At 31.2% G+C, this 60,948-nt stretch overlaps 1 protein-coding gene and 1 long non-coding RNA gene across 2 annotated transcripts; both read right to left on the bottom strand.

Annotated features, from left to right (window-relative positions):
• Positions 1-472: 472 nt before the first annotated feature.
• Positions 473-7,548, bottom strand: LOC143043640 (uncharacterized). Its single transcript, XR_012968522.1, has 5 exons — positions 7,422-7,548; positions 6,453-6,541; positions 5,410-5,478; positions 2,688-2,835; positions 473-567 (listed from the first exon to the last, which is right to left on the bottom strand). It is a non-coding gene; the product is annotated as an uncharacterized LOC143043640 (long non-coding RNA).
• Positions 7,549-30,519: 22,971 nt separating this feature from the next.
• Positions 30,520-55,995, bottom strand: LOC143042741 (uncharacterized). Its single transcript, XM_076215183.1, has 10 exons — positions 55,879-55,995; positions 52,900-52,959; positions 49,983-50,030; positions 44,047-44,129; positions 43,377-43,448; positions 42,403-42,535; positions 41,339-41,430; positions 33,895-33,963; positions 32,100-32,244; positions 30,520-30,624 (listed from the first exon to the last, which is right to left on the bottom strand). The coding sequence occupies exons 2-10, from the start codon at positions 52,925-52,927 to the stop codon at positions 30,590-30,592; spliced, it is 705 nt and encodes a 234-aa protein (XP_076071298.1). The 5' UTR covers positions 52,928-52,959; positions 55,879-55,995; the 3' UTR covers positions 30,520-30,589.
• Positions 55,996-60,948: the final 4,953 nt, after the last annotated feature.

Raw genomic sequence — 60,948 nt, 5'->3', positions numbered from 1 at the left:
AAATAAATTGTTTTTTTTTCTCTCAAACAGGTATATCGGAGAAAAAAATACCATTGAAAGTCATACATATATTACGTTTGCGTGTTAAAAAATACCATACCTTAATAGAACAGACCGCATCGTCAAAGGTTAGCTGGATATCAGAAAGATAAAAAATTTTATACTGAATGGAACATGCGTTTTTTTCATTGAAGAATGAGCGATTATCTAATATTTGTCTTAAGTTTGTATAAAAAGTTCTACAAACATGTTAAACAAAAACAAACGGCTATCTTATGCAGTTGTGGTCATATTTTCAAAAGATCATGCACATCGTTGAAAGATGAAGCGATGAATGAACGTCAAATGCATGCTATGCATGTGTATAAAGAAAATACCACTAGTCCTGAAGATTCCAAAATGACTTATTAGTGACGGTTATATTTACTTGTTATCCTCATTTTTTATGATGTGTTTGGACATGTACACACACTTGTCTTGCAAAATTCTATTTATTTTCAATCTTAGATACTTAAAACTGTTATTTCAATAGTCATCCACAAAAAGTAGTGGTAAAGCACGTTTGATCTGGAAAAAAATTAAGAGCAGTTTCACTAATAATTTGGATAACATGTTCCGTTAAAGGTTTTTACTAACCATATAATTATCAATGATTATGTATCTCATTCTGAAGAAATGTGAATAAAAAGAAAATGAAATAAAAAATATATACATGTTCATGGTATGCCATTTGGTGATAACAAGTCGTAAGGTACTATTGTCATCACACAGATTAAATGCTATGCAATTGGTTTATATCCAAAACAGCCGACTTTAACTAATACACGTACTTTGTATTGGTAAATCAATTTGGGATGGAGATCGTACGTAAATCTCGATTACTGTTGATTTCCTGGGATATTTTTTTTTGTGGTACATGAAAAAGTACGTTTCAGTTGATGGTCACACACGTAACGTATTAATTAATTGTAAGGTATACAAACGCCAAAAACTAAGGCAGGGGGTATTTGTCACTGAGAAATTGAGATTTGCCTAATGTGAACTTTAATTAGCGCATAATCATCCAATGAAAATATGATTTATTTATTAGTTGTTATGACTAGAACACGTTGTCAGTATTTGCAAGTACTCTCAAGTACCCTGCCACGTCCACTCTGTGTTTTGTTAGATGTTTTTCTAGTTGTATCCATCTAATGAGTTAAGCCTTTTCTAATGGATTTTTTATAGTTCGCTCTTATGATGTACAGTTACACCACTGTCCCAGGTTAGGGGACGGTAAGAATCCCACTAACATGTTTAGCCTCGACATATTTTGTATGTACGTTCTTGTCCTAGTAAGTAGCCTGTAATTCAGTGTTTATCGTTTGTTGATGCTTTACATATTTGATTTTCGTTAAAAAAAATATCATAAGTTAGCCCGTTAGTTTTCTCGTTTGAATTGTTTTACATTTGGCATTTCGGGGTCTTTTATAACTGACTATGCGATATTGGCTTTGCTCATTGATGAATGCCGTACGGTGATCTATAGTTGTTCCTCCTATTGTCATTTGGTCTCTTGTGAAGAATTGTTTCATTGGCAATCATACCACATCTTTTATATATATATATTCTAGCTGTTTCAAACTATCTTTAAGCTTGTAATTAATTAGTAGACGTGATTTGCTTTCTTTCACAGGATTAGTTACATAAAACATGATGATATTACTTGTGTGTGGTTCGTCTACATAAAACTTATATGTATATAAAGATACATGAGGTCAATTGAATTCTTAACATTAAGGGTACCAATTTAACAAAAGCAGATGCTAATTCATATACATACATCTTAAGATTTGTCTGTGAAGACTGAGGTCAAAATATTTGATAATCCAAAATCTCATACAAATGCTGATAAGCTAATAAAAAAAAAGATCAAACTTCTAGTTATTGCAGAACTAAATATGAGCTTTGACATATAAAAAGAAGGCGAGATAACACACGTTGTATTAGCAAATTGACATATTTTTTAATGAAATTAGACAAACAATATGTATAGTCCCAAAAGTCCATTAGACAAAGGGGGTAACTAAAGGCAACACTAGTATACCGGTGTTAAAAAGTCATAAATCGATTGAGAAAAAAAAATCCGGGTTACAAACTAAACCAAGGGAAACAAATCAACTGTAAGATGAGAACAAATGAACAAAAAGAACACTGAAGTACAACAAAAACAAACGCCAATATACATAGAAACAAACTATTTGATACCAGCTGTCATGATCCTGACTAGGTACAGAACACTTTAAGAAAAATGGTAAGTTTAATGGCTAGCCAAATATCCCGATTTATGATAATGTTAGGGAAATATCGCTAATATGACAATACTACGTATAGACAATGGTTTCTTTGCTATACTCGAGTATAACAACTATTTGTTTTACAACTTTCAAAGTCAAACATGGCATACGATACCGAACAGGCAAATAGAGTATACATATAGCAATCATGAGTGTCTTAGAGAGTTACAATATTTGACTAATGCTTAATTGAAGTTTGAATTACAAAAACTTTTCATCCTTAAACACCATTACACTCAAGCAAGCACCAGAAGAAGTGTATTACAACAAGCACGAGCTTTAACTTAATCTTTTTCTAATATTTTTTGAAATATTTCTCACTTTTTTATATGAATGATTCAGCAAACTTACATCTTACAACATTTTTACATTCATCTTTGTTACAATCATGATAGTCACAGCATGCCGAACAAAGAACAAGATAACCGTTATCTGTTCGTTTACCAGTGGAAGGCCTTGTGTGAGTTGCTTTGTACTCTTTCAACATTGTATCGCATACCTGAAAATTTTTCGAATCTGATAGATAAATGTTTGCTCAATTTTGTCTTGAAGAGGATTAAGTATGGTTCAAAGGTAACTTTCAAAAACATCGTACAGGTTGCAGTTATGATTAATTTTCAAAATTTCAAACACATTAACCTTTATGAATCTGTAAACTACCCTGTAAGGTGACATTCGCGTCTTTTTTCATTTTATTTATGTGATACTTCGCAAAATATAGGTTATTTACAGGACAAACTTATTTTACATGCAGCTGGCTTTATTATCAGGACCTACGTCACCACTGCTCCTATAAACAATCCATCAAGAGAAGCGTGTTATACAAGAGATTGTATTTGTTTACAAAAAGGGAAACATTGATATGTGTATTTGTGTATTTGACAGATCGAATCGAAACTTGATATATCAGTCAGAATTGTATACTACTAGGCCGTTACTAATCAATTCTTGAGTGTTCAAATGATATGATTGAGTTGGATCAAAGATACAAACTATTCGTAAACTATAGTTTGTAACGCCGTCGTTAAATATTCCCGCACTGTATAAAGTTAATACAGAATTAGAATAGCGGTACAACAGTCAAAATGTTGTAAATGTCATATAACTCCCTTTTCAAATCATCAATCAAAACGACAATATGATATGTTCAACTTAACATGAATCATTTAAAGCCAACATACTATCACGTAAACGGTAAGCGTGATTCCATTGATCAACTACATATATTGTAATTGGATTGCCTTTCTGGTAATAATTTTAAGAAGAACAATTATTGAATTGGCATTGAAATGTTTACGATTCATTTCGCCAAGTAACATACATGTAGAAACATTTTTCGTTTAAACTTTCCTTGTTTTCTACCACCAGCCTCTACATAGGATGAGTTTTCCCAATTTTTGCCTACAATTATTTTCTCAAATTAATTTTAGAGTCTACATTGTAATGAATAAACCTTAACATTAACTTAAAAAAAAAATTTAACTCCAAAGAGGGAAAATTCTTTATATTTTGAACAACTTTTCCAAAAGAGGGGCCACTTACTTTAAAAAGTGAAAATTAAGTCCCAGAATATAACAAAATTCCTTGACGTGCATTGACAATACAGAAAGATAAACAGTTCTTTGGGAATATTCTTCAAAATATTTAAAAAAAATATGTGCCCTATTGTGATTAAACAGAAGTGTTACATCAAAACAAAAAAAAATCACCTGAAATTGATCCCTCAGTTCAGGGGTAGCCAATACATTGACGAGTTACTCATTCGAGGGGTTGCTCTCAACCTTTGGATTACATTTCTTTACAACGACAGTTTTCTTTTCTATACCATCGGCATTGTAAATGAAAAAAGTGGAGACATAAAACTATGTTTGAAACACGTGTGTCACTTTAACTACTTTTAAGTACACTTTCAAATCAAAATCTATACCAAATTCAAAAGATAAAGTTTTAAGTCGAAAATTTTCCTTACTTTTGGACATTTTTCATCATATCAATAGTTTTCTTTTCTGGATTAACATTAAAAGAAGAAGAGACGTCAAAAGTTTGCTACAAACACGTGCGTTGCAAAGTGGTTTATAAATCTGTTATGCGACATGTAGCAGGCGCCATGTAACCATATTATTTGGTCAAACAATACAATAAACACCTTTATCAATTAGTCGTGTGTTGTCGATAGCTATAAAATGCAATCAGCTAATTATTGATTTTCTGTCAAAATCTTAACAGGTTCAAGGTGAATTCAGAGTATTCTCTAATCAGGTAAAGTCCGAGAAACCAAAAAAAAAAAGTAAATTAACAAGATGGATGTAAATAAATCGCTTTTATTATTTTTTCGCAGATGACAAACTTTGATCGCCACAATTATTACCCTGGTGTCAGCCATGGAACAATGTTTTTCTTGTTCAATTTTATTTCATCTCATTGAACTATTTAAAATATAGAATCACATTTTATTTCCAATTTGACTTGCATTCAATCACACCCATAAAATTGAATGCAATAGTCCGAAGTGTTATTTACTTGGATATGTATTTTAGTAAAGCCATTTCACTTTTCATCGACTATTGTTCACTCAATATTTATCGAACAACAAATACATATAGTTCATCCACAGATATGCATAAATAATTCATTAATTCAACTAGCTGCGGAACCGAAGCTCTTAGGTCCTTAGGTTATTTATTGACTAGTTAACTAGTTAAAAAATAACATAAGGACATAACAGCTACGGTTATGCAGCTATTATTCAACACGAATTCTTTTGCCGAATTTCGGTTTGCAGTTTTTTTTTTAAAGATAGGTTTTTGTACCTTCTGTTCGTGTAGGATACATGTACTCGTATTGTTATATATATTTGTTTATGTGTCGTGTGTATAATCTAGTTTGTGTATACCTGTAAGGTTTTTGAGTTGTTGAACTAAGTCAAAAAAATGTTTTACATACATTCCTTAGTTTTAAATTTGTCAAAGAAATAAATATAACCAATATAACTTTTAGTTATATTTTCTGTTTAAGCTAGTTACAATTAATTGGTTATATTGGTCTAGTTTTATACAATACATAATTTACTTACAGATTTCTGTTCACATCCGAGTTCATGTGCTATTACACCACCAATAAATATCGTATTTGTTTTGCTTACCTAAACAAAAATAATGATTTTTCTTATTTTTGAATTCTAAAACAAAACCTTCGTTCAAAAATTTTTCGTTTTCTTGGTTTTGTGTCTAAATTATTACTTTTATATTTTAACATAAAAGGGAGCTAAAAAATATGACCATTGTTTGTTTTTTTAAAACCAGTTTCTTGAAGAAAACATATTAAGTAGGATAGCAACTTGCAATTGACGCTTCAATTCCACTGTTAATGTTTGACGGACACTTGGCTGATCAGTGAATAGCAAGTGACGCATGTTTGGCTGATCAATGAATTATCGGTGATCGTTAATTAATATAATCGGTGATCGCTATCCCATATGGTCCGTCAGATACGTCCAATGACCAATGTGACAGTTACCGTGACATAAGGTTGCTAGCGATCTCTCAATTAATTATAATGACGGGTTAGATGGATATTAGCTAGAGGCATAGGGGAGAGTTGCGATAATAAAACGTATTTAACCCCGCCACATGTTTGCGCCTGTCCCAAGGCAGGAACCTCTGGCCTTTGTTAGTCTAGTATGATTTTAAATTTTAGTTTCTTGTGTATAATTTAGTCTGACGACCATTATCACTGAACAGTTGAAGATATTTGTTTAGGGGACAGCTGAAGGACGCCTGCGAGTGCGGAAGTTTCTCGCTGCTTTGAAGACTAATTCGTGACCTTCTGCTGTTGCCTGTTCTATGGTTGAAATATTTTCTCTTTGACACATTCTCAATATCCATTCTCAATTTTATTTCTTACATTTTCAACATAAGATATTTTCTATCACAATAGTTGCTTGGGAATCTGCATACAAAACATCATTAATAAATTCTAAAAAGTAACGAAGACGAACCATTTTGATTTATTGCGTACTTTTTTTCTGGAAAAGAAGTGTTGATATTGTCATTGATTGTTTAAGACTTATTTTTAAGTTGCAATGTTAACCATGTTCTCATTTATAATTTTATGTACCTCAGTTGGATTACATTCCTAGTCAACTGCACAATCTTTTGGATTGCCGACCTTGTCACAAACGCCGCACGTTTTTCTTGCAACAGGTGCTGCAGTAAATATTATTCGTTAAAGTGTAGAGACATTAAAAAGTAGAAAAATAAAATAATAATTCAAAACGAAAAACCCTAATCAAATTGCAAAATTAAAAACGCAAACACATCACACGAATGAATTCATGACTTTGTATAGGGCTTTTCGTATGCACAAAATGGTGGAGTAAACCTGGTTAAGCATCAAGCAAATCTTCTTACTTGTATAACAATCGCATAACATTTTATTATATTGAAAACGCTGTGCGAACAAACCAAGCAAACATGATTTTGAAAAAATTGATTTATAACTGATAAAAGAAATACAGTTTTATAATGGAATAGTAAAGAATGATACATATTTGTTGATTTGATTCATATCAAGATGCAGAAATGATTACAAACACATGACAAAATAAAAGAAAGAAGTGAATATTTCTTTGATTTAATGATATATGATATATCATCTGTATTGTAACATGTGTTAATAAATTGTTTACAAAACTTTGAATTCTTCGAATTACTAATGATACCAAAGGAATAGATCAACAAACTTGGTTTTGACAAACGCGTTCGGAATTTATTACTCTTGAAACCTTTCCATGTTTACCATCCAATTTTTGATGTTTTAGCCTGATGAGTCTTTGATAGACACAACGCACTTTGAACGTACGATTCTTTTTATAGATAAAAGCAATTCGTTTTTGTTTTTAAATCTGAACGAATTATTCATACACATTAACAGATGGACATCTATGTGGATAGTAGATGGGAAACATGTCAGTATTTCGTAGAATATAAATTTGAATATATAATTTTGCATTAAGTGATGCTTCGAGGTTTTTATAATCATCTTTCAATATATTTTTTTAATACAGCGCTATGAAACACGACTCACCTTGCTTGCATAAATACCCATTACACGGAACTTGTGTACCATTTGTAGGACTATTACAGCACTGTGAGCACCCAACAGATCTCTGTGTTCTTCTCTTTCCGGGAGTATTGAATAACAAATTACAAACCTAAATCAAAATTATACACAACAACTAACTAAGGTGAAATGCAACGGAAATTACATCACTTCAATAACAAGACAAATAACAAGACACGCTGTGTAATATCTTGTGTTATAAGTGTTACTTCGAATCGAAATAACTCAGATGAGCTGTTCTTCTTCATAGATATATTTCTATGTATCAAGTCTGTATTAAATCTGACTCGCGAGAAGTCAGAGATGAATTAACTGCCTGTTAGAAAAACATCAAATTTGATGAAATAAATGACAACATCTCGAATTTATATTTAAGTTTTGAAATAATCAAACATATATAAAAGTAGACTTTTCATTGCTGAATATAGAAAATGATTTTCACAGCAAAAACATATGTTACATAAACACTCAGACAAGGTATTAGGTTAATAAATGAGCAATATAAAAAAAATTGCATTACGTTTTTGACGTCTTCATATGTAATACTTACAGACTGAAACACGTATTTTTAAAACTAGATGTTAGCAAAAGTTTATCTTATATACTAGAAGTTTGATAGAAAATCGGAAAGATGTTGCATTTGTAATTTAACAGGCTAAAGATTTTGCATTGTCATCCAACTTTTTATTTTATTTAAGGACCTCAATCACGTTAACTATGTTATTTGTAAGCATAGCAGTAAAATATAATTGCCGTTGTATCTGAATATGCAGAATAAGTTTGACTCATTGTTGAACGCCGTACGATGACCTATTTGACCTATCTTATTACTTAAGATAACTTATCTTATTTGCAGTTATACTATGTATTATTATCTTCATACTATGACAAAATAAAACATAAACTATTTGCCGTACTAATTAGATATTTTCTGACGTAATATAAGTAACAAATACGTTGTAAAATAATGCACAAAGCATGATGTTCATCTTCTTACTTGTGTTGCTCTACATCCAGGCAAGATAGTCCAATCAAGGAAACATTCCTATAAAGATATATTTTGAATCTTTATCATGGGAGATTGAGTGTTAGAAAAAAAGTCAGACCATTGAAGAGTTGAAAATAAATTTTGATGAAGGTAGGTTTTATGAATATAAGTGTTTCTGTAGGATACACTTTTTCTTTAATTCTTCGATTTCTGGGACATGCTGTATTAGGTAATCCTTCTTATTTAATTAATCAAATATATTAAGTGAAACATAAGAAACATTCATCAAATTATGATTTTTAACTGACTAATCACACAAACATGCCAATATTTCATTTTATACTGCAACTAGTTGCGTGTATTTCCTAAATATAGTAACATAGCTATATTTTGTATAATGTCAATTTCATCATGAAACACTTTCTCCACAATCAGGGGTTCATTAAGGGGTGAAAATAAGTTTGGCAATTGTTTTACTATTTAAAAAGCTACCAATGTATTTGTTTAAGTTGCAGTAAAAAAAAACAATATTAGGACGATGTCATAACAATATAAACTGTTTTGTACTCGGCGCAAAACTGTGGAAGGACTCGGTAGAACATCGTCCTTCCCCAGTTTATCAGCCACATACAAAAAAGTTTATATTTTTCTTTCATTGACCTAATATTGTATATTACAAATAGTAGAGCATTTAAGGAGAAGTCATTTGCTATTTCTAGTCTATGGATATATTATTGGAGATTTAAGGATATTTTTCGCCGATTATTTGTGCTTTCTATAAAAATATTAAGCTAGTTTGAATAAGTTTAATACAGTAATATTTGAAAAAAAACAAAAACATAAATGCGTTTTTTTTATTCTTAGTTGATTTTGGAGTATGCAAATTTCTATCAAAATATGGACATTGCCAATATAATGTAAACTAAACTTAACTGGTTTACTCACATTTAACAACTTCATTTAGATATTTCGTTTGTGGTGACCTGCAAGTTTTTATTCTGCGTTCTACATGTTGTAATGTACCTTAGTTTATATTATTCATTTATGGATTTCTCTGTGCTGAATGTTCATGCGTTTGTCTTTACTGTATTCTTGTCATTTAAGCGGTATTTGTAGCATGGCCATATAAGCGGGAGGTGAAGCTAGCTATAAAATAATGTGCAACCTACCATTTTTGCTTATAATGTCCTGTTTTAAGTTTGGAATATATGACTTATGCTAATTAAACTCCGTTTCTATGTACATGATGTATGTCGGCAATGCTTTTGTTGTAGTTTAGTGTTTCTGTTCATTTGGTTTCCTCTTATAGATGATGTATTTCCCTTGATTTTTGTGTATTACCCGAATTTGTTTTTTTTTTTTTTTTTTTTGTGAAGCAAATTATGATTATAGACATTTATAGAACAGCGGCATGTTACTGTTTTCTGTTTGGACCAATACAGAATTTTTATATCGAATTACTCATAAACATGATCGACATATTTTTTGGTAAATTAAAAAAAAAATGTCTTTATAAGGTTATAGAAATATATATACCTCAGATCCATCTGAACACTGAGCCATTGTGTTTAAACAGTCGTTTATATTGGCAGCATTGTTGCATGATAAGCAAAGTAATCCTATAAAATCACGTGAAATAACTTTACATATACAAGACAGGATATTGGTATATATCCGTGATATAAAATAAGCAAACAACACAAAAAGGTGAAGTAGATTTGATTTTATTAATTGTATTGTCAACTACTTAATTGATTCTAAATCAGTTTAATGAAAAGACATGCAAGATAATGTCATCTCTCTAGATACACAAAATTGTTGTGTGTCAGTTTTTCTACATGTTGTATAAAAATATATCTATTTCATATTTATGCACACAACAATGAAACTTCATTGCCACAACCAAACACAACCTGCTAATCGAATATATATCTCTTAAATGATAAGTATATCAAGAACCTTCGTTTAAATAAATGCACAAAATTCATTGAATTTGACAAAATGCTTTAGCCGTGTGATATGACTTTTCAATTTTTATCAGAGAAGAAAGAAATTTATTTGAATGTTAACATATATTTTTCATAGTTATATTTTTAAAGTCTTTCTACTATCATTGTTATTATTGTTAATTTTTCAGTACGGATATTTTTAGCTAGATCATTTATTTTATATCATCACATTTAAATTATTTTTTGTTTCCCTAGAAATATTTATTATTTTTTCTTTTTCTTTTTGTTAGTTTTTATTTAAAGAAGTGTATCCGGTTTTTGGCAAAACCTTTCAAACATTGCTTATTTTTTTAATCTGTAATCGCTTTATTAATATAGTCTATCTAATATTAATTGACACTTTTACTAGTAAATATTTTAAAAGCAGTTTACTTAATGTGATAAACCAGTAAATATTTTTGAATTTTATAAAGAAATGCTCCTTTTATTTTTTATATAAATGTACAGTTGTCTGATGTGTTTTAAAGTGTCTCATAAGTCTATTCTAAGGCTGGATATTTGATCTCTGTTTGTATTATGAATTGTTGTATATATATATATTGTCTGATCAAATATGTGACACTATAATAAAATAATTATTTATTGTGACTTTCGTTATAAACTGATTCCGGTTTATATCAACTGCTTCCGTTGGGTTGAAACTTCTTCCGGTTATTATCGAATACCATTTCGACGTCATTCGGCAAATTCGAGAAAATACATCTCAAAAGTATTTGTTTTGTGAAAAACATAAAAAAAAACAGTTGGATAAAAAAGTATTAGGGATCAGGAAAATATATCATTAAAAATGCATAACAAAATTGACAATAAATGCATTTTTATTAAATAGTGTTTGTCGGTATCTCATCTGTTGAAATATATGATAAAAAGAACATGACATGCTTTTTTCATATCAGGCCCATACCAGTTCAGGGTCAAAATCATACCTCAAGCCTTTCGGCTCTCGGGAAGATACTATAAAATAGTGCTGATAAGGGGTCTGGTATGCAAAAAGCCATGTTATAATCTAAATATATGTACAGAGGCAAAAACAAGAGACAACATAAAATAATTCCGCTTTTCATAGTTCTTAATAATATTGGTGACATGGCAAATGTAAAATTTAAATAGATCGCTAATGAGAGAACTTTATCAAATACATCCCAAATGATATGGTATTACGTTTTAGATAATGACCAATTCGTATCGTATAATTACCTCTAAACTGCCCCTTATTTCAAACAAATAAAGCAACAACCTTACGTATTACGAAACAGAAACTTAAAACAAAAAAGACAAACGGCAATTAACCACAACCAAAGAGTCAATTAAAATTTTAAACTACGTTTCGTTCTACTAAGAGTCCTTCGTTATTGTTTATATCAAAACGATCCTCAAAATAGTTACATACTATATATAAACATGCGACATAATAAACAACATGTTGCGTATTTGTCATTTCAAATCTTCAACTTACCATTTCCATAGGATATGTAACAAATCCCAACGATAGTTAAAGTAAATTCTGAAATAATACATATGGATATGATAAGCAAATGTGTTATTATCGCACCATCTATCATGCCACTGTAAATTCAAGAATTATTGCGTGCATGTATTATTGGGATAGTTTCAAATTGGACAAACATGCGACATAAATGATTGCCATTTCAGTAAATATGCATTTAACGAAATGCATCAACTATCATATTGCTACTTATTAGTATTACGATGCTAATGTTTGTAAGTGCTGTCATCTTGCAATTCACATCACCCCATATCATATTTTTATCAAACGCTGATGAAAATTCACTCAAACATAACACACTTTTACAAATACGCGATGTGATATTCATCAGATAATTGTTAATGTAAATGACACTTATAAAAGAGCTGATTATCATTGTATTATTTATTTCTTTGTTTTCGTTTCTGTAAGAATCTTTATTGTTTGAAATTTACAATATTGCTTTGACCGGTATTCATCGCAATAAACCTCAATAAATTTCTTGTGTTAAAATAAGCAAAACACTATCGTGTTTTTTTTTTCAGGTTAGATATGACTTTATTAAGAAACAAAATATGTCATGCCATGCTTCGGTTTATTAATCTTTTTCAAAATATAACAGAACAAAAGAGGGACGAAAGATACCAAAGGGACAGTCAAACTCATAAATCTAAAACAAACTGACAACGCCATGGCTAAAAATGAAAAAGACAAACAGAAAAACAGTAGTACACATGACACAACATAGAAAACTAAAGAATAAACAACACGAACCCCACCAAAAACTAGGGGTGATCTCAGGTGCTCCGGAAGGGTAAGCAGATCCTGATGCACTGACGAAATTATGATAATGTCTTTATTGTTTGAAATTAACAATATTTTTTTTGAGCGGCAATCATCACAATAGTTCTATATATACGAAATCTGGTGTTAAAATAAGCAAAAATCGATCATGTTCTTATAAGGTTTGATATGACTTTATTGTTTGAAATTAACAATATTTTTTTTTTGAGCGGCAATCATCAAAATAGTTCTATATATACGAAATCTGGTGTTAAAATAAGCAAAAATCGATCAGGTTCTTATAAGGTTTGATATGACTTTAAATAAAAATCTATCATTTCATGCTATATTCTCATTATAACAAAGGTATGCATTATATTTGCCAACATCTTTATACTGAACCTATACATGTTAACATAACCATGCTTTTCATAACAATGAATAAGAACACTTTGGATTATGTATTTAAAAGCGAACTTACAATACGTGTTCGAATGGCTACAATTTGATTCGGTAAACGTCAACAATAGAAATGAAGCCAACATATAATAGATATGAACCGTTTCAACATGAAGGAGTTTGCAGATATATATATATATATATATATATATATATAAGTATGGATTTATTTGAATTTTTAGCGAACAGTACAAACGAAAATGTCTACTTTGATTACTGGCGTTATTTAATTCACAACTGACATTGCAATTACACTGGAAATGTCAATCAAGTGTAGCCCATGTAATAGTTGAATAAGAACATCGCTTTGTTTCCAAATCGAAATAAGAACGTCAAATATCATTTAGCATGATCAATATGTGTTATCTTTTAGAAATGTCTATCGTTTCCATCAAACTGTGTTTTCTTTAAATTAGTTTTGTCTTTTAGTATTTTGACTAGTATAGGACGCATGCAATACTTTAGTCAGTTGTGTTGAAGTGTGTTTGCATAGTTTTAGCTGCTGGGCCCAACTTTTGTCACAATAAACTATTAGGTCTATATGTCTAGTTCGTTCAATTTTGTCAATACAACAGAACTTCAAACAGTAATACAAGTTGGCGGTTTAGCAAAGTATCAAACCAGATTAATGTTTCTTAATAATTTTTCAATATATAACATTAATTGACGTTATGATGAAGGAAAACTTCGAAAGAATGATTCGGACATTCTGTTGATACATGTTTTTTTTTCTTTTTTAAACTTTACATTTCTCATTTCCAAATGAACAGTTTTTAGTTCCAAGTTCATATTTTTAGTTTAAGGTTGGTATTCTTCCCAAAGTTCGAAGTTTGACATTCTCAAAGATAACTTGGAACTAAGAAAAAATCAACATTCGAGAGAATAAATGGTCGTTTAGTAAATGTCATATAGGAATGATCATTTTCCAAATTTGAAATTAGAAATGACATAATGAAATGCTCAATTCAAAAAATAAAATTCCCGGTCTTCTATATCATGTATATTAAAACAAAATATGCAATACATACCGATCGCAGTAAGACGTTTCCAGTTCATGTTAATGGGTTTATCTTTAATTGATCACAACGCTGTAAATAAATATGGGGGACAGCTTTAATGTTTTACCCTAACACCAATAAAAAAAAATATTGTATATTTCATTTTGAAAATAAATTATCTATTATAATGTTTGCATTTTTTGCCTCGACAGCTTTTGTAGCAAAGCAAAATTATTCAACTGTATATGTTGGTTATATATAAATTCAAAGAGGTACGTGTTTATCACGAAGCGAAACTATCATTTCAGACTTTGGTGTAATCGTTTTCAGTCATTTCATCAATATTGCAGGTCCATTCAAGGAAAATTATCAATTTTGGAAATAATATTTTCCTATTGTTTAATATAACACTAATCATTTTAAAAAAAATGTGGGATTTTACACAAAATTCACAAGAACAGTTTTTTACATTGTACAGAATATAATATTAGCTACAAAGTGTTCAATTGTCCTAATACGAGAATTTATCGGGTCAATAAAGTTCATATCGGGTGACGCGAAGCCGATAAATTCCGTATTAGGACAATTGAACACTGTGTAACGAATTTATCCTGATTTTGTTATTTCACATATTATTATATTCAAATTCATTTTTAGGACATTATCAACCTAATATATTATAGATATTTAATCTGAAACTGTAAAAACTTTAAAATATTAGGACTTTTATTTTTTATTAGGTCAGTGGTATAAGGGAGATAATTCCAATTGACGTAATAAATAAGGGAGATAATTCCAATTGACGTGATAAAAAATTGTACTGAAATTTATTAAGACAATATTAGCCAATCAAATTGCGAGAAATTACTCTGAATCAGGATAAAACGTATTATCCTGTGAGTGGTTTTAAGTCGCATAGAATGTCCAACCTAAGGATACGAAAAGAAGTTAACGATACCAAGTAGACATTCAAAACACATTGATCGTAGAAAACGAAAACGCCGTGGCAATAAACGAAAAATGACGGGTGTGTACACTTGTGTTCGAATGCATTAGTTCCTGCTCTAGCTAATGCGTTTTAATTGTTATTCTATTTCTTACATAGAAATAGAATATATAATACAACAAGAGAAAAGATTGGCTTCGTCCGAACTGTGCGTTTTGACGGTTTTATATTATGACTTTGTTTTTGTTTTGAACAACGTAGTTATCGCCATAGATACTGGTTGAACTTGACGCGAAAAGTTTGAGATAAACATATGTTTTCAAATTAAATTTGAACCAAATCTTGATAAGAATAAAGATATATGTCATTGACCTTTTTAAGATATATAGTAACCTTTATACTTTATCAACTCTTTAACATTATCAATGAACATGTGCCATTAAGGTACCACAGACAACAACAATGATATTATATGTAAAATGGAAAACGATTTAAAAATAACGTTTCAAATTATTAAAACATGATGAAAAATACAATTAAGGTTTTTTTGTTAAATCATACACATATGAATTTTTCATGACCAGTATCATAATCAAGGTAATCTCAACATCAGTATCGATATCTTAAAACATTATAATTTTTTAACTAACTTATTACATTGTACCTACAGAATGACCACAACGTTGTTTTTTAAGTAGATTGTTGTGTTACCTTGAATATAGAAGAAAGAAAAAAATAATGTTGCGGCAATAAAACAAATACGGCTAATAGTATATCTAATCATTTACAGAAGTTTGTTTATTGATTTACGAAAACCATTTAAAACTAAGCATTGTAAGGGACAACAACTAATGGAAGTAATTTACGACCTTGACTGGCTATACAGCCCTTGCACGGTCGATTGTTTCATTATAAGGGGAGATAACTTCAATAATCAAACTTTATACAGGAATGTACATTCGTAAATTAATGATTTGCTTTTTCTATTATAGCAAAATAAGTAAAGACAAAGAAAATAAGTATTGTATCCCTGTTTTTTATATTCTGATTATTTATTTCAAAATGTTATCTTTTATGCAAATTAAACTGCTGCTCCATATCTACCCTTAATTATGTTTATGTGCAAAATCTCAACATTGAAGCAAATTTTGGAATACGAATTTGTAAATGTATTTGTAAACAGCATGTAATTAATAAAATATTTCGCAATTAACGGGTGACAGAAAAGTATAAACCATTCTGTCATGCTTTTCTCTATACCCTCATTATGCTTAACACATTTGTTTGGTTGTGTCATTACCGAAAACATTACGATTTTTGCACTATATGTTAAAACATTGTGTATATAAAAAAAGAAGATGTGGTATGATTGCCATTAAGACAACTGTCCACAAAAGACAAAAATGACACAGACATTAACAACTATAGGTCACCTTACGGCCTTCAACAATGAGCAAAGCCCGTACCACATAATCAGCTATAATAGGCCCCAATAAGACAATGTAAAGCAATTCAAACGAGAAAACTAACGGCCTTATTTATGTAAAAAATGAACGACAAACAAATACGTAACACATAAACAAACGCCAACCACTGAATTACAGGCTCCTGACTTGGGACAGACACATACATAAATAATGTGGCGGGGTTAAACATGTTAGCGGGATCCCAACCCTCCCCCTAACCTGGGACAGTGGTATAACAGTACAACATAAGAACGAACTATAAAAATCAGTTGAAAAAGGCTTAACTCATCAGATGGACAAAAATACAAGTAGACGTGGCCTGGTACTTATACATCTCGACACAAAAAGACGCAATGAATAGATCTGAGAGTACTCGCAGTTATCTGACAGCTAGTTCCAAGCCTCTAACAACTAATAAAAAAAATCATGCATCTAAGACTAAACTATCAATCCGTACACATCCCACATCCAATGGATTTAGTGTAAAAATGTCATAAACAGCCAGAGAAAAACATGACCTTGTGCAATGCCAAGTTACAGGTATCGACAGATTGTAGATCCATGAATATGTATATGTATATAACATAATCGTAATATTTAGTTAGCTGCAAAACAAAAGAAAAGCATAAAGCAGTTCGTTAGAGGTAAACAATTCAAAAAGGTACTCACAAAAATAGAATAATATCTCCTTGCTAAAAATATGAATAAGAATAATTTGAAAATCTATTATTTAAACATCGATCACCTCGTGTCATTTACATGTCCTACTTTTATATTATCTTATCATAACAGATTTATTTTCAAAACATTTTTAAAATATTAAAACACCCATGCGAAAGTATAAAAACGAAAAATTAACAAAATTTTAAAAGTTTGCTTTTTATTTGGAAGCAGATTTGAAATCACTAGTAAAAACGTTGCTTTACGATTAAGCTATACGCTATACGCACATTTTCATGATTACCTATCCCCTCTTTTTCAAGTCGATGTTGCACAACTTTTTGAAAAAAACTCAATGCAATTTGGTAGGAGGTACATTGGCTTGAATCCCCACCAAGGACTAATGATTTATAAAACATTTATGAGCTTTAACAGTTATTTCATACTTTGTATTTATTTGTTAATGTATAGTTTAATTGTGTTTTAAAAGGCACAACTTATCTCTAAATTATGTTTTTGTACAGAGGATATTAATGCTATCACATACAAAATGAAATTTCGGCAATTTAATGAGGTCAACCGTTCAAATCCAGTCGCATTAACATTTATGTAAATGAGGGACGAAACATACCAGAGGGACAGTCAAACTCATAAATCGAAAAAAAACTGACAACACCATGGCTAAAAATGAAAAAAAGACAAACAGACAAACAATAGTACACATGACACAACATAGAAAACTAAAGAATAAGCAACACGAACCCCATAAAAAACTAGAAGTGATCTCATGTACTCCGGAAGGGTCAGCAGATCCTGCTCCACATGTGGCACCCGTCGTGTTGCTTATGTGATAACGAATCCGGTAAATAGTCTAATTCGGTAGGTCACATTCATGAAAGGGAAGGGGATTGTAGTTACGACGTAAGGAACATATCCGATATCATTTGTGAAACGGTTATTCCATGACAGTCAACCAACTCGTGATGGCGTCCGTAAAATTTACGAAGGGATGATTTAACTTCACCATTTGGAACTCTTGGTTTAATAGCTTCCTTGTGAGTAGGAACCCTCTATCAAGAAAATCATGATAGGAAATGCAAGCACGGGAATATCGTATCAATTGGGAGATATATACCCCGTATGCAGGTGCTGCTGAAATGTTGCTACTTAGAAATGAAAAATTCACAAATGGAAAGCTGAAATCATCTCTTTTGTCGTAAATTTTTGTTTTCAACCGACCCGCATTGTCAATTTCTAGATGTAAGTCAAGATAAGAGGCCGACTTAACTGTATCTGTAGTATCCTTTATCTATAGTTCGATGGGATAGATGCGTTCAACATAGTCACCAAATTTTGAATTATTTATGGAAAGAACATCATCTATAAAGCGGAAAGTAGAGTTAAAGGATATTGCTAACTTCTTATTCTTCTTCCTAAGAAGTTCGTGTATGAAGTCAGCCTCATAATAATAAAGAAACAAGTCGGCAAGAAGAGGGGCAGAATATGTACCCATTGGAATACAGACAGTCTGTTGAAAAACACGTCCTCCGAAAGTAACAAATGTGTGGTCAATCAAGAAATCAAGCGTTCTTTCACTAAACAATTCAAAATTTGGTGACTATGTGGAACGCATCTATTCCATCGAATTGGAGATAAAGGATACTACAGATACAGTTAAGTCGGCTTCATATCTTGACTTACATCTAGAAATGGACAATGAGGGTCGGTTGAAAACAAAACTTTACGACAAAAGAGATGATTTCAGCTTTCCAATTGTGAACTTTCCATTTCTAAGTAGCAACATTCCAGCAGCGTCTGCATACGGGGTAAATATCTCCCAATTGATACGATATTCCCGTGCTTGCATTTCCTATCATGATTTTCTTGATAGAGGGTTACTGCTCACAAGGAAACTATTAAACCATGAGTTCCAAATGGTGAAGTTAAAATCATCCCTTCGTAAATTTTACGGACGCCATCACGAGTTGGTTGACCGTTATGGAATAACCGTTTCACAATTGATATCGGATATGTTCCTTACGTCGTAACTACAATCCCCTTCCCTTTCATGAATGTGACCTACCGAATTAGACTATTTACCGGATTTGTAATCATATAAGCAACACGACGGGTGCCACATGTGGAGCAGGATCTGCTTACCCTTCCGGAGCACCTGAGATCACCCCTAGTTTTTGGTGGGATTCATGTTCTTTATTCTTTAGTTTTCTATGTTGTGTCATGTGTACTATTGTTTTTCTGTTGTCTTTTTCATTTTAAGCCATGACGTTGTCAGTTTGTTTTAGATTTATGAGTTTGACTGTCCCTTTGGTATCTTTCGTCCCTCTTTTGATAATGTCAGTTTCAGAGATTTTTTTGTTTGAATCAGAGTGATCCTTTACAAAGTAGGATTTACCCCTCCCTAAGACAAGATACTTGTATCGACGTTGGCCATTCTTTTTTATGAAACAAAGCAATACCAACACTTTCAATTTGTCTTTTAGTTTGGAATGTGGAATACTTGTGTAAAGTGTAGAAAAGTCAAATGTTTTAATACTATTACACGATGACAGAGAGCTAGATTGTATGTACTATCATGATTTTCTTGATAGAGGGTTGCTACTTACAAGGAAGCTAATTAATTATCCGTTTTTAGATGGTGACGTTCCCTTGTCACCATCTTACGGTGTCTATATATCTCAACTTGTACGATTCGCTCGTGTATGTAACAATGTTTTAGATTTTAACGAGAGAAATTTATGTATTACTGAAAAATTATTACACCAGGGTTTTCGATCTCACAAACTAGTCAAAACATTTACTAAATTTTTATCATCGGTATAAAGACATCATTCGTAAATATAGCTCAACATGCAGACTTCTAATACGTTCAGGTATTTCACATCCAATTTTTTATGGAAATATTCTTTATAAAGCACAAAGGTGTCAGTATTCAACTCAGAAACTTAAAAAAAACTTTGAATAGACTTATTAAGAAGGGTTATAATTACGATACTGTTGTCAAGTCATTAAAGATTGCATATTTTGGCGTTAATATTGAGTCACTAATAAGGTTTTTGCATCGGAACTAAACACATTTATTCTAAAAACAGTTGTTGGCATGACACGGGTTATGTTCTTCTCATATATGTTATGATGGTATGATACTAAACCCCTAACGGGAAGGATTGTGCCTGATGTTCATATGATGAAATCATAATCTTTCAGTCAGTTTAATTGAAGTCTGGAGCTGGCATGTCTGTTAACTGCTAGTAGTCTGTTGTTATTTATGTATTATTGTCATTTTGTTTATTTTCTTTGGTTACATCTCCTGACATCAGACTCGGACTTCTCTTGAAATGAATTTTAATATGCGTATTGTTATGCGTTTACTTTTCTACATTGGTTAGAGGTATAGGGGGAGGGTTGAGATCTCACAAACATGTTTAACCCCGCCGCATTTTTGCGCCTGTCCCAATTCAGGAGCCTCTGGCCTTTGTTAGTCTTGTATTATTTTAATTTTAGTTTCTTGTGTACAATTTGGAAATTAGTATGGCGTTCATTATCACTGGACTAATATATATTTGTTTAGGGGCCAGCTGAAGGACGCCTCCGGGTGCGGGAATTTCTCGCTACATTGAAGACCTGTTGGTGACCTTCTGCTGTTGTTTTTTATTTGGTCGGGTTGTTGTCTCTTTGACACATTCCCCATTTCCATTCTCAATTTTACACTAAAAGATCTTTGAAATTTTTAAGTATCCACATCTGATTCATGGCCACCTCTAGAATAGGCAGTTTCACAATAACTTTGAAGCCGGTCTTTGATTGCTGATCAAATAGATGTTAATAATGTAGAAAGAGGTTTCGTGGAGTACTTGGAAGACCCAGCAATATATCGTTGTTCGTAAGAACACTTATATAACATATACAACCTTTCAACTTCAAAAATACAAGTTGAGATGACATATTGTCTACTTTTTTGCATGTTCCTATCGTGTTTTGTAGTATTCATTTCTTTGAGCTTATTAGGAGATGATGAACATTTAGACAGTATATCTTTATAGTTCGATGAGCATTTGTGAGGTGTTTAAGATATCTTGAAATTGTGCTTCCTTTAGTTTTATTCCTGCAAATTTACTGATTGGTCCTACGTTTTTGTGCATATCACTCACTACAAAAGTCTAAAAGTCTGAAAAGACCAGTTTTTGTCTAGATTTGCATGAACTTTTGCTTGACATTCTCCAAAAGTATGACTTGTGTCTTAATTTTTCCTGACAAATTCTCATTTATATCAAGTTTGTATGAAAATTACTTGACATATTCTTGACATTCTGAATATGGTCTTAAAATTTCTTGACAAATTCTTGACATTTAAATACTGTCTTGAAATTTCTCAACATGTTCTCGACATTCTTATTTTTCTCAGTATGTCTTGACATATTCTGAACATTTTGAATTGTGTCTTAAATTTACTTGACAGTTCTGAGTTTAAATCTAATGTTTAAAATAATTTAAATTTGGATGTGTTGATATAAAACAATTTAAAATTGAGTTTTTAAATAATTACAAATTTTGATTCCTAAATTTTTTTATAAATTAAATGATTAAAACCAATCATACTGTAGACATATTTCATTCTACATTCATAATATTAAATGTTTATATGGTAAAAAATTATTGTACCAAAATGTGGTTTATATATTAATAGCAAATTATGATGATATACAAATCATTCATTTAACAGAAGAAAAATTGTGTAATGTCATCTGTTGGAATATATTTTAAGTATTACACATGGACAGGATGTTCCCCATAAAATTAAGATATTCCACAAACCCCCAGAGTACACGCAACTGTCAAATAGAAATTATTGCTTTACCTGTAATAAGCCATACAAATTATCAATTGACCGACCATGCCACTACAATTTAAAAAGTTTGTTCATAGACGAAAATGAAAATCATCATTTTGATGAAAAAAAATGAATTGAAAATTGAATATATCCCAAAGATCAAAAGAAAAGTGTTATCTTCCCCAGGAATAATAAAAAAATGTATTTATAATGGGTCTATTTTCTATAGAAATCATTGATATATGAAATGGATCCCAAACAGACATTCATAATATAGATCTTAACATTTTTTTCTTTTTCGGAAGGTCAGTTATTATTAGCAACTGTCAAAAATATTTATTTTTGTTAAAAATTTATAAAATTCAACACTCAAATTGAAATAAAAAATGTTTTTTTGGTTGTCCTAAAAAATTAACAAGGTTTTTGAATCAAGATGGGAACTAAGTCTTTGACCTTCACGAAAGTCCCCCCCTCTCTCTTATTTCAGCCACACAAACCCAAAAGATGAATGTTGGGATCCAAAAGAGACGCATGGTCACATTTTAAAACTGCCTCATAGACACCTATTTTAGTAAAGCAAATTTGACTGGCAGTTTTGCGAACGGCAAAAATCTAAATGCTGTTTTTCAGCAACTTCAACTTATATTCCAAGTGAAAACAATTAATTAAACGTCTAATAAAAATTAATCAAAATCAAAGTACATGGGGGATTATTCAGGGTATTCCAACTAAGTTGCACCAAAAGGGTATCTTACTACACAAAACTAATCCTTGATTCTTCAAAGTTTAGTTTGGCCATAATAAGTTTATAGCAGCAAAAGAATGTCACAAACAGTGCAGAATAAGTCTGTTCACATTTTTAGGCGAAATTTATACTGTTGAGATAGTGTCAAGACATATTTAAGACTGTCAAGAATGTGTCTAGACATATTCAGACATTATTTAGAATGTCAAGAATATGTCAAGACATATTCAGACATTATTTAGAATGTCAAGAATATGTCAAGACATATTTAGACATTATTAAGAATGTCAAGAATATGTCAAGACAGATCGAGACAAATTTAAGACAGTCAAGAATTGGTCGAGACTAATCCAGATTCTTATCAGATGATACAGGAAGTGTCGAGAAATTTTAAGACAATGTTCATACTGTCAAGACACTTGTCAAGAAAAATCAAGAACCTTATGAGACAAATTCATACAATGTCAAGATTATTTTTAAATTATTAAGAGAAATCAAGAATGTCGAGTAAAAATTCATGCAAATTCAGACAAAAACTGGTCTTTTCAGACTTTTTGACTTTTGAAGTGACTAGAACAAGGGACTCATGATGACGTTTTAAGTTTTCTATGTGGTGTCTTGTGTACTTTTATTCATCTGTGAGTCTTTTTTCTCTTTTAGATATGGCGTTTATTTTCGATTTATGAGTTTGACTCTCCCTTTGGTACCTTTCGCCCCTCTTTTAGCCTTTCCATATCAACAATCATGGATACATAACGTAAAACCTTCATCACCAAATAAAGGTAAAAATAGATATGAAGAAAAAATATATTTTTAGTTTTTTTTGAAATATATACGTCGTTTACAAGCTGGAAGATAATTGTCTCGCTGGCAATTATACTTGTTATCCTAATGGTTTCGTTAATTCCATTTTCAGACGTAAACTTCGGTAATTGTTTACTAAGATTCCAAAGTCAGACGAAAAACCTATTTTGAACCCAACGAGCACGTAATATGAAATATTGTATATGCCCCGACACACTGACATCATCCTGACTATTTCTCATATATGCGCTTGGGTCAGTTATATGAGTAAATCAAATATAAATTATTTGCTTGATATACTAGTACATTTGACTATATATCTGATCTCATTATATTCGTTTGTATCAATAAAAAATCATAATGGTTCATGAAGCTGATTAGTCTGATAAACAGTCCAATAGTATAAAGGTATCAATTTGATAGTGAACAAAAAACAAGTTTTATAATCAGATAAGATAATATTCTTTTTAAAGAAATCTTTATGTAAATTCCCACTGTAATGCATCTAAATTTTGTTTTATATATTTGAAGTCGACTTTACCAAACATTGAACAACGGGAACAACAAGAAAACACAGTTGGTTAGCTAATTACGTGATAGCTTGTCAGAATAATTCGATGAATGATATACTTAACAAAATGAAAACATCACGTTGCAATAATTTATCATTTTGCGAAAAAAAATACTGCTTTTAATGATGAAAGCATATTTTATTTTGTTTTTATTCATGATTACTTCTTGAAATCTAAAGATGAGATGACGAGCTTCAGCTTATACCATGAAGCTACGATAGCCTTGTTACAAGAATATGAATGTTTGTATATAAATATATTGCGTACCGTACATTGTTACTGATTTTTGAAAGGTTAGAATATATCCACTTTTTATATTCTGAATTTGCTAGTCTAAAAGCACTATTCATCTACAAATTGTTTTAAAAAGATTTGTCAGTCAGGCAATGGCACTTGTATGTTACACAGTGTGTAGTTGAGAAATAATTCATGGGGGCTTGAATATATCGTGATTTACCACGGGTTGGCTTTTTATGCCAAATATTTCACCTTGAGCGATAGCGGTATCAGTTTTGAATTGAAACGGTCTAGGTCAAGGCAAATTCTGGCTGTTCTCGTTATTGAGCACACTACGAGTGTTGACGTTAAAGATGTGTAAACTAAATAAGTGTATATTTTAATATGATTTTTCAATTGCAGTAGTTTTCGGATGCAATTTAAATATTATGAAATTGAAATAATGTGTGTGTAACTGTCAGAAAAGATAGAAATGATCATTTACTTTGATTTACAAGATGATCACATTCGAAAATGGCGCTGTCATTGAGGTTAGTTGAGTGTGTACCGCCGATGTGTATTCATATCAGTTACATGAGGAAAATTATGCATCTGTTCCTCTCTTTTTTTTTAACAAAAGTAAAGTGAAGTTGATCCTATTTTTTATTTGAATGAAATTACATGGTGAGACCAAATCCATGTCGCATTGTTTACAGTTTACTTTGATGTGTACACATGTAAATTATCGAGAAGAAACGAAATTAAGTGTTGATTAAACTTTACAATATTTTCCCAACTTTATGATAACATGGAGTTTTGACTAAAGAGATATTACAGAAATAAACATAACTCGTGAGTAACTGATGATGATAGCAAGTTGAAATTAACATAACACATAACAGTCCATGGTTTTCATCTGTCTGTACAATGTTAAATGTGAAAGTGTCTCCAGTTATTTAGGCATTGTTCATAATATTGAGTGTGGAATTAGACAACTGCTCCTTGGACATTCTGACCTCAATATCCCGACCTGTGTCTGAAGAGAAACATACAGAATTTAAGGTGAGTGTTATAACATTTGAAGCTGAAAGGATACAGCTGAAGAAAGTGTTCTTTTTTCATTATCTGCTCATTTTTTTAGCTCTCAAGACTCTATACATTTCGATGAAGACCAGTAACTGACATAATTTTCAGTAGATCTACCCCACAGTAGCCTAAATGCAGTGTTTTATGTAGATTTTTGACAGATCTGCACTTATTGATATTCTAGACATCCATGATGCTAGCTTAGTTTTCCCGATAGGTAACTGATGTAAGTTTTAACCAAACATTACTGGTGAGTGATTAAGCCTTTTTTTACATAGATTGAAATAAAACTAGATAGAGGCACTGCAGGAAATCCTCGATTTACGTACATAGGCAAATATTTGGAAGACATATTAAGGTGTTAAGCTTTACATATACTTTACATTTATTTGCAGGTGTTTGCCATTTCTTTACACATCGTAAATGTTAACATTTAATAGTGTTTCCGTACTACAGGGCAGTTTTTAGAGACCGCAGTATATATCATGCAAACAACTATTCAGAACATAAATAAATTGAAGTAATTCCAATATTTTGTATACATATATAAAGTAACCGAAAATATCAACATTTAAATGGGTCCATAAAACTTGAGCTTTGCCATGTATTTACACCAAGATAGATTTTAATATTTGTTACGGTACATAAGACTCATCAGTGACGTTCAGATAAAAATATTTATAAAGCCAAACAAATACAAAGCTGAAGTGGATTGAAAATTCAACATTCCAAAAAGTTGTGCCAAATACGGCTAAAGTAAACTGTGCCTGGGATACAAAAATCCTGAGTTTTTCGAAAATTTCAAAGTTTTGAAAACAGGAAATTTATAAAAATGACCACATAATTGATATTCATGTCAACACCGAAGTGCTGACTACTAGGCTGGTGATACTCCCGGGATCCAAACGATGGATATGAAATGCATATGGAGGTGATTATTTGCAAAAGTTACACCCCATAAAGAATACACAATAAAAACACATGTTTACAAATATTTACTGGTATAGTGCAGCTTTGTACACATCCAATTTTGCAATATATTTCGGGGGCGAGATATCCACCAGCAGAGGCATCGACCCAGTGGTATAAATAGTTATCAAAGATACCAGGATTATAATTTAGTACGCCAGACGCGCGTTTCGTTTACATAAGGTTCATCAGTGACGTTCATATAAAAATAGTTATAAAGCCAAACAAATACAAAGCTGAAGAGGATTGAAGATTCAAAATTCCAAAAAAGTTGTGCCAAATACGGCTAAGGTAATCTATGCCTGGGATAAGAAAATCCTTAGTTTTTCGAAAAATTCAAAGTTTTGTAAACAGGAAATTTATAAAAATGACCTCATAATTGATATTCATGTCAACACCGAAGTGCTGACTACTAGGCTGGTGATACTCCCGGGATCCAAACGATGGATATGAAATGCATATGGAGGTGATTATTTGCAAAAGTTACACCCCATAAAGAATACACAATAAAAACACATGTTTACAAATATTTACTGGTATAGTCCAGCTTTGTAAACATCCAGTTTTGCAATATATTTCGCAGGTATGCAATGATTTGTTACACTGCATTGCTTTGTATACTTCGGGCAGGTATAAATAAATATTATATATATAATTTATTTTCTTTAAATGCGGGCTCTATGCATAAATAGATGGATAATATTAATTTATCAATATTTTTCAGTATTGTCTCGCATTTCTTTGTGTCGTTTTGTAAATACTACTTCTAATTGCCTTAACATTGCATTAAACGTATTTTATAAAACTTAAGTCAATTTCTTATGCGTGAAATTCCTAAAATTAGAAATGTACTAAAAGTTCGATTAAATATTTCTATCCAAACTGGAATGTGGATGTCATTGAATAATATCGTTCACAAATGTTTGGATTAAATTCTAACTACACGAGTCGCATCCACTGAAAACTTAATCAATTTCATATCATACTAATTAATCAGTCGATATAGGTAAACCCTAACGTAACCGATACTTATTCCAACTTGCATTGTTGAGCTTAACTGCTGTATAGTTGTGTTATAATAAAGTTGTAACTACTTTGGTATGCTTGTCTGTTAATCTGCATCTGAATTCTATAAAGTTGGAATTTAAATTGAGAATGGAAATGGGGAATGTGTCAAAGAGACAACAACCCGACCAAATAAAAAACAACAGCATGTCTATATTATATGATAAATAATTTATAACGCAATTTGACAAAAATGATCCTCGTGTGTTGGATCTAATATTTAGTAACATAATTTGTCCTTTAAAATAAATGCATAGTTTAATAGGAATTAGGTCGGTGAAATTTCTTCAAGAGATACGGATTGAATCGAGATGAAACATAGATAATTTGTATATTTTTAAAAATAGTTTGCCAGGCCATGAAAGAATGATTAAGTCTACCATTAATCGTGTACTTTACAATAGAGATTTAACCCAACGACACTCGTAGAGGATAAAAAAAGACTTCAATTGCAATTGAACAAAACAACAAAACCTTTATTTGACACTATCATTAAGATATTGTGATATTGTGATATATTTCAAAGGCATCTTAAAAAAACCAACAGCACTTAAAATAGATATAAGATAGACAAAAGCATGCAGCAACCCCTTTGAGGTTGAGATAGTTATAATTTATATATATATGTTTGTCTTTTTTGTTTGTTAGCCCTGGCGTTGTCAGTTTATTTTCTATCTGTGATATTGACCGTCCCTCTGGTATATTTTGCCACTTTTCTATAACACTTGCACATTACCAGTACACTTCCAATAAAATGATAATATGATAATAACTGACGTGAAATCACAGAGCACTCATTCCTACTTTCCATAAATTGATTGTCGGTACGATGAAGCGGTAGCGATAATCTTGTTATTTATTGCTAACCTATGGGGAATCGAGTGCATCAATTGAAATAAGGCAAAAATTTATCACGAGAATACATTTAGTAATCAATACAACAGACATAATATAAAAAAAACATATAAAGACGATAAGTAAACAAAACACTACGTAGCAAATTAAATTCGGAACCACACCAGCCAAATCAAAAACTTGAATGAACTAATAATGTGTTCCGGAACTGTAAGAAGTTCCAGCTCGACAAATGAAGGTAATCGTGGTGCTCGTATAAGTGGTAATACGTTATTTTCATCGAGGTATACTAATCGAGAAAAAGTGGCCATGATGATTAGAACTTACCCGTGGTCATCTGTTACACAGATATTTCATAATAAACAAGTAATTAGGGAACGTATTCGTTGAGTACGGGAATGTGATGCTCTCCCTGTTGAATGGTTTTCTTTCATTTTCATAACTTGATACAGGAGATTATCAGGAGGGATGAACATTTATTTATTGTTGCATCTAATCACACTTCAAATAAAAGATACAATTAAGTATGCGTCGTATCTCGAATTACATCTAAAAATAGATAATGCAACAAGGGTGGATCAAATAAACTCATCATAGATACCAGGACTGAATTTATATTATTACGCTAGACTTTTACTGTTAAGTGGAATTTCTGTATCTTAGGTGACCACGTATGTGCTTAAAGTCCGCTTTTTTGTACATCATTGATACATATTTGTTACCAACTTATGTACACACGGTGAGCCACAAGGTGGCACCCGCAGAGGGTACAATAACTGCTTAACTTTTCCAGCTAACTGCTATCACGGTGACCCCAAGTATTGTTGCAGGTTTCATGTTGCTTGTTGGTTTTTTTTCTGTATAAAACTAAAATCACAAAAACACAAAAAAACTCCGATAATGTGATGTATAAATGTTTGTATTTATGTTTTTTGATTTTATGTTGTCAGTTTTTCGTCGATTCATGTGTTCGTGTTTTCTCTATTTTCTGTCTGTCAAGCCTATGTCTATATTTATGTGCAAATTTTAAAAAATTGATACCGTTAATTTTATTAAACAAATAAATTCATCATATTTATCACAAGTCTGATGTTGAGTCATTATACAAACGTATAAATAGCATTGTATATTGCTGCTTTAAACCGAACACTTTGAGGAAATCTAAGAATGTAAATCAGATGGAGTGCAATATGATTTTCAGTTGTCCTCTGAATATAGTAAACAAGGCAGAACACGTGTGTGTGTGTAAAATTGGTTAACATGGATTCTTTGCCCAACGTTCTGTATTAATTTATTAAGTTTGTTTGTTGTTACCTTCCTTGGACACCCAAATTCTCATTATTGGAAACTGTACAAGATAAATTAAAGAAATTATAAAATATGAATCGACTGAATAATGTCAATGATAAACAACCAAATCTATAAAAGGCAGAGGGAACACAAACTGTAGTGTTTTTTTTAATAATTATAATCAAGATAGTTAACGATCAAGATCTGAACATATATATATATGAACACTGCATATTGGCATCATGGTACTTGCGGTAACAAAAAGTCAAACATCATTGGAATGTACCTATCGTTAAGCCCAAATCTTATAGCATCATATACAAATGTATGCTGGAAAAAACAAATTTATTGAAAGTCATAGATATATTACGTTTGCGTGCTGAAAAATTAAATACCGGACCAAAATAAAACAGACCGAAGACAAAGATTAGCTTTATATCAGACATTTCGATTTTTTGTTTTACATTAAATATAATATATTTTATTTCAATTAAGAATGAGAGATTATCTAATATTTGTCTTTGTATAACAAGCGCTAAAAAATGTTGAAAAAATGGGTTTTTTAATGTGCATACCATCATCTTTTGCATTGTTGGTCATATGTTTTAAACTGCATGCACAATGTTGATGGATAAGACGATGAACGAAAGTAAAATTCATCTTATGCGTTAGTATAAAGAAAATAAAACTAGTCATGTAGAATGTAAAACAACGTATTTATGACGGGTATGTTTACTTTTTATTATTATTTGTTTTCATATATATGTATGACATATTTAAATATCGTAAGTTTCGTTTTGATAAATGTATACACACTTGTAATGTAAATTGTATATTTATTTTCTATCTTAAACATGTTGAATGATAACAACTGCTATTTCTATAGTCATCCACAAATCGCAGAGTTGAAGCATGGTTGAGCTAGAAAATAATAAAAGCAGCTTTACTAATAATTTGCATTACATATGTCCGTTGTTTTTGTGTCTTTTTTGGTGAACATAATTGTGTCTCTCATTTCGAAGAATAAAGGTAATAGAGAGTATTGATTTTTTTAAATTTGGTAAAATCTGTTTGTTTATAAGTTGGAACAAATTATGTTTCATGCGTCAATCACTAGAATATGTGATATCTTCAATGAGAAATTGAAAGCGGACTATTAACATGTATAAAGAAACAAAAATACACATAGCTATCTTGCATTAAAATTCAATTTTTGGTTTTCGCGAGTACAAATGTAATGGTTCAATGTGTATTGTTTCTGTGTGCTGTTTTGCTTCGCTTCGAACCGATATCTTGAATCAAGCAAATTTGAAACACCAGTTAATACTGATATCTGCCCAAAAGCAGTAGGTTGTAATGTCTTCGTTAATTACTTTCCATCATATTTGTTAATCGATCTATTGATTTTTCAAAAATTGTTTCCCATTGTATCATGTCAATGACATAATACATAGTACATGTACTGACTATACGGCATCGGTTTCGCAGAAATGCTGTATTATTTGAAAGGCTTATACTTTAGTAAATAAATAGTTATCAAAGGTAACGACATGTTAAACGCGCGTTTCATCTTAAAAAGACTTACATGTATTTACGGAAAAACGATTTCATTAAAAAGCATAACGTTACCGTTGCCATTTTAACTGAACAAGATAAGCATTGCAACATTATTGTCCCATTTTTTATGATTGAGGCCAAACTGTTGATAGGCTGATGAATAAATTAAAAAAAAAAGAATCTAAGCTTAGCTTTATTAGTTCTTCTTCAGAGATTTGCCACATAACATGCAGAGAAAGCATTTTAACACAAATACATGTTGTCTGAGTGCAATCTGACACACAAAATGCATAGTTTATAATAGAAGCAAAGTGTCGAAACAAGTAAATTGTTTAGTTTACAAATGTGCTAGAAAATTACAACTTTTGACATTCAAACATATCATACAATAAATAAAGGTAAAAAGAGCGTATATCGTGCAATTATGGCCGTCTAAAGTCATATGCGTTTAATTTGGTTGTAAACTCTGGCATACTCCAAATTAAAAAACAAAATGAACCTTAAACCGCTAGTTATTCCTAGATACCATTGAGCACAACGAAGACAAACTGAAGTAGTGTATTGATTAGTGTATTTTAAACCAGGTTTAATCCACCATTTTCTACATTTAAAAATGCCTGTACCAAGTCAGGAATATAACAGTTCTTATCTATTCGTTTTTGATGCGTTTTGTATTTTAATTTTGCCATGTCTTTATGGACTTTCCGAATTGATTTTCCTCTAAGTTCAGTATTTTTGTGATTTTACTTTTTACAACAGGAAGAAACTTAAGCTTCCTCTTGTTCGACTGTTTTTAAAATATTTTTACTTATTTCAAAAGTAGGATTTGGAAAACATACTTTTTCTAACGTTACTACATTGATCTTTGTTACATCCAATGCCGTCACAACATGCCGAACAGATGACAAGGTCTCCATGATCTGCTCTTTTACCAGTGCCAGTATTGTGAACGCTTTTGTACTCCTTTAACAGACGATCGCATGTCTGAAACATATCACAAGCTTTTAGATAAACCGTGTCTTTGATTTTGTTTGCATGGTACAAAGGTAATGTGTAAAAAATATCGTATCATTATATGATTTATCTTTCTTCTTTTATAACAAAAACCACTTTTAATATCTTCTAGATCCCAAAAATGCTTTAACTGTAATGTGTAGTGACGTCTGCCTCTCTGGTTTTATTTTGTTTTTCATGCATCTTGTGCAATATTTTCAAAAAAATAGGTTGTTTACAGGATTATCGTATATAAAGTTGGCTTTGTCATCTAAATATACGCAAACACTGCTTATTTAAACAATCCATCAATAGAAATGTGTTATAAATTAGTTTACACTTATTTACATGAAAAGACATATTTATTTCTTTTATTGTATCGAATTGCAACTTGATATATCAATCCGGCCATTTCTAAATAAGTTTGTACATGATATGATTGTGTAAAATCGAAGATACGAAATAAACGAAAAACAAGTCTTCAACGCCGTCATTCAATATCCCTTGCTGTTGACATGTTAATGTGGAGTAGGAGTATAACAAATGTTGTAAATGTCATATAACTCTCAATTCAAATTATCAATAGACAATTTCCATAACATCAACCTTTGAATCCGGAGGTGTATTTTTTTAACAGGTTGCCTTCTCTGTTAGTTGAACATGCTGGTACTCGTTCATGTAAGAGCAACGTAAAAAAAGCTTTAAATCTGTACAAATTTCATGAAAAACATTTACTGTTTTATGTGTTTTATCTATACACGACAGAACATTCGGAAAATGAATTAACTTTCCCTAAAAATTGTACCGATTATGTTCTTTATTTTACTTCTGACGGTTGTTTATTGAATCGAGTACCAGCATGTCCTACCTAAGAGTAGGTTACTGTCGAAAATTATACAATCCAAAGTCAAAAATAAAAAAAGTAAAAATAGTTTGATCAAATTACAGCATGATATGGGTCAACTAAATTATTAATCATGAACATCAATCAGTTAAAGCAAACATATCATCACGGTAATGGTAAGTGTGATTTAATTTAGCAACTACATAGCTATTCAACTAATAAATGCTTTTCTTTTTTGATCATTGTAATGAACGACTAAAAAGAAATAATGTTGGGTCAGACAAAACATTGTATTTTTTATTCAATTTATTTCATATAATTTAATTGTTTGAAATATAGAATCACAATTCTTTCCAATATGACTTGTAATCAAGCACATCCTAGATAATTGAATAAAATAGCCTTAAGTATAACTTACTTGGAACTTAATTTTAGTAACATAATTTCTCTTTTCTTAGATAGTTGTTCATATATCAACGCATAACAAACATCATCTTCCATATACACATGTTTTCCGTCAATTTTTTGTTGGTGTCTGTCTTTGTTTTTTATTGATTATAGACACCTCATAGTTAATAGTTGAATGTGTATTTTTTTGGTAAAGTTTTACGTCACTAATATGAACAGCAATATTCCAGACATGCACGTTCTTCAGTCATTTATATAAAGGGGATGCTACTTTTCTATTCGACAAAGAAATTGTAAGAATTAAATAATCTTTCTAATAGATTATGGATGATAAATCTTGATCAATTGGTTATATTGGTCCAGTTTTATATAATACAAAATTTACTTACAGTTTTCTGCTCACAGCCGAGTTCATATTTTATAACACCACCAGTAAATATCGTATTAATTTTGCATACCTAAACAAGAAAACGATTTTTCTTATTTTTAAATTCTAAAACATAACATTATTTAATTTTTCGTCGGGGTTAAAAATCGAAAGTTTCCCGTTTTCTTAGTTGTGTGTCTCAATTATATTTCTTATATTTTAACGAAAAATAGACATAAGAAATACAACCATTATATTTGTTTTTCAAAGTATTTTCTTAAATTAGATATATTAAGTAGGATAGCAACTGACGCTTGATAACACCAAAATGTTTCGGAAAGAATTATACTGAATAGTTTTAGAAATCGATTCCACTGAGCATGTTTGGCGGACACTTGACTGGTCGTTGTATGATCAGTGACGCATGTTTGGCTGATAAATGAATGATTGGTGATCGATAACCCATATGGTCCGTGAGATACGTCCAATGAGCTATGTAAAAGTGGCAGTGACAATAGTAAGCGGGCGATCTCTCAATGTATCATAATTATTATTCACGGATCAGATGGATACATATATATTTTAAATTCATATGTGTAACGAAGTTTGCGGTATATCATTTTATATATCATCAGTGTGACAAGTCTTGCTAGTAGTCGTATACAAAGACTACAAACAGAACCATTGAACTGATTATTGACTCTAATTAACTGTTGTCAGTTAATCTTTGTTTTTACAAGTTCGTTTAGTAACGCTGCATATACATCAAGACTACCTTGTTCGGGTGAACAATTCAATCAAAGCCTGATTGCCGTAGAGTAATAGAGTTGCGACTTACAACAATATTATGTTTCTCGATTTTTTTAAAGAAATATCTGTAAACAAGTCTAAATTAAAAACTACGTTCAAACTTATGATTGCGTTGGATAATTATGCGAGTGCATGTAAAACATATTTCGTTGTAGAAGGGTCTAAATACATCACAAACAACATTTTCCAAAAGACTAAAAAAGTGAGAAAAAAAAGTATATTGTAACAAAACGCATTTGACTAACAGGTCGAACAATTGATGTTCTAAAACCCTGCTGGTTGCCATTGGCGATTGCAAACTGAATTGATCACAAGATGTAACAAAATGGATCTTAACATTTTTTTAATACTAAACAGAAAACAATAAACTTGCGTCTAAGATACTATACTGCAAACATGAGGTTCAAAAATGTGTACACCAGATCCGGATTTCGACAATTAATGTCTCTTCAAAGATGTTAGGAATCGAACCGTATTTGGAAGGCCACATAGTTTACCTCAAGTTAGGATAGACTCTTGAATTTAAAGAGTCAAAATAGGATGAACGGATCATAATATATTTGTTTATAATACTAAATTTTCAAGTTTAATCCGCATTTAAATTAACAAATCATTCATGCAGCCGAACTGAGGTATACACTACAAAAGAATCACACACCCATAGGTTTGCCGAAGCAGGCCAATACACATTTTACACTAAATCTAGAAAATGGTCGCCATTGAATGCTCCAAAAGTTAAGAATGATTCAAAATTAAAATATATAAAAGACGTTCAAAGTCTACAGGTTTTTGACTTAGGACAGAAGGTAAAATGCGACGGTATCAAACAGATTTTATGATCGCTCAACCTTTCCCATTTATCTTTAGCCAATGTAACATGTAGAACTTAAACATCCACAAATTTGAGTGTCACTGCCAAAGAATAAATTTTGGGGTCTATTACAAGTTATTGCATCTGCAGCTGCTCCAAAGAGCCATGTCTTAACAATGTAACAAAATCGTTTACATGTATGTACTACAGTTGAGTTGAAATCTTCCTTTTCATTTGTCATGACAGTTCTAGCTATGACATTTATACTGAAATGAAGTCGAAACAAAAAAAAGAACCAACAATACTGTATACAATGATATAATAACGATATTTGAAAAAAAAACGTTAAAGGGGCACTAGCTGTCCATGCAATTCCTTTTCACCGATTTCAAACAAAATCTCATATTTGATATATATAGGCATGTTAAACAGTTATCCAAACTTTTAAAAGTCTAAAATAAACTATAAACACAGGGCACGAGCATGAAACTACGTAGCATCGTTTCGTGTATATTTTAGTCTAGACGCCATCTAACGTATTATCGAGGTGACCGCTAAAGTCTTCCTTATAATTAAAAGCGATGTAAACATAAATATAGATACCTTTGTTTCATTTGCAATGTTGACATTCTTTTTCTTTAAATAACTTTACATATACCATTCACGTGTTATTTATCTCAAGCGAAGGGGTTAAATTGAAGTTCACATGACTACGGATTCAATAAGGTCGAATTATTCACTTGCAAGTGAATAATTCATAATCAATTGGTTTTTTTAGCTTATTTTACAAAATCAACCATACTGGCTGCTGAAATCAAATGATTATTTCACTATTTGCATTTCATAAATGATTAAGCAACAAAAACAAATATTAGATTTTTAACAATATCTTAGCTATTTCACATTGAAAAAAAGGTACACAAATAGGTATAGAAAATTTCCTGATTTTCAAGCAACTCGATTTTCGTAACTTTTCCTACTAGCAACTAGATACACGACAACAAGTGGCGTCGTGAATCATCTTTCATTGTCTACTTATCTTGCTTACAACCATTTCATGTGTTAATTAATTAGAGTTAAGGATCAGACAGTAAGGGAATTTCTGTATCAAATTTATCTTGTGTTGACCGTTTCAACCGAAATAAATTCACTAATGTAGCATTTCTTCAGTGTTTTTAAATATGGATGACACAAATAATATAATTCAAAATGTTTTATCTATAGTCTCTAGTTGCCTAGTGTGCCACAAACAATCTACATTCTTATATGTCTGTTCAAAAACAGGAGTACAGGACTAAAGCCTGTAGTTTTGGAATTGTCGTTGGTTCATGTTTGTCATATTTCCTTTCATGAATATTTCTGTTTTGAATTAAACCGTCAGTTCTCAAAATTGATTTGATTCATATTTTTTTTCTGTTGGGCAATTTATACCCGACATACGGTTTGGATATGTCCCAATGTCGAACTTCGTACGAATGCTTAATATTACGTACACCCACTTCATTTTGAATTATGGTGGATTGTTGTCGCATTGGCAATCAAATAAAGGCAACAGTAGTATACCGCTGTTAGAAATTCATAAATCGATAGAGATAAAACGAATCCGGGTTACCAACTAAAACTGAGGGAAACGTATCAAATATAAGAGAACTAAGACAGAACAGAAACACAACATTGCAATGTAACACACACAGAAACGAACATAATATAACAATGACCATTTTCCTGACTTGGTACAGGGCATTTTAAGAAAAAAAAATGGTGGGTTGAACATGGTTTCGTGGCATGCCAAACCTCCCGCTTTAATGACAATGTGTATTATAACATTGAAATGACAACATTACATGACAGGACTACAATGCAAATAAATGGGAAAAAATAAAGGACAGACAAACACACGAATAATAGTCAAACCACGTCGTTTTATTGTTATGTAGGTACTGCAAGATATGAAGATTTATTGTATTATTTGATTTCGTTATGGCGATCAGGTGTTGATTGAATAATTAAACCTTACATGGCTTTCATCGTGTGTTAAAAGAAGCAATACTACACGAATTTATAAATTAAAGATTAGCCGACAAAAGTAAATTACAGTCAATGGTCAGTCCAGTGATGATGTCTGCAGTCTTTCTATACGACTACTAGCAAGACTTGTAAAACCGATCGCAATTACGTATAAAATTGAGAATTGAAATGGGGAATGTGTCAAAGAGACAACAACCCGACCATAGAAAAGACAACAGCAGAAGGTCACCAACAGGTCTTCAATGTAGCGAGAAATTCCTGCACCCGGATGCGTCCTTCAGCTGGCCCCTAAATAAATATATACTAGTTCAGTAATAATGAACGCCTTACTAAACTTCAAATTGTACACAAGAAACTAAAATTAAAAATAATACAAGACTAACAAAGGCCAGGGGCTCCTGACTTGGGACAGGCGCAACAATGCGGCGGGGTTAAACATGTTTATGATATCTAAACCCTCCCCCTATACCGCTTGCCAATGTAGAAAAGTAAACGCATAAAAATACGCACATTAAAATTCCGTTTAAGAGAAGTCCGAGTCTGATGTCAGAGGATGTTACAAAAGAAAATAAACAAAATGACAATAATACATAAATAACAACAGACTACTAGCAGTTAACTGACATGCCAGCTCCAGACTTCAATTTAACTGACTGAAAGATTATGATTTCATCATATGAATATCAGGCACAATCCTTCCCGTTAGGGGTTTAGTATCATACCATCATACCATATATGAGAAGAACATAACCCGTGTCATGCCAACAACTGGTTTTTGAATAAATGTGTTTAGTTCCTGTGCAAAGACCCTATAAGTGAATCAATATTAACTCCAAAATATGCAATCTTTAATGACCTGACAACAGTATGGTAACTATATCCCTTCTTTATAAGTCTGTTTAAAGGTTTTGTTAGTTTGTGAGCTGAATACTGACATCTTTGTGCTTTATAAAGAATATTTCCATAAAAAATTGGATGAGAAATACCTGAACGTATAAGACGTCTGCATGTTGAGCTTTATTTATGAATGATGTCCTTATACCGATGATAAAATTTAGTAAATGTTTTGACTAGTTTGTGATATCGAAAACCCTGATGTAATAATTTTTCAGTAATACATAAATTTCTCTCGTTAAAATCTAAAACATTGTTACATACACGAGCGAATCGTACACGTTGAGATATATAAACACCGTAAGATGGTGACAAGGGAACGTCACCATCTAAAAATGGATAATTAACAATAGGAAATGGAAAATCATCTATGTTATCATAAATTTTAGTATTAAACTTCCCGTTAGTGATATAGATATCAAGATCGAGGAAAGGCCAGTGGTCATTGTTAATATTAGCTTTATTTAAAGTAAGTTCAACAGGATAAATTTCTTCAGTATACATACTGCAATCGTCATTATCATGATTATTGAGAGCCAAAATATCATCCAAATATCTAAAAGTAGTATTAAAATTGTTTATCAGATGTTGTTTCGACGGGTCTTTGCTGATTTTTGTCATAAATTGTAACTCATAGGAATACAAAAACATGTCCGCAATAAGTGGTGCATAGTTAGTCCCCATTGGAATTCCGATAACTTGACGATATACGGAATCTCCAAAGCGAACAAAAATGATATCTAGTAAAAATTCAAGGGCAGATATAGTATCAAATCATGTCCAATTGACATAGTTTTTTTTTGTTTATTGCTACTAAAAATGACCTAAAAGAGTTTGAACATATATATTCACATTCTGACTTCTTAAATGCCCATTTTATTAGGTGTGTGTATTTTTCTTAATGAGAATATGAGGCAATATGGTATATAGGGTAAAAAAATCACAGCTTTAAACAGTTCAAAATCACAAATATAAGCATGCAATTTATCAAATACTTCCAACGAGTTCTTGACACTCTAAAAGTAATTAATTCCACTATTTTCGAAGGCCTATGAATTTCTTTTAGTGCATTATTGTTAATCTTTAAAACCAATTGTACAAAATAAAATATTGATGTTTGCAATCAGTTATATTCAATGATAAAATTTGATAAGTTATCTCGTTTACGATATTAATAATATAAGAGGAAAGTACTTATTAGGTCTTTCCACTTTTCCGTGGAAAGACCTATTGGATTTCTTCTGATTATTATTATTATTTTTTTTTTTTTTCTTCCGCCTAATTTTTTTCCTTCGCTGTTTTTTTGTTTCGCAAGATGTCGCTTAGATTTTTAGAATATGATATCGAACAGTTTATACGCTTTTGAAACCAACTCGTTTTAACCGAATACTTTCCCAAATAAGAGTTATCTCCCCGAACACTGTTTTTCTTGTTATCTCTAAGGCTTCGCAACCGTAAAAGAAACCGACAAATTTATTTTTCCAAATTGCTCGTTATATCCTCAGGATGTTCTGTTTTATTTTGACCGAAGCCGTACATAGATTCCATATGAGAGTTATCCCCCCTTTTATGTTTGATATAAGAATTTGCATTTCTAACTGGTAAACCATAAGTGATAGAGACCTAGGGTCTTTTGATTTGAGGTCCTTGGTCCAAAAAAATGAAAATAAGGTCAAGGTCAAAGGTCAAGGTCATATTATAAATTTTGATTTTGGCTTATTTTCACTCATTTTCAAAAGCCGTATAACTTTTCGACAAATTATTTTTACTAAATTGTTAGTTGCGACATGTGGTAACACGTAGATTTTAGTCGAAATAGTACGTAGACATTTGATGCCAGTTTTGCCCCCTTTTATATCTAATATTAGTTGTAAGGTAATACAACTCATTAACTATATATAGTAGAGGCCTAGAGTCTTTTGATTTGAGGTCCTTGGTTGATGACCTCGAAATTGAGCTCAAGGTCATAGGTAAATGTAACGTTCTAGATTTTGACCTTTGCTTTTACCTCATATGTATACATGATCAAGACTTGAGACTTTTTAAATTAGGTTGCAAGCAATGTGATCTAGAAAAAGACAACCGGAAGTGACCTTTTGTAAACCGGAAGTAGCTATATTTTTTACTTCATTAATGAAAAAGTATATAGAACCATATATTTTTGGAATCAGTGTCAAGTAAACAATAAAAAATTACCGGAAGTAACATATTTTAAACCGGAAGTAAAAAATGATCTCCCTTATTTATATCTTCTTGTATAGAAACCATATATTTTTGGAATAAGCGTTCAATAAGCTGTCATATGACGCTAAAATTGACATTTAAAACCAAATTTTAATATTTTCATATAAAAAAAAGGTCTTAACTGGTGGAAAGACCATCAATGATTCTCTGAACAATTGGTTTTTAATTTCTTTTTTTTTCTTTTGAAATCACGAACCACCATATAGTAGTGTTTGACCATCTTTATTGGTTGATTTTTCATTAATTTTGATAAATATTAGAGAAAATATGCCGGAATTGAGTTTGTAATGTACATTAGATATAAGTTTGTCATGCTCTAACCAATCAGAACGATTAGCTGTGTCTTATTTTATATTTTGCGTTTAATCTATTGAAAAGCATGATACAAAACGGAAAACAATAGTATTCATTGTGTTTCCGATTAAAGATCATATTAGAGATATGGTTTTTACATTTTCAACATGAGATGTTTTCTAACACAATGATTTTTTGGGATGCTGCATACAAAACACCATTAATGAATTCTGAAAATTAACGGAGACAAACCATTTTGATTTCTTGCCCTTTTTGCGTATTTTCCTTTTTTTTCTGGAAAAGAAGTGTTGATATTGTCATAGTTTGTTCTAGACTTATTTTGAAGTTGCATTTGTAACTGTTTTTCTTTATTAATTTCTTTTACCTCAACTGGTTGGCATGCCTGGTCAACTGCACAATCTTTTGGATCGCTAACACTGTCACAAACGCCGCAAGTTTTTCCTACTGCAACAGGTGCTGCAGTAAAGATAATTTTCAGTGTAGAAACATTAAAAAGTACAATCATTAAAATATCAAACGGCAAGGATAATTCAAAACGAATAGACCCTAATCAAATGATAAAATCAAAGCGCAAACATGTCACACGAATGGATTTATGACTTTGTACCGAAATTTTCTTATGCCGAACACGGTGGAGTAAACCTGGTTAAACAGCTAGCTTATCTTATCACGTGTATGACAGACGCATAAAATGTCATTATATGCACAACGCTGTGTGAACAAACCAAACAGACATGATACGTAAAAATGTATAAAAATTGAGTTGCCAATATTGTGTTATAATCTTAATCACTATAAAACAAAGTAACACTTCGTCTCAAATTGACTTATAACTGAGCAAAATAGTAAGTTTCATAATGGAATCGTAAAGAATGTTCTTTCATTTGTTTGTTGATATGATTCATATTATTTTGAAAAAAACGTTTAGAAATGATTACAAACACACGACTAGATAAAAGAAAGAAGTGACAATTTCTTTGATTTAATGAAATATCATAGGTATTGTAATATGTGTAAATTAATTGTTTACAAAGCTTTGAATTCTTCGAATAACTTATGATTCCAAAGGAATAGATCAACATACCTTTTTTTGACAAAAACGTTTGGAATTAATTTCCCTCAATGTACTTTAATTTCTTTCTTTGTTTGTAATCAACCTTTTGCAGTTTTAGCTTGAATGAGACTTTGGAAGGCGAAACGCACGTCGAACGTACAATTATTCTTATAGATAAATGCAATTCTTTTGTTTTAAAATCTGAACGAATTATTCATACGCATTAAAAGATTGACGTCTATTTAAAGAGTGGATGAACAATATGTCAACATTTCAGTAGTTCGTACAATATAAATTTGTGAACATATAATTTTGCAACAAGTGATGATTATCTTTCAATTGTTTTTGATATAGCGCTGTGAAACGTGACCCACCTTGCTTGCATAAGTAACCATTACATGGAACTTGTGTACCATTATTAGGAGGACTATCACAACACTGTGAGCACCCGACAGTAGATCTCTTTGATCTTCTCTTTCCGAAAGCATTTGATAACAAATTACAAACCTAAATCAAAATCATACAAAGTATCATAGATTGAGACACCAACTAAGATTAAATGCAACGGAAATGCACCATGCATTACAGCACTTCAATAACAAGATTAGTGACATGTCACGTTGTGTAGTATCTTCCTATAAGTGTTACTTCGAATATCCATCTCATTTATATAATGAAATAGTCACGATTGCAACATATGAATTTACTTTTTTTTTGTAAATTGATATAGTATAAAATAAATCAGTTCAGCTGTTCTTTTATACAGATATATTTGCTATGAAAAAACGTCTGTATTAAATCTGTCTCGCGAGAAGTCAGTGATGATTTTACTGCATGTTAGAAAAACACCAAACAAACGTTGTCAATAAAGTGAAATTAACATTTACAAAATCTTAGAGATCCTCTACTGAAATTAGAACGCTTGAAAAACTAAAGGCCGTACGGCTACCTAATGTTGTTAATGTTTGTGTCATTTTGGTTTCTTGTGGAGAGTTGTCACATTGTTAATCATACCACATCTTTTTTTTATAAAGACATTTTCTGAAACAAAAGATACCATCTCGAAATTCTATTCAAATTTAAGAATAATTAAATATAAATATTAGTAATCTTGGCAATCACATAAAGTTTGTCATTGGAGAGCATAACAGTAAAATAAAATTGCTATTATATCTGAACATGCAGAATTGGTCTGACTCATTGTTGAAAGCCGTACGAAGACCTATAGTTTTTAACGTATATGACGTTCGGTCTATTTGCCAAATTACTAATTAGATATTTTCTGACGTAACAGAAGTATCAAATACATTGTAAAATAATGCACCAAGCATTCTGCTCATATTCTTACTTGTCTTGATCTACATCCAGCTGTAAATACAGCACTAAGATCTGGCAAAATATTCCAATCCAGGAAACATTCCTAAAAAAGTCATATTTTGAATCTTTATTATAGGATATTGAGCATTGAAGTATTGTAAAGTAAGTCGGACCAATCAAGAGTTTACATATTTCAATGTGCCTGTGTTTCATTTTTTTATGTAATTATCTGTGCTGACTGTTCTTGCGTTTGTTTTTAATGTATTCTTGTCAAATCATATTGTAATTTTAACGGTTTTGGTAGAATTGCCAGATACCCGAGAGGTTTAACTAGCTTTTAAACCATGTGGAATTCACCTTTTTTGCTTAAAATGACCTGTTCAAAGTTTGGAATATATGGTTTATGTTAATTAAACTACGTTTATATATATTTCGGCAATGCTTTTGTTGTAGTTAGGGTTTCTGTTGTTCAGTTGATTTCCTCTTCTGGATGATGTATTCGCCTTGATTTTAGTTTGTTTCCTGGATTTGTTTATTTTTTTGTTAAATCAAATTATGACTATAGAGCAGCGGTATGCTGCTGTTGCCTTTATCGACCATTACGGAATTTTCATATTAAATAACTCATAAACAGGATAGACATATTTTTGTGATAATTTTTTACAAATTTTGTCGTTATAAGGTTATAGAAATATATATACCTCAGATCCATCAGAACACTGAGCCACTGTGTTTAGACAGTCGTTTATATTGGCAGCATTGTTGCAATATAAACAAAGTAATCCTATAAAATCACATGAATATAACTTTAATAATAATGATGTTCTTGTCCCAACTTTTTAAGACTTTTCTTCATTTGTTTCTCTGTCCTATATTTTTCTCCAATTTATTTGTATTGTAGTCCTGTTATTTAATGTTGTCATTTTAATTTTATAATTAACATCGACATTAAAGCGGGAGGTTTGGCATGCCACAACACCAGGTTCAACCCACCATTTTTATTTTAAAATGCCCTGTTCTAAGTCAGGGACATGTCCATTGTTATATTATAGTTTGTATATGTGTGTGTTACATTTTAATGTTGTGTTTCTGTTGTGTCGTAGTTCTCTTATATTTGATGCGTTTCTCTCAGTTTTAGTTTGTAACCCGGATTTGTTTTTGTCTATCGACTTATGAATTTTGAACAGCGGTATACTACTATTGCCTTGTTTTACATATACAAGACAGGATATTGGTATGTATCCGTGACACAAAATCTTTTGCACAGCAAAAAACACAAACAAACAAAGTATATTTGATAATATCCATAGTATTGTCGACCACTTAATTAATTGTTAATCGGAAAAAAAACATTCAAGATAATCTCATCACTCAAGAAAAACAAATGAAACAGCACAGACTGTGGTGGGTTGGTTTGTCTCCATGTTGAACTTTATGTTTCCGATCTAGACCTGTAATGTTCAACTTTAATATTTGTGCACAACAAGGAAACTGTGTTGCCACAATCAAACAACACCTGTTTATCGAATATGAAGCTTTAAAATTATAAGTATGTATGTAACCCTGGCTTCAAAAACAGAAAAATCCATAATAAAGGGTTACTGCTTATAGGGGTTTGTGGCATCAATGTGTACGGATGGTATAATTCAGGTCAATTTTTCAAACATTTTGCGGCTGCCATCTTGGTTAGACTAAATACTGTTGATTTTTGTCGATATGTGAAACAATTGCTCAGATTGTGGTAAAAGCATACAATTTTACAGAGTGTTAGTTGAGGTCATAACTAACATTTATAGCTATGGACCCAATTCAGAAAATCAAAATGGCGGCTCTGGGTGGCCATTTTGAAATCATGTCCAAAAATTAATAAAAATTATTAGAAAAAATATGAAAAATATATTACTTTACCAATTTTGATAAATTTTCGTTATGACAAAGAATATCAACTGAGGACTATTGGAGTATTAGGTGGTCATCTTGAATGGTGGCCATTTTGGAAACGTAAATTTCCAATATATCATTATTCGCTATTCTTAATCGTTTTTTGAATTAATACTAAGTTTTATATGCATTTACAACTCGTTTTGCTAATCATTTATTTATGACTGTTGCTATTCATATAGGATATATTCACCAAGTGCTCAAATAAGGCATACATATGATCGTGATTATGAAGCCCTCTTCATAGTCAAAGTAACTAGAATAGTTTGAAGAGTTAAGCTTGTTACTATAAAAGGTTTACAGGGACATTCAATGTAGGCTTTCCAAATGAATCGGTTCCACAATCTTTGAGACATCTTACTCTCTATTTGAGAACCGATAAGTTGCAGTTGTATCCTTTCAACGACGAGTTGCACAATTGAACTATTATAGCTGAGAAATGGTAAGTCTTGTCTGCTTCTCAACGATATTTCTGGACTGTATCTTGATGTTTTGCCATCCTGTATTATTCTGACTAAGGAAACTTATGTCTGTTGAACTGATTCGTGTCAACAGCTGTTATTGAGTGTCCCTGTAAAGTTATTCTTAGTATCAAGCATATATATTTTGCCTGCTATGGCTATGGTGATGCCTTCATATATACTCTTTTATTATTAGGTCTGTTTCAGAGCTTCACGATTACATTTGTTTAAAATCAAGAGCACTAATGTATCTTGCTTGTATGCCTATATATATCCTATGGCAGCTACATTCCAATTTTGTTAACTGCGTTGCATCAGTTCTTCCTTCCATGATAACTCCAAGATGTTCCAGGCGTTTACTGTACAATTTAGCGTGATCTGCAAGCTTGGAGATTGGTATAATACCTCTTCCAGACCAATGTATTTTTATTATTTAGGAAAGCACAACCCCAAGGATAAAAGATTCCTGGCTTTCTTTCTGTGTCTTTTATTCTGCCTATTTGTTATGTTGTCAAGTTTCATCAATCATCAAGCATGATACCAGTGATTTGACATCTCCAGCTCTAACTTTGGCTAAGGGAATATGTCTTGTAGTACAAGTGCACAGTCATGCCCTATTTTTGTCGATTTAAAAATGTCGATGTATCATGGAGATCTTCAGATACATCACCACAGAAAAAATACATTGCAGTCATTGTTCTTTTTTATCCAGTTCAACTTTACAGTGTCTGGTTACTTTTATTATTGTTTCCTTTCAATTGGGAACTTATCTTCAACATCAGAAGTATATTTTCCCTTTTGCTGATGAAATATTTTGAGGTCTGAAAATTTGTTTGACATGATTTGTGCCATTTTGCCTTGTGATTCTGGAGTGCTTCTGCAGTTCCAAAGTCCTCATTCAACTGTTTCGAATTGAGCGAAAGGAAAACCAATTCAAGACCCAACATCTTCGTATGCTTGCATCAAAAGAGTGATTGCCAGCTCAAATGTCTATGACTGTTCTGTTTGTATCTGCTTGGCATTGCAAACCCTTACATGTCATCTCTTGCGTTTCACACACTCCTTCCAGTCTAATTGCCCATTATGTTTTTCTGATATCTAGTTCCAGTGTTTTTGAAATCTACAATTTTGATCTTTTCCAAAAAAAAACTTTCGGTCATAAATTATATAATGTATACCTAATTTCTGTTTTAAAAAGTTACTTAGGCAAACGTAGAAGTAACAGAAATTTTGATACTGATATCTTAACTTTGTAAACATGCGCATGCCTTATCTGACCTCTTTGTGAATATCCAATATAAATTAGTAAAAAAAGTATGAATGCAAACAGTGAATAAATAAGATTAGCGAGTAATGATATATTGGAAATTCAGGTTTTCAAAATGGCCATCATTCAAAATGGCTACAAAAAAATCAATATATATATGAAGTCCTCAGATGACAGTCCTTGTCATCTGTGATGAATATACCATAGGACTATATAATAATTTCCTGCAGCAAGCGCTTAATTTATAAGTCAAAGTGAACACGGTACTAAGGAAATGCAAATGTGTAAAGGCAGTATTAAGTTGTACTTCTCTATGTTAATGTGGAGGACAATGCGATAGAATATGATAAACAGAGTGTGGTTTGACAAAATATGTACATTTTATTTATTGTTAGATATTTTTAACGTCAATTGAGAACATTTGAGCAGTTTATGTTCTTATAACATTACTTCTATGATATAAAATTCATTATGTCTGCAATCAAGGTTTTTGAAAGTTGTTTCAAATGAACAATATCAAGAAAACGAATTATCCAGTAATCAGCCAATTATTATAAACGACAGGTATACAAATATTTTCTTGCTTTATCTGTACGTATAAAATAAAATTCGCCTGTTTTTCTAGTTTGAACAAGCGGTTGCACGAATAATGCTTTCAGAGTAATAGTTCATTTTATGATCCTCTTCGTGTCCGCGTGTTAATGCTTTTGTACCCGCTACAAAACAGAAGAATGACTCGGGGAGGGGGATAGGATCGCATTTGGTCCTGTTTATATAGTTCAAACAAATACATTTGTATATCTTCCACAATGCATTTTTCTTTATTATATCGAATAATGACTACATATTTTGTCTTAAAAAAAAAGATTTTCAAGATGGCTGCCATTCAATATGGTTAATATTTCCAAAACTTTTGTTCTACAAGACAATTTGATTCAACACTGTTATTCTATTAACCAGATTTCATGTCAATATCTTCGCTAATATCATTTTCATGATTTTTTTATTATTAATCTATTGAGATCAACTGGCCGACATTTTAAAATGGGCGCCTCTTCTGCCAATTTCGACTTTCAGATTGGGTCCATAGCTTAAAATATTGTCCATGACATATACTACTACTATGTTAAATTTTATGCTTTTACCACAATTTGAGCAATTTTGTCAAAAATCTGCACAAATCGACTGGACTATTTGTAATAGCGTTACCGAATTCGAAGAATCACCAAATATGTTTTACAATATAAAAAAACAACTGAAGTGTAAAATCTGTAAACACTTCACGAGCACCTAGGATTCTTCCCTTTTGAAAAAAAAGAAATTCGTGTCGTTCAATCATAACTTTTTTCTATACTGTGCAGTTTCTCTACTTGTCTTTTTTACTTTTTCGTGTAATGCTGATGTTGGTTATTTGTACTTATGTTTGATGTTCCTGTTGTATCTTTTATCATTTACAGCGCTGTGTTGAGACATAGGTTTACATCTATGAATGTGTACGCAATGGTTATTAGTAAAATCTTTTTCTGGACATGGTATTGTACATTGATAAATTAAGTTTCGGTTCTTAAATAACAATCATACAGGAATCTGATGTACAGATCATGCAGTATTTGTCGTCTGTTCATTTAGTTCATACGTGTTTCTCGTTTTTCGAATTCATACAGATTAGACCGTTGGTTTACCCGGGGCCCTTAATAGCTTGATGTTTTGTGTGAGCAAAGGCTCCCTGTTGAAGGCCGTTCCTTGACAAATAGTGGTTTACTTTTATAAATTGATATTATGTATCATCAGGAAAAAAACATCAATTCCTATAACATACAGATGCATGAAAATTATCATATTGCAGTGTACTAGATTTTTTTATCATATACTTATAAATTAATGGTTTACACCATGATAAAACTAATTTGTAGATTTATTTATTCATTACATTTGTGGCATTGCTTTAGCCGTGAGATATGACTTTTGATATCAACTGCTTCCGGTTTATATCTACTGCTTCCGGTTTATATCAACTGCATCCGGTTTTTATCAAATGACAATACGACGTCAATCGGCAAATTATGGAAAATACAACTCACAAGTACGTGTTTTATGTAAAACATAACAAAATTGGAAATGAAAGTTTAGGAATCAGGAAAGTATATTATTTAGAAATGCAAAACAAATATAGGACTCACACCACATCTTCCTATATATATAATAACAAATACATTTTTTAAAGTCTTTGAAATTGTTTTTGTCTGTAGGTCTTCTGCTGGAGTACAATGTATAAGATAAAAAGAACATATCATGTAGTTTTTCAGACCACTATCAGCCCATGTTCAAAATCACTCCTCAAGCCTGTCGGCTTCAGGGTTGATAAGGGGTCTGATATGAAAAAATGCCATGTTATAATTTAATATATAGATATAGGAAGATGTGGTATGAGTGCCAATGAGACAACTCTCCATCCAAATACTAATTCACAAATGTAAACCATTATAGCTCAAAGTACGGCCAATTAAACAATAACAGACAAAAAGTGACAATTCCGATTTTCATAATTCTTAATAGTATTGATGAAATTAAAAATATAAAATTAAAACAGATAGCAAATGAGAGAACTGTATTCAACATATTCAAAATGATATGGTATTAAGCAACTATACATAATTGATAATGAACAAATTCGTATTGTATAATTACCTAATAACTGACCCACTTGACAAATCTTAACACTTCAAACAAGAAAAACAATAACCTTCATCAAAACGAAACAGAAACTTAAAAACCAAAAAGGACAGACAGAAACTAACCACAACCACCGAGTTAATTAACATTTTAAAACTAAGTTTCATTCAACTAAGTGCCTTGGACTTCGTTATTGTTTATCAAATATCAAAACGACCCCCAAAATAGTAACATATCAACATGCAATATAAAAAACAATAGGTTGTGTATCTGTCTCTTCAAATCTATAACTTACCATTTCCATAAGGTATATAACAAATCCCAACGATAATTATAGTAATTTCTGAAATTAAACATATGTATATGTATATCGCAATAATTATCACGCCACTGAATTGAGAAATTATTATAATTGTATTATTGCAATGTTTAAAACTGGACATACATGCGAACTTAGCTCTCGATATTTAAAGAAATAGGCCTTAAACTAAATGCAACGAATATCATAATGCGAGTACTTAGTATTGAGATGCTAATATTTGAAATAATGAACACCTGGAAGGATGACAGCAGTTGTAAATATTTTTATCATCTGATAACTTATTTTTGTCGAACCGTTGATGAGAATACACTAAAACATAACACACTTTTACAAATACGCGATGTGATATTCGTAAGATAATTGGTAATTTAAAAGACCTTAATAAATAAAGGCAACAGAAGTATACCGCTGTTCAAAATTCATAAATCGATAGAGAAAAACGAAATCCGGGTTACTAACTAAACCTGAAGGGGAAAAGAGCTGATTTTCATTGTATCATTTATTCATGTTATTTCTTTGTTTTCATTTCTGTAAGAATCTTTATTGTTTGAAATTAACAATTTTTTTTTGAGCGGCAATCATCGCAATAGTTCTATATACACGAAATATTGTGTTAAAATAAGCAAAACTCTATCATGTTCTTGTACATTTTAAAATCACTGTATTGAAAAAAAAAGTCTGTCATGTCATGCTCTATCCTCATTATAACAAGGACATGCATTATATTTGCCAATATCTTTATACTGATAAAATTGAGAATGGAAATGGGGAATGTATCAAAGAGACAACAACCCGACCAAAGAAAAAACAACAGCAGAAGGTCACCAACAGGTCTTCAATGTAACGAGAAAATCCCGCACCCGGAGGCGTCCTTCAGCTGGCCCCTAAACAAATATATACTAGTTCAGTGATAATGAACGCCATACTAATTTCCAAATGGTACACAAGAAACTAAAATTAAAATAATACAAGACTAACATAGACCAGAGGCTCCTGACTTATGGCAGTCGCAAAAATGCGGCGGGGTTAAACATGTTGATGAGATCTCAACCCTCCCCCTATACCTCTAGCCAATGTAGAAAAGTAAACGCATAACATGAGCCTACACGTGTTTAAGTAAGCATGCTTCTAGTAACAACGAATACAGACAATTTGCACTTTGTATTTCAAACCGAACCTATAATACTTGTTCGAATAGCTACAATTTTGATTCGATAAACGTCAAAATTAGAAATGAAGCCAACGTATAATATAAATGAACCGTTTCAACATGAAGGAAGAGGGACGAAAGATACTAAAGAGACAGTCAAACTCATAAATCGGAAATAAACTGACAACGCCATAGCTAAAAATGAAAAAGACAAACAGACAAAAAATAGTACACAGCACAGAAAACTAAAAAATAAACAACACGAACCCCACCAAAAACTAGGGGTGATCTCAGGGTCTCCCGAAGGGTAAGCAGATCCTGTTCCACATGTTGCACCCGGCGTGTTTCTTATGTGATAACAAATCCGGTAAATAGTCTAATTCGGAAGGTCACATTCATGAAAGGGAAGGGGATTGTAGTTACGACGTAAGGAACATATCCGTTATGATTTGTGAAACTGTAATTCAATAACTGTCAACCAACTCGTGATGGCGTCCGTAAAATTAACGAAGGGATGATTTCAACTTCTCTATTTCGATCTCTTGATTTAATAGCTTCCTTGTGAGCAGCAACCCTCTATCAAGAAAATCATGAGAGAAAATGCAAGATTTACAGATACATATCAAATTTTATGTATGTAATTATTTGATTTTTTAGCAAGCAGTACCAACGACTTTGATTTCTGGCGTTGATTTATTCACAACTGACATTGTAATTACAATGGTACCGTCATTTACGTGTAGCCAATTTTTCATTTAAATAAGAACATGGATTTTATTCCAAATCGAAATAAGAACGTCATATATCATTTAACATGATTAAAATATATTTCTTTTTAGAATGTCTACCGTTTACATCAAACTTTTTTTTTATTTCTTAAAATTGGGTTGTCTTTTGGTATTTTAACTAGTATAGGACGCATGCACTACTTTAGTCAGCTGTGTTGATGTGTGTTTGAATAGTTCTAAATGCTGGATCCCAATATTGTCACAATAAACCATGATGTCTATCTGTCTAGCTCGTCCAATTTGATCAATATAACATAATTAAAACAGTCATACAAGTTGGCGGTTTAGCATAGTATCAAACCAGAATTATGTTCACTAATACTTTTGCGATGACGGATCTGTCAAAAATGAAAAAAAAAAAACATTTCTTGTTGTACTATAGAGCTTACCATACATGAAGATTTTTGTTATTTGAATCAGTGAACCTTGATAGTAATTTTGTTTATAATAAAACATTTGCTAATCTGATGACACTTTATTGCATTCTTTTTTTGTAATATTATTTATGCTACACATGTCATTTACTTACTTACTTAATTATACTTTTTTAATACATAACAGAACATAATTCACTGACGAAATGGTGTTTGAAATGTTTGAAAGAATGATTTTGACATTCTGTTGCTACATTTTCTCTTCTTTCAAAACTTGACCTTTCTCATTTACAAATGGACAATTTTCAGTCCCAAATTACATTTTTTAGTTTAAAATTGACATTCTACACCAATACTGACGTGTAGCAGTTTGAATGATAACTTGGACCTAAGAAAAGAAGAAATTGGAGAGAAGAACTATTCGTTTCGATTTGGACACTGGTAAATGTCATATAGGAATGAGTAAATTTCAAATTTGAAATTAGAAATGGCATAAGCAAAATGCTCAATTCTAAAAATAAAATGTCCCGCAACATGGATACAGTATTATGTATTAATACAAAATATGCAATACATACCGCTTGCAGTGAGACGTTTCCAGTTCATGTTAAAGAGTTTATCTTTAATGGAGTAAAACGCTGTAAATAAAATAATTTTAAACAGTTTAACTGTTTTACCCTAATACCAATAACAAAATAGGATATATTCTATTTTGAACATAAATTATTATATTGATTGCATTTTTTGCCTAGGCGGCTGTTGTAAGCAAAGAAAAGTCATTTAACTGTATTACTAGATTTGTTTAACTTGACTGAGCGGGGTTCAAAAAGTAAGTAATTATCAAAAGACATTTACCATACACTGGGAATGTACACAGTTTCTGCTCTAGTTCATGTGTTTTAATTGTTATGTGTAGTTCTTACATAACCAGAATATATAATACCACTTTAGAAATTCTTTCGCTTCGTCAGATATGTGCCTTTTTGTCAGTTTTAAAATATGACTTTGTAACTGAATTGAACCACTTAATAATCTCTATTGATACTGGATCAACTTGACAAGAAACACTTTAGATAAAAATTTGTTGTCAATTAAATTTGTACCACATCTTGATAAGAATTTAGAATTTAGAAATATGTCATTGACTTTCATAAGATATACAGTGACCTTTATTATTTATCAACTCTTAAACGTTATCAATGACCATGTGCCATAAAATTACCACATACAACAGCAATGATATAACATGTACAATAGAAAACGATTTAAAAACATTTTTTTTTTTTTTTTGTTAAATCATAAAAACATGACTGTTTCATGACCAGTATGATAATCAAGGTATTACCAACATCAGTCTCGATATCTTCGAAAATTACAATGTTTTAACTAACTTATTACCTATAGAATGACCGCAATGTTTAGATTGTTGTGCTACCTTCAATATATAAGAATGTTTTCAAGAGTAGAAACAAGATACTATGGTGGCAATAAAAAAAAGAACGACTAGCAGTATATCAAATCATCGATTTACGCAAACTATTTACAACTAGCTATTATAAGTTAAAATAACTCAAATAAGTCAACTTTATACAGGAATGTTCATTCCTACATGAATATTTAGCTTTTTTTTCTAATATAGCAAAATACATAAAGACATAGAAAATAAGTATTGTATCCCGTTTTTTTTTTATATTTTTAATCTTTTGTTCAAAATTTTATCATTTAGTTTCCTTTGTATTTACATAAAACTTCTGCTCATTGTCTACTTTTAAACTATGTTAATTGTGCAAAACCTCAACATTGAAGCAAGTTTAGAAATTTAAGATTTTAAGATCGATCATAGGTATATGTTTGCCGAGACAGAATTTTCTCGTTCTTTGCCGAAATATAGATTTACTATGCTCTTTTCAATAATATAATACAAAGGATGGGTCACCGTGTTAATTTTAAAGCTATAAGTCGTTGCACATTGCCTAAATTTGCTCAGATTATAATCAAAAAAGAGTTATATCCCCTTTACCAGTGAGCTTAGTTGGAAAACAATATTCTTAAACACATGTGTTTGGTATGTGTTTAAATATTTTGAATAATGTAATAAATCAACACGTTTTCTTCATAGAGATAAACATTTTTATCAATAAAATTGCACACATCTGTCTAAAAATTTGGAGATTTGAGTAAAAAACTAGACTGCTTGTTTACTGCAATAGTACAATCCAATATAGCGTTATACTATTAATCTACCTTAATTGTATGTAAAAACAGCATTCAGTTAATCAAATATTTCGCAAAGTATAAACCATTCTGTCATGTTTTCTTCATACCCTCTCATATCATGTATATAGATATAAGAAGATGTGGTATGAGTGCCAATGACACATTACTCCATTAAAGTCACAATTTTCTAAATAAAAACTTGCTTTGTAAATTTGCTTAGCTTGATATCTATTTATCTAAGCGTCACTGATGAGTCGAAACGTGCGTCTGGCATATTAAATGATAATTCTGGCACCTTTCATAACTATTTAGTTGTGTCATTATCGAAAACAGTACGATTTACACAATATCTAATAAAAAATTGTTAATACCCGCAAATAGAAAGATCAGCCTTAAATAAACTAATCATAGATACCAGGATTAAATTTTGTAATCACACCAGATGCGTGTTTCGTCTACAAAAGACTCAGTGACGCTCGAATCCAAAAGAGTTAAACAGGTCAAATAAAGTACGAAATTAAAGAGCATTGAGGACCAAAATTTCTAACATTTTTGCCAAATACAGCTATGGTAATCTGATCCTGAGGTAAAAACACCTTAGACTTTCAAAAAGTAGTAGGTCCGATAAGGGCAGATTTTGGCCTCAAATTTCAGGTTCATCTAACGAAAAATTTTGGACACTTTGTAAACACTTAAGTTTCAGTTGATTCAATTAGTTTATGTGAAAGATTTTAACTGATTAACTGATTAAGTCATTACAAACGCTCCGATTCAAACCTTACTATGAAAAATCTATCAAATATGTCCCAAAATGTCACTTTTCAGATGTTTTTTTGTCAAAAATGAAAGTGGCCGCATCCGTATATGTATATGTTATGTGTTATCATCAAATACAACTTACATTTCAATATTATGAATGAACACAAATGCGGCCACAGAAATATATTTTTAGCATGACTTTATGATGTCAGTACCCGATATATGTGCATTGTATTGTAAAAAAACAGACCATATTTATGTAGCAAAAGCATTCTAATTTCGAATTAATAACTCAAATTTTACATTTTAACAATTTTGTAAAACTGCTAAATTTTGGAGCCAAAACGGGGTCTTACTGGACCTACTCCTTTAAAGTTTTGTAAACAGTAAATTTATAAATATGACTGTGTCAATGCTAAATCATGTCAGCACAGAAGTGCTGACTACTTGGCTGGTGATACCCTCAGAATATTAAATTTCTACCAGCAGTAGCATCGAGCCAGTCGTGGTAAATAAACTCATCATAGATACCAGGATTTGAAGTGTTCCATGAGAGGTAAATGATTCAAATAGGTACTCACAAAAATTGCAATGATATCTCCTTATTGATAGAATATGAATTGAGATAATTTGAAATTGGTTGTTCGCTTATCTATTATTTCAATATCATTCAATTCGTGTCATGTTGACGTTCTACTTTTAGATCTAGAGAAGCTTGTTTTTTTTGTAAACATTTTTCAAATATTATTAAGTCCATGATACAAAGTACAGAAAACTATAATGTTTGAAAGTGTGCATATTATTTAGTAGCAGATTTGATATCAACAAATAACCGTTACTTTGTCTCCAACGATTAAGTTGTACGGTATACACACATTTTGGTGATTTCATCTTCCCTTTTTTTTAGATCGATTTTGCACAACTTTTTTGTAGAAAGAAATCAATGACAATAAAATGATAGGGGACACATTGGATCGAATCCCGACCAAGGACTGTTGATTTGTTTAACATCTATTAACCTTAACAAGTATTTCATACTTTGTATCTATTTGTTAATGTATAGTTCAAATGTCTTTGAAAAGTCTTAACTTGTCTCAAAATTATGTTTTGTTGCAGTGATGATAATGCTATTGCTTACCAGAAATAAGCATGATAATTAAATCCAACTTACCGTTCGAATCCGGTGTTTAGATATATGTAACATATATTAGCTTCAACTTTAAAAGGACAAGATGACATATTTTTTTCTTTTTTTTTGCATTTTCCTTTCGTGTTTTGTAGTGTTAATATACTATTACACATAAGATCCAACTTTGATAATGAATTAATCGCGGAAGACTTATAGGTATATATCGAAGGATAAGCCACAGATGAGTCGACTTTGAAAAAAATTGGAATCACTCAAGCTCTGTTATATAGGTAAGAAAAACGGATTTAACAGATGGGTGCGGTCCTAACCTTTACAAAATTTAACTTAGGGCAGACTTGTTGACTGCTTTTTTAGGTTAACTACATAAATGTTCAACCGACAAGCAATTTAACTTCGTCGTTGGCAGACAAGACCTCCGACCTGCTTTTCTAGGAAAGCTGCAGACCTATTGAGAGGTCTGCTGTTACTGGACCTCTGAACAGGTCTGCTAATGACCAGATTTGTTGACAAGTCTACTATTGACCAGAACTGATGACAGGTCTGCTTATGACTGATTACCATGTTAAAGACTATTCATATCAGACCTAAATTTTAAATATATAAACAAGAATCGCATTTTTTTTCCCAAGTAGATCTATATTGCATATTTGTATTCGTTAGACTCTATAGATATTATACACACTAAATAAAATCTGTTTTTCTTTTCATATACTCTTATATCATACACTAAACATTGGCTATAAAATCACATACAGCAATCATAAAAGAAATGAATGTTGTTGGGTTTTTTTAATAAGAAGGCGGATAGAAAGGTAATCCAAAGCATCGGAACAATATTCTTATATTATGGGATTTCAACATTATTGTCAACGTTGCTTCGTTCCCCATTTTTTATAGTATCTTCCTAAATTTAACTTTATCATGTTAATGCATTACAGGAATATGTCATCGTAATTAACCTTGTTTGCATTGGATTTACGATTATGTTTTTGACAAAATATTCTAACGAAAATTGTACAGTGTTCGGATTGAGAAGGTTTTGTATAAATACATATACTTTTCTTATAAACCATTTCAGACATGTCAGTGTAAGTACTTGGATGGTGCGGTCAAATAAATGTAGATTTGTTATACACACTATCTTGAAGTATCAACTTTAGTGACGGTTGCATATCATGTATATAGAGATGAAATGTTGATACTCTATTTTAAGGCAGAATTTTTTTTTCGATCATTCTTTTGCAGTATTGCTTTCATTTGATTTTTTGTAGTTATTGTGTTTCAATATTGCTGTTATTTGTATTAAATGACATAAACATATTACTGATTTACTATGGGTCTATCCTGATTTATGTGGCTATATAAATTTACAAAATACAGTGCAATTATGGTCTTTTTATAGTATTTTATAGTTAAGGACTTGTGGAGGGTAAATTTTCTTATTTAGAAAAAAAGAAAAACAAATGAGAATATGCTAGATTTGTTTTGATAATAAAGAGACATATAAAGCATTACATTTTTTCTGGTTCGATTTTTTAAAATATTATAAAATTATAAAGAGATGATGAATGATAGAAGAGTAGAAAAATACCCATAAGTACCAAGAAAACGTAAAAGTTCGACTCCAATTTCTACCACTCGGCTTTCACTATTTAAACAAATAATACATTAAAGCAAACTAAGCAACAACAAAAAACATAACTACAAAGTACACAACATACATATGAAAAAGACTTCACAATACTTGAAAGATACAAAAAATCAATTTGAATTAATAACATGAAATACTAGTTTTCAAGATTTAAATACTTTCTCAATATGTTTTTAAGAAATAGGGTTTTCTGAAATCGTGGGGCGAGAAATGAGATCTTGAAACAATTTATTTACAAATTGTGTGATGCTTTGAACAACATGACATTATTCATGTACAATATATCACGTTTGATGTAATTAATGAAATCTGTTAATTTACATGAAATTACCTAGTAATAAGTGAATTGAAACTCTACAGCTGAAAAGCTTTTCAAAATTCAAGTGAGTAACCTTTTCTATTGACGATTTAGAGTTAAACATACCTTATGTAGCAACTATCAATCAGTTGAGACGAGGTTTAATCAAACTTGATATGAAATACAGCATGTACTTTTATATCAAATTACCATAATGGATTAAACGTGTTTTGATGACAGCAATACATTACAGAACACATTCATGAATGTTAATTATAAGATATAATTGCCTGCGTATACTTTCGCATTCCGTACATTCTTTCCATGCATTTTTTTTTTAGAGAATTTGCCTTTTGAAAGTATTTGTCAAAAAGTTTACACATTATACCACAATTATTTTAAATAGTCTATGAAAATAGCATCCAATTGCATGTTTTTAAAGTGAACAACCTTACAAATGCGATAGGTATTACTGTAAATCAGTAAGTTATGTAACTTTTGTTCTGTCAAGCCTATGGTTGGTATTACAATTGATTTTTTGTTTCTTTTTGTTGATTGTATTACCGTTTTTTAATAAATTATAAATAAATTGGTGCAGTAATATCAATGATAATATATTGTAGTACAACAAAAATCCTAGTGTTCTGTAATAACTAAGATTTTTACTTGATTTTAATTAATACAAATCAGAATTCTTTCTTTAAATAGTAGATATTGTACTGTAACATTTACATACCGTCCACATGTGCTCAGTTCTGCGTCTGCTATTCTAACTTCATTTTAATATATATCTAACGATAAACTGACCATCTACAACAACGGTTTTGTCATTGAACTTCAAATATCCACAAAACACAAGACGTAAACAAATATTGAAAAGTTTATTATTTTCTGTAATCAGGTTTTCTTTGTCGTTGGTTTAATTCGTTACTTTATATTAAGGTAGATCATAAGTAAATGTTTTTGAGACAGAATTTTATTATGATTTGCCAAAATGAAGATTTTACTATGCTTTATTCAAAAATATAATAAAAAGTATGGGTCACTATGCTATTTTTCAAGGTATGAGTCGTTGAAAATTGCCTAAATTTAGTTAGTTTGTTCATGAAAAAGAGTGCATAAAAAAATTCTATGAGATATAATTTTGAAATAAATTGTGGAAAGACAGGTTTCATAATATCATTTACAATATCATGATTTTCTTGATAGAGGGCTGCTGCTCACAAGGAAGCTTTTAAACCAAGAGTTCCAAATGGTGAAGTTGAAATCATCCCTTCGTAAATTTTACGGACGCCATCACGAGTTGGTTGACCGTTATGGAATAACCGTTTCACAAATAATATCGGATATGTTCCTTACGTCGTAACTACAATCCCCTTCTCTTTCATAAATGTGACCTATCGAATTAGACTATTTACCGGATTTGTTATCACATAAGCAACACGACGGGTGCCACATGTGGAGCAGGATCTGCTTACCCTTCCGGAGCACCTGAGATCACCCCTAGTTTTTTGGTGGGGTTCGTGTTGTTTATTCTTTAGTTTTCTATGTTGTGTCGTGTGTGCTCTTGTTTGTTTGTCCTTTTCATTTTTAGCGATGGCGTTATCAGTTTGTTTTAGATTAATGAGTTTGACTGTCCCTTTGGTATCTTTCGTCCCTCTTTTACGAAAATAAAAAGAAAACATTGTGTCACCGTACTTGTTTTCAAGTAAAAATAAAAATAAAATCCACATAAGCCCAGTATAAATTTTGTACTAAAAGAGTTATCTCCCATTAAATAGCTCATTCTAAAAAAAAATATTTTAAAAACCAAAACGGTTGATATTTGTTAAAATATTGTGAATAATACAATAAATCAACAAGTTTTTTTTATATATATATAAACAGTCTAATCATTAAATTGCAAATGTGTTTCCAAATTTTCTTATTTGGGCAAATAAATAGACCGATTTTGTACTGTGATTGTACAATTTAAGATGTCTTGTTTGGACAATTTACGTTTTGCACCTATTGTCGTTGTGCTTCATTACTTTGCTTCATGTCTTGTGAAAGTCCTTATTGATCCAATATCTGAATCAGTACTTTTGATCTATTACTCATAACAAAATCTTTTTCCAGACTAAAAATATTATATTTTCAAGTATTAGCGTTAATGACAAATTTCTATTAGCTAATAATACATTATTTAAACAAATTCGATTTTTACCAACTTCTTGATTGTATTTTTTTCTGAGTGATAAGATGTCTTGAAACGTAGATTCAACGTTATCCAGTTTACCTAGAATCTTTAGCTATATCAAGAGTACCAGTGGTGCATGTGGTATGAATAAAGGCAAAAGTAGTATACCACTGTTCAAAACTCATAAATCTATGGACAAAAAACAAAATCGGGGCAACAAACTAAAACTGAGGGAAACACATTAAACATCAGAGGAGAACAACGACACAACATTAAAATGTAACACACACAGCAACGGACTAAGCATTAGACAAAATCCGATGAGAATAACCAATATAACATCAAAACCAAATATATGAATTTTGGATAGAAA

The sequence above is a fragment of the Mytilus galloprovincialis genome, chromosome 8 (genome assembly GCF_965363235.1).
Source record: "Mytilus galloprovincialis chromosome 8, xbMytGall1.hap1.1, whole genome shotgun sequence".
NCBI lineage: Eukaryota > Metazoa > Mollusca > Bivalvia > Mytilida > Mytilidae > Mytilus > Mytilus galloprovincialis.
Note: the sequence above shows the minus strand (reverse complement) of the source record. Positions and strands in the feature narration are given on the sequence as shown.

Bases quoted from the DNA above. Each gene is read 5' to 3' on its own strand.
- LOC143042741 (XM_076215183.1), bottom strand. From the start codon at position 52,927: ATGAACTGGAAACGTCTCACTGCAAGCG. The intron at 43,449-44,046 runs GTATATATATTT...TGACTTTTTTAG, and splicing joins AGTGTTCTGATGGATCTGAG to GAATGTTTCCTGGATTGGAA. The intron at 41,431-42,402 runs GTGGGTCACGTT...TCTTTACTGCAG, and splicing joins TGGTTACTTATGCAAGCAAG to CACCTGTTGCAGTAGGAAAA.